Raw genomic sequence first — 63,274 nt, forward strand, 5'->3', positions numbered from 1 at the left:
GACGTGAATCAACCTGATTGACAGTTCGGCATAATACCATTCAGAGATCCGTATGGATCAATTCAAGGAAGATGATGGAGATAAATCCTTATCTAGATTAGTGAGGATATTGGAGAAGGCATTCTTGAATGATGGATCACTTTTTGATGATTAACCATACCCTAAGCCATAGAAAAGAGTCCCGTATACAAAAGATTATACACGTACACAATCGGATGGCAAAAAGGTTCCATAAGAGAGTTTAAATGCTATTCTATATCGTCCAAACTACGAGGTGTACCATGTCACCCCACGAGATATAAACTTAACCTAGGGATTGGGTTAAATAAATCCTTGATGAATTAATCTATATGTTGATATACTAAATTAGTAAGGTTGGTGAATAAATGTTATTTAACCTTAAAGTTATTAACAAGATTGGTACATGGGCCTAGAGGGTCACACACACACACCACATTTTACCCCCCACCTTAGATTATATAAGTTTGAAAAAATGTCAGTTATAAAATAAATCCCCCTTGGTATTTCATGTATGGTCAATGCATAATAAATTAGCAAATTCAAGAATAAAAAGAAAAACAAACTTAAGGGGTAGTTTTTCTTCTCCATTCATCATGCTCTTTGTTTGGTTTCCTAGTGTTTTGCCTTAATTCTAATGGTAAATTAAAGAAAAGTAAATAAAGAAAATTGAAAGAAAATTTAGCAATTAAGTTTATAAAACAAAAAAATTTAAGAATAATACATCGCCTTAAAAAATATGCAAAGGATGATGAAAAGCCATATGAACAAATTTATATTGAACAGCCATATGACTATGATTGTGCTAGACTTTGAAATTGGAAGCAAAATAATATAAAGAGGAATGTAATGAAATTTATAAAAATGAAGATCGTAGTGATTTCCATAAATTTTTATGGAGTAAAAAATTGTGTCAATCCACTGATAGTTAGATTTGATTTTGGCCATATTACTCTTCATATGCATCATAAGGATCATCATCCCCTTCTGCTTTAAGACCATAATATTTATACTGTTTTTCATTAAAATATGAACTGATTTCATTGTATAAAAATAATAAATGGATAAAGGGAGTAGGTAAACCATTCACTCCTTTAACCAATTCAATCATACCTGCTCCATGGAAACATAGTTATTTGATAAACCAGAAATCATGGTTTGTAATATCTTTTTTGGCCTTAATTTTGTATAGTAAAATTTAAAATTTCCTCATGAGCAGAGAGGAAGATCAAATACCCGTGGATCAAGTATTGGTGTAATTTTCACTTTAATTGTTATTTTACAATTTTCTTATATTCTTTAGTAATAAGATGTAATTTTATAAAACAAACTAGTGATAATTAATTCAAATAATTATAAAACTTATAAAATACCTTATTGTGGGAAATTAATTTATTCTAAATTTAAAATATATGTAGTAACAAATAGTACTTATTTCTAATTAAATACCTCAACCAATGCTTTGGCGGCACAGTGTGATGAGATCTGGTGGTTGTGTGAATGTACTAGAGTGGATGAAATTAATTAAATTACATATTGTGTCTAAGATTTTTATGGATATGCATTAAAGAGTGGCAGACAGAGCTGAGTAAGGTCAATTAACCATCAATAGTGGCAACGGAGATAATGGCGGATACGTGCCGTCAAGTGGCAAAGTGTGGGGTAGAAAAATATAGGATATGACTGACAATAAAAATCCAGTAAAAGGATTTTAGTAATGAGTCTTAAACAGACAAACCACACTAACCTCACTATCATGCACTCAATTGGATGCATGGTGTTTTCTTTCCTGACTATTGATTCTATCAATATTTCATTAGTGACACTCTCTTTTCACGAAGCAACTTTAAAAAATCACCCCAAAACATATTTTTGATTATCAGATATTGTGATTTAAAGTTAAAGCATTCTCAGCAATCTAATATTATATCTTATGCTCGATCAACATGGCAGATTTTTCACAGTATGAAATTTTTTGGAAGACATGAAAAAAAAAATCCTGAAAAAAATTAACATAGTAGATGAAATTCAACAATTCATAAATTCTTCATGTATCCATAATCTGACTTATATAGTAGATTTTTGTTTTTTTTATGAATTTAATATATTAAATCTCCATAAAATATAAGAATTTGTAAAAATATAAATATTATTCCAAAAAATATAAAAACCTTTCAGAATACTGAAATAAGTCCAAAATGTATTTTACAACTTCGAAAATTTTTTAAGTTATGATTTTAATGTGAGAAAATGATACAAATAAAATAAATTAGTTAAGAATTAACAACACAATACAAAAATATGATAAATGAATTTAATATAGTAGAACATGCATTTATGATCACTTGAATTGGTTATTCTTTCTAATTATGATCTTCTAGGGGTGTTGAGTTTTCATCCCCAAACTATGGGCAAATACCCTTTAGGGATGCTGAAGGTTTGTAGCCTAGGTGCCCTATTTGTGGAAGAGATCGGGAATATATTTTGATTGGAACAAAGCTAGCTTTCTTGGTTGATACCCAAACTCAATTTGAGTAAAATATTCTGGTGTCCTTGAATCACATGTCACAATGTATTATTTAAGATAGGTCTTGGTAGAAGAGACATGCGCCTCATCACTACTATAGTCAACAAAAATATTATCAACCTAAATTGTGAGAATTACCATGCAGTCTGATGTAGTCCTTTTTATGACCATAGGATCCACTATTGTAGGATGTGAAACCAAAGATAGTGGGAAAGCTTTCTGGAATTCCACAAACCAAGCACAAGGACTTTACTTCAGCTCATAGAGAGGGTAATAGAGTAAATAAACTTGACTCTGAGGCCATAAACAGGGAACATGTACTAGAGGATAGATGAAGGTCATCATACAAGACTAAATTATTAATGGGATGATGGGTGCATGATTTTGTGTAACTTTGTGCATCATAATAGGAAGAAGGAGGTTAGCCATAGGTGGGACTGAAGAAAAAGATGGTGATGAGTTCTAAACTGGTGAGGAAGAAGGCAGATATGGTATCAAAGTAGAGCAATCGATTGAGGGTAGGAAAGGTGGGTATGCTAATTCTAGACAGAGATGTAGGAGAGCTAGGTCTTGGATCAGAAAGATCCATGAGATAAGGAATTTTAAAAAGATTATATCATAGTTAATGTTTAAGAAGTTTTATGGAATTCAACAATTCATAAATTCTTCAGGTATCCAAAATTTTTCTCCCTTCTCTCCTTTATATTTTATAAATGTTAATTTAACGAAGGATAAATCATTAGTCTAGTTATTGAGTGTAACATGAGTGGACAAAATTATTAGTTACCCTTTTTCTATGTACATATATATTAAGTAATTATTGATTCATTCAACCCAATCTATACATTGAGTTTCCATCCCCTGGTTGCCAAGCAGTGCCTTGTGCTCTATAAGGTAAAAAAGAGTATAATAACTCTATGGTGGAACTTTTTTGTCATATGTCATTATGTACGTACAATTTCTCATCTGCTAAGAGCTCTAAGGATGGTTTAGGGTATGATCAATTCTCAAACACTATCTACGACCCAAGTTAGTATTGATGCATTGAGAAATCATAGGAGAACTCTTTTTTTCTATTCAACTATCTTAGGCAAAGACTTCATCACATTTTCTTAAGTTGCCTCCTCTTACACCCAGGAAAAACAATCATATCTTCTCCACTCAATCAATTTTCATGAACTTCTTTGAGCACCGAGCTAGGAAAGTTTGGAGTTCCATGATTAGGAAATTTAACTCAAACTCAAAGTACAACCATCCATCTATAATATAGAGTTGGTATATCAACCACGATGTGAAACAACTTGATAGTTTGGTATAATATGATCCAAGGATTCACACATATTAATTCAGTAAAATATTTCCACTAAAGATCACCCATTTTGTATCCTTACTATCTCCATACTAATGGCTATGGGGTTGAAGATACTTGTCATAGCAGTGAGATTATATACATCAAGTTTGTGAGGATATTTGGAAATCATTATTGAGTATCATCCAAATAGAGATATCTAGTGCACGTGCTAAAAAAGAATATTGATATCTTTATCAGTCTCTAATCATAATTTACTAAGTTTAAAGTTTTATTTATAGTTTCAACTTAGGCATCAAACATCCATTATAATGAATGCATAGTAGTAATGAACATTAAAGGATATATGGAACGTATGATAAGGCTCCCAGCTACTTTTATTTCAAGACCCGACTCACTCGGGTGTAATCATTAACTAAACTAAGGTTGTTTGAAGTTAAGACAAGGAAAGATGCCCTGATAAACAATACCATAGAAGGGATGAAGAAGTAGAAGTCAAAACGAGTGTGCTTAGGCCAGCACAATGTTTTTATGACACAAGTTTGTAGAACCAATACTATTCCCATGATCCATACTAATCCTTCATGCGGTATGCAAATCTGGGAGAATACAATGAACCAAAAATATGATAGAGCACTATTTTTCTAATGACATCTATATAAAGAAGATAGGAAGGAATGTTTAAAATGAAAAGAAGATTTCATAAAAAGGTAGGGTTTTCAATACTTCATTTGTGCTTTTAAATTCACATGACATAAGATACTCACGTTAATATATTTAACTAGTAAGTGATAAGTAAAAAACTCAAAATTATGGTCAAATTGATCGTTTGTACTTTTAGTGAGTAAAATAAAGTTCCCCTCTTATTTGTTTCCTGTTCTGAAACACTCAGGACAGCAAGAATGAACTTGATGATCTCACAAACCCAATGTTTTAAAATCAACTCACAAAGAGTAAGTTTTATGGCAATCTTTCCAAATATTCACACCTCAATTTTTAACTCATAAGACCTGATGGAAAGAAGATATAAGTATGAAGCTAGTCTCAAAAGTTTAGCTCAATCAGCTTTTTGGATCATAAAATATCAAGCTATGAAGCTGGAGAAATCCTTGTCATCCTTTGACTGACTTTTCTCCCTCTTCATGAGTGTTGCTATTGCTTCCTAATTTTCAGTTGGTAGTAAAAAATCTCCAGATATTCCTTCTTTAATACTTGCCCAATCTCCCCATCTTTAATGACGGTAGCTCTGAGAGTGTTTTATGCCATGGAGGGAAAAAGATGACAAAAGATATAAGTCATATTACTGAGTGACAAGCTGAGCCATTTCATTCTTTTTATAAAAGGAGAAGGGGATTTTCAATATTATGTAATGTGGTGATGTGTCATCAAGTGCCACATCAGTAATTTTTATTATTATATTAAATGACTTTCTGCTGCATGTCACTGTCTTTAGAAAAATGAAAAAAACAATATAATCATTATAGGACATGGTGATCCAGATATTAAGGCTGCATCAACATGTTTTCCTCTTTCTCGGCCAATTATATGATGTCAAATCATGATACAGATTTTTTCGATTTTGAAGTTCAGAAAATGCATCTAAACTCTTGTTATGTCAATTCATACTTGCGTATTTAGTGTGATTTTAATCCCTTTTATTTTTTGTTGGTCCAGATCACCCTTCAGATGAAAAGATTCAATTGTGTCAACCAATTAATTTCCTCTAATGCACCATTTCCAAATGATTAGCTGTGCTGATCATTGTTGAAATTTATGAATGATTGCCTTCCGTCGAATCAATAGGGAACATGGCAAGGTGGAAAACAAGACTAAAATCATTACATAATCTGCATAAAATAACTTCTAAGTCATAAAAATGTAATAAATATATTTTCAACATGGAAAATTACTATCTCCATGAATATAATGTCATAATATTAATAATAATATGTTCTGACTTAAGAAATTAATTTTTTTAGGAATCTGATGTTACAACAGTCGTTACAATATAAGTCTAAAATAGATTTAACTATTTTAGAATTTATACTATGCATATATAATTATTGATAATGCATACAGGAATTTGTTTGTTAAGGTTAGAGTATTAATCCAGGATTTTTTTTGTTATCAGAGCATGCCAATTAATTCATTTCTAGTCGCTTCATAATGAGCTTGAACTTTATATGGATTTTGTACTCAACCTTTGAACCTAAAAACATGAGTATAAAGTGTTTAAGGTATCAATTACATGTCTAATTATGAATGTCTCCTTGCAATGCTAGAGCACACGTTAAAATTTGTTTCAGGAATTAACAAAAGAGCTGGTGGAAATGAGAGATGAGGTAGACCAATGGTAGAAATGAAAGATGCAGTAATATGTGTTGGTTTAAATAGGAAGGAGAGAGATGTATGAAGAGATCGTCACGGTTTAGAGAGTATGTGAAATGAAGCTAAGGTAAGGATCAATAGGGGACGATAACAGAGTGGATTGAGGATGGTAATGGATGAGGGTAATAGATGGTGAAGATGGATAAACCAACTAAGCGTTTTGGAAATTATTCAATGTAAGGCGAAAGGCTAACCTTAGATCCCAATGTTCCCCCGGGATCATGGCATCTTCCTGCTGCAGATCAACCTCCCTACTTCTATGTTGAACCTCCCCAAGCACTTGAGATACCAAGCAACATTTGGTGGACCTTCAAAACTCTTCACTTTCTTGCGATTAGCCTCACTAGGAGGAAGTGAGCTTAAAGGTGTTTTTTGCAAAAATTGGGGGCTCAATTTATAGATCCAAATATGGATGGATAGAGGACAAAAAGACAAATCTGCCCTTAAAATCTCAGCTCAATCCGAGTTCTGGATCGTCAAATATCAAGTGAAGAAGTTGGATGATTTTTAGCCGTCAATTTACTTCAAATATTTCTCTCTCCTCATCCTCATCAGCACTGTCACATCATTCAGTGAGGGTTTTGTCTCTTTTGAGTATTAAATGCGGTGATTGACTGAGATTACTGCTTGTCATTTGCAATCTACTCTCGTCAGGCCACGTGACGCCCTGGGAAAAAGACAGAAACGGACTAAGGATCGTTTATTATTTAAATATATTATTTAATAGTTTTTGTCACGCTGACATGGGGCCACATCAGCACAGGCCACGTCACCTTCTAAACCAATAGACATGTGACATGTATGCACCATGTGCACGTGTGCCTCATGTGTACATGTGGCGCTCTATGGTGCTGCCACATCTCCCAGCCTTCCTTGTTGACTATTCGAAGGAAAAAGAAAGGAGAGAGAAATATTGATATTTTAATCTCTCTTTCTTGGGCCACAAAACACATTTATTGCTAAAAAATAGCTCCTTTTTTCTGATTTGTCCACGTCTCTTTCGCCAGGAAAAGTAAAAAAGACCAAAATATATTTTAAAAATCATATATACAATAAAATAGAAGCCCAAAAAATATAAATATATATTTTTTGACTTATGAATATTATATCTTTTTAAATTTAATGTCAAAAAATTCCGAACAACATCGTATTCTAACTCAAAAATGTTTTATTTCAGAATATGCTGTTAGAAAAATCTCCATAAAATACATAAAATTCAGAATATCATTATAAAATAAATTTAACCATTTTAATCTTGATAAGATGTTTATATGATTAATTCAATGCAAATAAACATGTAAATATGGTCATATTGAGATAATAAAAATGCATGTTATCATATTTTCAAGAAAAAGAGGGAAATATCAAAGAAAAAATGTCATGAAAGAATGGTATCACAAATGGGAATAATCTATACTACTATAAAGAAAATACATGGGCGCTTCTGGCCTCTGATTGGCTGAAAAAGTAGTTGGAGAGAAATGCAGCCAATGACACAGAAGAGAGAGAGTGAGAGAGAAGAGAGAGAGAAGATGAGCGTTTACTGGCCCCTTCCCGCCAAAAAGGCCCCCTTCCCACTGCCGCCACCCCCCTTCCCAGTCTTCAGCGCCCCCTCCCAACCGCCGCCCCGCCCTCCTTCCCCGGCCTCCCAGGCCTTCTTCCCGGCAGCGTGAAGGGTCGTCATCGATGAGGATTGCCCTCTCTTTCTATGTATCTCTCTCGCTCTCTCTATCTCTGTCCCTCTTTCTCTCTACATTTCTGGTGCCCTCTTCTTCTCTCTATATTTTTTCCTCTTCTCTATCGCGATAATGTGTAGTAATATTCAAATCACTTCTTCCTTTCATCAAATTCATTTCTGTTCCGGTAGAAACCATCTTAATGTTCCGCTTTTTGTTCGCTTCAGGGTCTGAAAAAGATTCACTTCTCCCTTTCACTTCTCCCTTTGATAAAGAAGATGAGAGCTGAACATGAAAACAAGATCGACATTTCATCAAATCCATTTCAAAATTTGATAATTGTTTTTCCAAATTTCGATCACCATCTCATATGATCTCGATCTCAGAATCAGATGATTTGGAAATACGAATATTTTACTAATCTCGGTCGCCGATTCTTCGAATTCTTTTAATGGAATCAGTTTGAATATATTTCTTTGAATTCTTTCACTGGATTGGCTTTCAAAATTTTGAATATATTTTTGGGCATCTATTGGAACGGAAAGTGAATTTATTGTACTCTATTGCGATCAAAAAAATGATAGTATAGTTGAAGTTGTGATCAACGAAGGGAATCTGTGATGTATTGGAAGGGAATTTGTGATCAACGAAGCATAGGATTCTGTAGTTTGGGTAGTATAGTTGAAGCTGGGAAATGTAGAACTTTTGATGTCAAGATTAATAATGAATCCGTATGCTCTGAGATTGAATTGAATTCGGGCATCAGTTTGATGGGGAAAAAATATCCACATCGTTGATATTAACTTATACGATGATTATTATTGGGTTAGATTCTACATTTCATTTTGGTGGTAAGAAATAAATAACATCCGCTATCATTTTGGAACACATCCCAGCCTTAAAACTTGGCCAACGGGTTGTCGGTAAATACTTGGATGTATCCATCCATCTTGAGCAGCCTTGACCATATTGGATTGTCCCTGTCTAATGAAGCATACAGGTCTTTGTCCCGCCATTATTTTAAGAGTTAGCTAACTAATTGAGGCCTCATTTAGGTTGTTCATGACCGGATTAGAGAGATTTAGGGAGAGGAGTATGATGATTTTTCAATTTGAATCTACATCAAAACTCTGGGTGCTGCCTTCATTTGAATTATTTACAACAAAGACGTAGTTTACTTTCCTGCTCATGATTTGAGACAGACAGATCTGTAAAGAGGGAGAAATATGTCCATGGTGTCATCGTTATCAATTTTTTGTAAACTTTTGTGCAGCTATTGGAACATGCTCAGCTCCGTTGTATTATTTAATTTTCCGGTTCTTTGCAGATTTCTTTTCCTTATATCTGATTCTGCTCAGGGGACGCTTGGGGTGAAAATTATTTTCCCCGCTATCCACCGCCGATCCTTCTGATCTCGATTTTTCCTGATCTCAACGAGTATTTTTCTGATCTCGACCGCCGATTCGTCGAATTCTTTTAATGGAATCAATTTGAATATATTTTTCCAAATTCTTTCAAAATGTACTCTCTTTCTCTTTCAGAATATATTCTTTTGAATTCGATTTCTTTTAATGGATTGCCCTCTCTTTCTCTTTTTCTCTATATTTCTGTTGCCCTCTTCTTCTCTCTATATTTCTTTCTTCCTCTCTATTGCGATCCAAAATGTACGCAAATAATGTGTAGTAATATTCAAATCACTTCTCCCCTTCATCAAATCACTTCTCCCTTTCATCAAATCTAAATTATTTTCTGAAATTTCATTCGGCTATAATTTAAATTTTGTTTTCGACAATACTCTGAGAAACACAATTTTAAGTCAGTTTTCAAAGATCTGATCGGACACACATTTCAAATTCCATTTTTAAGATTTCGATTAGAGGTACAATTCAAATTTATTTTCTTAAATTTTGATTGGACGTAATTTAATTTTCACCTTTGAAAATGCTCTTAGGAGCACAATTTCAAGTTAGTCTTAAAAGATCCGATCGGACACAGAATTCAAATTTCCCTTTTTAAGAATTTGATCCGAAGCGCAATTCAACTTCTATTTTTGAATGCTATTTGGGTAGCACTTAAAATTTTGTTTCTGATAATTCGATCAGAGGTGCGATTCTACATCGATCATTGATAACATGCAAATTAATATACTTAATTACTGAATTATACATTCTATTTATGTGTTTTAATGGTCATATTTGCATGTTATCATGATAAAATACATTGAAATCAGTTAACATGTCGTTTTTCTATTATTTCATATTTTTTATCATTTTTTACATGGAATTTGACATTGTTTCAGTGAAGAAATATTTTTACATGGTTTTATTTGCTTGATTTAAGGTCAGTAAATCATCTCCTGATTTTTCTGAAATTTTCCCATATTTTTATGAATTTTTCTGAATTTTTCTGACCATTATTTAGGCAAGAAATGATTTTTATTTAATTAAATAATATATTGATTATTTATTTTGCATTTTAAATGCATTTAAAATGAATATCCACGTCATTCGCTCGAAATTCAGGCGAATGAAGGGATATATTAATTAAATAAGAAAGGAGAGAAGAGAGGAGAGAGATAGGAAAAGTCAAATAGAGTGATTAAAAGAGAGAGAGAGAAAAGCGGAAGAGAGAGGAGAGAGAGTAGAGCGGCTAGAGATGAGAGAGAAGAAAAGATATTTAATAGGAGGAGAGAGATTTGAGAAGTCAGAAAGAGCGGCTAGAGAGGAGAGAGAAAACAAAGGCGGAAGAGAAAGAAGATAGAAAAGTCAGGAAAAGCGGCTAGGAGGAGAGAGATTAAAAAAAAAAATGGGAAGAGAGAGAATAAAATAAAACAAAGAGAGATGCATATTTGGTCGGTGGGCCGCGTGCAATAATTGCACGCGGCCACCGACGTATTTTGTTAAATTAAAAGATGCCAAATGGCGTCGATTTCCGCATACACGGAAATCGACGCCGATCATTGGCGTTTATTTAAAACAATGATTTTTTTTCTTTTTCTCTCTCTCTCTTCTAACCAAGCAAAAAAAGCACTATTTTGTCCTTTTCTGTTTTCTTAAAAAGCAGCGAAAAAGTGCGGCCGACGCGGACAACGAGGTGCACGTGTCCCGAAACACGGAAAGCGAGAAAATCAAGCCCAGCCAATAGGAAATTCCAATTTTTGAGAGAAAATAAAAGAGATCCAACGGCCCACATTTGATCTCACTAAAACTGCGATATCTTGAGATCTACAACTCCAATTGGGCTGAAATTTTGAGGGCAGGTTCGTCTTTTCCTCCTCTACAATCTGGACGGTTGGATCTTTAAATAGAGGTCAGAAAAAAAGGCGAAATTCACTTTTGGAGGCTCTCCCCGGCAACGACGCCAATTGATAAGCCGAAAAATCACGTAAAATTACGTTGTCGTTGCGCTTTTTAGACTTATGCAATAAATTTATAATTCCCTTAATTACTAAATAAGAATATAGAGCAAGCAAGGGGTCGATCCTATAGAGAGTGAGGTTGAGAGAATTTTCTGACCCTATAGAGAGTGAAACCTACACTAAAATATCTGCTCCTTTACCATAAAATGTTAATTTTAGAATTGACCCGAATATGATTAATCAATTGCCTACATTTTATGGAAGATTTAATGAGGAGCCTTATGAGTTTTTGGAAGAGTATAACCAGATTTGTTCTGCTTATAGTTATGCAGGTGTTCCTCAGGAAATTCTCAAACTAAGGTTATTTCAGTTTGCTTTGAAAGATAGGGCAAAAGATTGGTTTAAAGGGGTTGGTCAAGAATTTCAATCTTGGAGTGAAATGCAAACTTGCTTTTTAAAGAGATTCTTTTTTTATGGAAAGACATCTTCAATTAAGAAACATATAAGAGATTTTTGTCAAGGAACTGACACTCTAGGAGAAGCATGGGAGAGATTCATGTCACTCACTAGGAAGTGCCCACATCATGGCATACCATCTCATGAATTGGTTGAAATTTTTTATGGTGGATTGAATGATCAGGAAAGGCATCTAGTGGATATATCTAGTGGAGGAATGTTCCTTGATACCCATGCAGATGAATCCATGAAATTGATGGAAAAATTAGTAGAAGATTGGACATACCGTCAAAGTTTTTCGTACACTAACCGAAGTGCAGGTCCCAAGCGTGGAGGAATCATTGACGTCAAGGCAGTTGAACCGGAGATCAGGATTGAAAAGCTAGAAAGAGAAATGAGCAATATTGGTAAAACAGTTAAAGATATGAGCAATGATATTAAATCTTTTTTGCAGGAGTCTAAAGGAAAGGCGAATACAAACGAGGGCAACAATTCCACTAACAACCCTTGTTGTTTTTGTTCTAGTGAAGAACATTCTGATGAGGCTTGTCCTATGGTTGAACAGGTTAATGCATTTGGGAGACAAGATGCAGGTCAAAACCAATGGAATGCACGACCTAATCAAAATTGGAGCAAAGGAGGAAACAACAATTTTGCCTCAAAGCAATTCGCCCCGCAACCATATCAGCAAAATTTTCAAAATTTTTCTAAGCCCTTTTACTCTCGTCCTAACAACAATAATGACAACACTAACTCTACTTTAATGGATTTTATCAGGGAAATGCAGGAAGAGAGACAAAGCATGCATGAGGAAAGGAAGATGTTGATGCAAACTTTAGAAGAGCACAAGAAGGAAATTGAGATGCTCAAGCGAGGACAAGGGATTCAAGCACAACAACCTGCTCTCAGGATGAAAGGTAAATCAGAAGAAATCCTTCTAATAGAAGGACATCCAGGTCAACTCCCTACCCAACCTAATATAAATCCTAGAAATATCATGTTGTGTGTAGATAGAAATTTAGAATCATCATGTTGTGTGTCTTCCGAAATTTTAAATGAATCTTGCATTGGTGAAAATAATAATGTTGCATCATGTCATGATTTTACAAATAATATTTTACATGGCTTTGAAGAAGATATGATTAATGATGAACATGTGAGTGTGATTTCAAAATTACGAAGTGGGAAGGTTTTGTTAGATACTCATAAAAAAAATGTAGGATTGTCGGAGCATCAAGATAAAGAAAATGGAGAGATGGAAAATGATCAACAAGATAAGGGTGGCCAAGATGAGGAAAGGCATCCACGAATGGCAGACCCTAATCCACTTGATTATAGACCACCCATTCCATTTCCTAGTGCTTTAAATATATCCAAGCAAAAACCTGAAAATTCTCATTTGCTTGAAATATTTAAAAATGCAACAATCACTATTCCACTGACTGAGGCAATACAAAATATTCCTTCTTATGCAAAATATGTGAAGGAACTATGTACACCTTCTAGAAAGCAGAAAAGGGTACAACTTTCTGAAAATATCAGTTCAATTTTATTGAATGATATTCCTAGGAAAAGAAGAGATCCGGGTGCTCCTCTCATTAAATGTGAAATAGGAGGCATGGTTTTTAGTAAATCACTTCTTGATTCAGGAGCTAGTGTAAACATAATGCCTAAAGCTTTGTATGATAAATTTAAATTTGGTGAGCTTGAACCTATTTTTCTTGAATTACAATTTGCCGATGGTTCAATTAGGCAACCTTATGGAAAATTAGAAGATGTCAAAGTAAAAGTGGAGAATTGTAAATTTCCTGTTGATTTCATAGTTGCAGATATGAAAATAACAAGAAATTTGAGCCATGCCCCTATCATTTTAGGTCGACCATTCCTAGCTACGGCGAAAGCCACAACGGATTGGGATAAGGGTACAGTGGAACTTAAAGTAGGAGATGAAAAAATTGAACTATCTATCTCCAAATTAATGAAATACCCTAAAGACACAAGTGAAGATGTTTGCTTTCTAGGGTTGGTAGAAGAAGATGATTTTGATTTTGATCCATGCTCTTATGATTTATTTTCTTGTGAATCTAATGAATGTTTGAATGAAAAATCTTCCATACCAACAAATATTTCTTTGCATTCTGAAATTGAACTTAAGCCTTTACCATCATCTCTGAAATATGCTTATTCAGGACCATGCAAGTCTTTTCCTGTAATCATATCATCATTGTTATCATCTGAAAAAGAATTAGAGCTTTTGAATGTCTTATCTACTTATAAATCTGCTATAGGATGGACAATTGATGACATTAAAGGCATCAGTCCAAATATTTGTGAGCACAGAATTTTTCTAGAAGAAAATTCTAGGGCAACAAGGCAACCCCAAAGGCGACTTAACCCGCACATGTTGGAGGTTGTTAAAAAGGAAATCATGAAATGGCTAAAAGCTGATTTTATTTATGCCTTTTCAAATAGCCCATGGGTAAGTCCTATTCATGTAGTACCTAAGAAAACAGGAATAACAGTGACTAAAGATGAAAATGGTAATGAGGTACAAACTCGAGTAGCTTCTAGTTGGAGAGTATGCATTGATTATAGGAAGCTTAATTCTGTGACTAAGAAAGATCATTATCCATGACCATTTATTGATCAGATTCTTGAAAGACTTTCAGGTCAAAATTTTTATTGTTTTTTAGATGGATATTCAGGTTATAATCAAATTGGAATTAACAAAAGTGATCAAGAGAAAACAACATTTACATGTCCAGTAGGTACTTTTGCATTTAAAAGAATGCCTTTTGGGTTATGTAATGCTCCAGCTACTTTTCAAAGGTGTATGATTGCCATGTTTTCTGAATTAGTAGGGGATTGCTTGGAAATTTTTATGGATGATTTTTCAGTGTTTGGTTCCTCATTCGATATTTGTCTATCTAATTTAACTAAGGTTTTGCAGATATGTGTACAGAACAATCTGGTTCTAAGTTGGGAGAAATCCCACTTTATGGTGGAGGAGGGAATTGTCCTAGGCCACCATATCAACAAGGATGGGCTAAGGGTGGACAGGGCCAAAGTCGAGGTTATCAAGAACCTCCCCCTGCCCACAACCCTAAAGCAACTTAGGGGATTTCTAGGGCATGCTGGCTTCTACAGAAGATTTATAAAAGATTTTGCTAAAATTTCTAAACCCTTAACTAATTTACTTTCTAAAGATATACTATTTGTTTTTGATGAAAATGCTAAAGCATCCTTTTTGCAGATTAAAGAAGCTCTAATTCAAGCACCTATTTTGCAAGCTCCAGATTGGGGTAAGCCTTTTGAAATTATGTGTGATGCTTCTGACAATGCAGTGGGAGCAATTTTAGGACAAAGAGTGGATAAGAAGCCAGTTGCCATCTACTATGCAAGCAAGACTCTAGGAGGAGCACAAGTAAATTACTCAACTACTGAAAAAGAATTGCTTGCTATTATTTTTGCCCTAGAAAAATTTCGTTCTTATCTTTTAGGTAGTAAAATAATTGTGTTTTTAGATCATGCAGCTTTAAAGTTTTTACTGAATAAAAAAGAAACCAAACCTAGATTAATTCGGTGGATTTTACTTTTGCAAGAATTTGATTTGGAAATAAAAGATAAACGAGGGATAGATAATACTGTTGCAGATCATCTTTCTAGATTATCTTCAGAATTATCTATTCCTATTCATGATGGTTTTCCCGACGAATATATTTTAAAAATTCAAAGTAAAAGGCTTCCATGGTATGCTCATATTGTGAATTTTCTTGTCACAGGATTAATACCTAATGATTGGGATATGAATGATAGAAAGAAATTTTATAAAGATATTAATTACTATTATTATGATGAACCTGAGCTTTTTAAATTAGGTGTTGATCATGTGTTTAGAAGGTGTGTACCGGAGGAAGAACAATGGAGCATTTTAGATGCTTGCCATTCTTCTTTATGTGCTGGACATTATGCTCCTAAATTGACTGCATTTAAAGTTTTAAACTGTGGATTTTTCTGGCCAACTCTATTTTATGATGCTTTTAAGTTTTGCTCTAGTTGTTTAAAATGTCAAGCAGCGCTGAATATCAAAAAGAATGATAGAATGCCACTACAGCCTATCATTGAAGTAGAAATATTTGACCTATGGGGGATTGATTTTATGGGACCATTTCCTAATTCAGATGGGCATGAGTACATCTTAATGGGAGTGGATTATCTTTCCAGATGGGTTGAGGCAATCCCCACTAGGTCAAATGATCATAAAGTAGTGCTTAAATTCATTCAACAACATATATTTTGCAGGTTTGGTTGTCCTAGAGCAATCATAAGTGATGGAGGAAGCCATTTTAATAATTCTCAATTCAGGACCATGCTTAAAAAATATGGGGTTCAACATAGAATCACTACCCCATATCATCCACAAGCCAATGGTCAAATTGAGAATTCAAATAGGGAGATTAAAAAGATTATAAAGAAGATCATTAGGCTTGATGGAAAAGATTGGTCTAGCAGATTATATGATGCTCTATGGGCTTATAGAACTGCTTACAAAACACCTTTAGGGATGTCTCCTTACAGGGTTGTTTTTGGTAAAGCATGTCATCTTCCGGTTGAAGTAGAACATAGAGCTTATTGGGCTATTAAGAAACATAATCTCTCTTTAGATGCAGCGGGAAAACAGCGTTTATTGTAGATGCATGAACTCCTGGAGCTAAGGAACGAAGCTTACGAAAATTCAAGAATCTATAAAGCCAGGATGAAGCACTTCCACGACAAGAATATTAACCGTAAGCATTTTCAGAAACAACAAAAGGTTTGGCTTTATAATTCAAGGTTGAAAATTTTTCCAGGAAAATTAAAATCAAGATGGGATGGGCCATTTACAATTTCTGACATATATGATAATGGAGCTGTTTTGATTTTTGATCCTAAGAAAGGGAAGGAGTTCACAGTTAATGGTATGCGACTTAAGCCATATGTGGAAGCAGAAGATATATCGCAACCTACGGCAACAATAACGCTAAATCCAATCGAAACCACCATACAGGAAGCATAAATCTAGGATTTTGATTTCACTACTTTTCTCTTTTTATTATTGAATTTTGATTTTGCAAATAAAGGGAATTAACCTAATTCCCTAGCTCAAATTTTTCTTTGATTTTGTTTTCAGTTTATAGCTTTTCCAGAATAAAGAAGATGATCAAGTACAATTCAGAAACAACACGAGATGTCGACTCATCATTAGTAAGTCCTTCAAAGATCACGCCAAGCAGGTTTGCAATTCTGAACTTCTGAATTTCAATTTTGATCTTTTTCCCATGCATTGAGGACATTGCATAATTTAGTGGGGGGGAGAGAACATTTCATGTGTTTACATTGCATAATGCAAACCTTTACTTTTCTTTATGTCATATAAATTCCATGTATAAATGAAACCCACCTTTAGGAGATATTCTTCATCCATGAATTCGAATTACATGTGTAGGAAAGTTTGGCTTTATATAGCGGATCATGATCATGCAAAGATGGGACAAACTTTGATTTTGGATGATATGAGAGTTGATTTCCAAATGGCTAGGTTATCTAGTGGGTGTGTAGGGGATAGGAAAATCAAAGGATTGAAGCACTATGGTTCAATATGCTAGAGAGTTGAGTGAATTGAGGACCCCCATCGCGCCACCAATAAATGAGCCGATCCTACTTGATTGTTTTCATTCTTCCATTGAGTCAATCTTACTGTAGGCTGGAAGATAGGCATTTCTCCAAGTCCTTAAGCACAGAACTCCCTTTTCTTGATCTACCTTATGCCATTTGCCATACCATTCTACTTATCATGCTATCCACATTATCATCTATTTATTCAACCATGAGCCAATTTTTCCTATCCACTTGTTGAATTTTTTTTTCTAACCTAACAGCCTTTCATGGATGGTAGCCATCTCCCAAGCCACTCTATCTCTCTTTCCATGGGATCACTTTTATCCCACCTCTATCTCCAATTCTGTCTAAATTTCACTCTTCATATTCTTATTAACTCTTCTTCTCTCAAATGATTTTTTCAAACAAAAAAAAATCATGCCCTTATTAGAGTCAATGATAAATATGTTTGTATTTGCTTCTTCAAAATATTTAATAGTTTTTTTACCCCTTTCAAAAAAAAAAAAGTGGAAGTCCTCAAGCTCAAGAAAAAATATGAGGAAAATTAAAAAAAAAATTCATTCAAAGAAAACAAATGGGGTTTTTTGTGATAGGGATTATTGGTAGATTGATTTTTGCTTTGAATTATTGATTCTAGTAAGGGCATTTTTCACTATATCTTCTTTCTATTTCTTTCTCACTTCGTCTAAGTCTTGGGAGAAGGCAACTTGAAATGAGACATCTTTGATATACCCTCCATTCGCGACCCATCTCTTCACCTTTGAGCCTACGTTTTTCATTCATTCTTATGTTCTTACCCATGCCATCACACCACTTGATATTCTGTGCTAACTGGGAGGCGGAGAATGTTTAAATTTCATCTTATAGTGGGAGGAAACTTAGTGGAGAATTTGAACACAAGTAGCCGCTACCCGTGAGAGAGTTATCTTGTTATGAGAGGGAAAGGCCCACCACTTGATGAATGCAGTGAGGAGCATTATGGATCATAGTGTAATATCTAGAGAGAAGTACATCTTTCTACTCATTTCATTAGCTCTATCCAAACCATGAGGACGGCACTCATATTCCTCACAAGGTGGAATCCGAATTGTCGAAGAGAGTTTCGTTTAAGCATGTTAGTGATAATTCTAACACTTCATGCAAATGAATAAGGATGAATGGATGAAGAAATCATCTAAAGAATTCATGATACATTGCTAAGGGACTAGCAATGATTTAAGTGGGGGGGTATGATAACATGCAAATTAATATACTTAATTACTGAATTATACATTCTATTTATGTGTTTTAATGGTCATATTTGCATGTTATCATGATAAAATACATTGAAATCAGTTAACATGTCGTTTTTCTATTATTTCATATTTTTTATCATTTTTTACATGGAATTTGACATTGTTTCAGTGAAGAAATATTTTTACATGATTTTATTTGCTTGATTTAAGGTCAGTAAATCATCTCCTGATTTTTCTGAAATTTTCCCATATTTTTATGAATTTTTCTGAATTTTTCTGACCATTATTTAGGCAAGAAATGATTTTTATTTAATTAAATAATATATTGATTATTTATTTTGCATTTTAAATGCATTTAAAATGAATATCCACGTCATTCGCTCGAAATTCAGGCGAATGAAGGGATATATTAATTAAATAAGAAAGGAGAGAAGAGAGGAGAGAGATAGGAAAAGTCAAATAGAGTGATTAAAAGAGAGAGAGAGAAAAGCGGAAGAGAGAGGAGAGAGAGTAGAGCGGCTAGAGAGGAGAGAGAAGAAAAGATATTTAATAGGAGGAGAGAGATTTGAAAAGTCAGAAAGAGCGGCTAGAGAGGAGAGAGAAAACAAAGGCGGAAGAGAAAGAAGATAGAAAAGTCAGGAAAAGCGGCTAGGAGGAGAGAGATTAAAAAAAAAATGGGAAGAGAGAGAATAAAATAAAACAAAGAGAGATGCATATTTGGTCGGCCACCGACGTATTTTGTTAAATTAAAAGATGCCAACTGGCGTCGATTTCCGCATACACGGAAATCGACGCCGATCATTGGCGTTTATTTAAAACAATGATTTTTTTTCTTTTTCTCTCTCTCTCTTCTAACCAAGCGAAAAAAGCACTATTTTGTCCTTTTCTGTTTTCTTAAAAAGCAGCGAAAAAGTGCGGCCGACGCGGACAACGAGGTGCACGTGTCCCGAAACACGGAAAGCGAGAAAATCAAGCCCAGCCAATAGGAAATTCTGAGTTTTTAGAGAAAATAAAAGAGATCCAACGGCCCACATTTGATCTCACTAAAACTGCGATATCTTGAGATCTACAACTCCAATTGGGCTGAAATTTTGAGGGCAGGTTCGTCTTTTCCTCTTCTACAATCTGGACGGTTGGATCTTTAAATAGAGGTCAGAAAAGGCGAAATTCACTTTTGGAGGCTCTCCCCAAGCAATTGGCCAGGAAGGACACAGGAGGCATTCTGGAAGTCGTCAGATCTGGATCTCTTTATCAAATTTGTAAGTTTCTGAATTGTATTTGATCATCTTCTAGAACGATTCGAAAACGGCTTTGCATGGGCGAAATGTACATGCCCTAGATTCATTTTTTGAATGCATCAGCACTTCTTTTTGATTTGGATTCGAGATCTGACTTTTGATAATTAATTATTAATTAATTTAGGACATTTATGCTTCATTACATTTTTAATTTAGGGTCGAAATTGGGGCTTTCCCCAATTTCTTCACTTTCTCTCTCTAGGTTAATTTGATTTGTTTCTCTCTCTAGATTTCGGTTTTTATTGTTTAGGAATTTAATTTAATATATAAAAAACCCAAAAATAAAATTTGAACCGAAAATTCATCCATTTTGAACTCCAATTCAAAAATCACTTTCTTGATTATTAAATTCCCAATTTTAATTCTGAAAATTATTATAAATTTTATTAAATTGGGAAATTAATAATTTATATTTTTATGAGCTTAAAATAATAATAATATTCTTATCTGGAATTATCTGACCGAAATCAAAATTAAGTTTTACTTAATTTTGATTATTTTAAGAATATTATTTAATATTAATTGAATTAAATATTGCAAAATTCAAAATTACTTGACTTGATTCATAACAATTGTTTGAAAATTCTGAATTGTTGCCTCCTTGCGGATCGACGCCTTGCTTGCTCTATATTCTTATTTAGTAATTAAGGGAATTATAAATTTATTGCATAAGTCGAAAAAGCGCAACGACCACGTAATTTTACGTGATTTTTCAGCTTATCAATCATCGACTCATGATCAAAGACCAAGGGCCGCCTGATTCACTAAGGCAGGATACGTATTGATTCAAATATCAAATATTCATTTGGATAATTTACATTTTATTTTTCATCGAGTTTCCAATAAATTTACTACCTCTTAAAAAATTTAACTTCCACGTCAAGATAATGGCTAAAGATAGACACATTTCATGGATGAGCGAATCATAGAAGTAAAGATACCAAATTTTAAGAAGAAAGATGAATCGGCCATCTTAAATCCACAAATATTTGTCAAGTACATGAAAATGCAAGAACGGGAGATACTAGAATCATAATTCTTTCGTCATGAACTTAAATTATTTTCACTGGTGGTGCCTACTATCTGGCGAATAAGAAATAAGCAACCGAAGTGCAATAACAATATCGATCAGAATTTTTATAATATTTGATAATTCAATGACATTGCAAACCTTCATTAATACCATGAATTGAATAACCTTCCCTATCTTTGTCCCTCTTTTCTCCCTATTTCTGACACCCTATTTTTCTCTTCTCCCAAAGACTTCGACTCCTTGGACTGGATACATACCTTCCAAACTTACTTTCTTTCTTACGTGTCAAAAATTTTTTAATTGCAAGGAAATTATCAGAATTACCATATGATTTTCACACCGTTTTTCAATTACGCAGAATATCATGAACCAGCACAACTCGTTGGATTAAGGATCCTCTAACTATCGAATCAAAAGCTGAGAACAAGGGCTGCTTAATTCACTAAGCCATGGTATGTGTTGATTAAAACATCGAAAATTCATCTGGAGTCATGGCTTTAAATATCAAATTAAAGTGACCTTGCTGTTTCCCTTTATGCAGCTTGAGATTCGTCTTGAAAGATGAGAGCAACTTTGATGAAGGGAGCATTCTTTTAGGAAACCAAGATAGATTGATTATCTGTCGAAGGTTGGTTTTCCGATCTACATATTGTATATCTGAATGTATGCTTTGTTCTATCAAGTCTGCTTTCCTATTATTTGCTTCAGATTTTATTGATTTCCCATTTGCTTATTTCAACCTCATATATTTCTTGACATTCGTCCCTCGATTGATCGAAATTTATTGATGAAGAGAACTAAATTGAGTGAAACGCAAAACTTTCTGAGATTGAAGAGTGAAGAGAGAGAAGATAGAAACACAACAATGTCTTTAGTGGCCCTCCTGTATTCCCTTTCCTCCTTCCCCTCTTCCATGCATGTCCTAGAGATCAAATGAATTAGTGGATCGACGACTATTGGGACAAGTCGCCCACATGCAGCACTGCCGCCCTCCGCCAACGCCGCCGCTCGCGCTTTCACGCCGCCGCTCGTTGTCTTCCGCCTCCGTTCGCCGCCACCGGTTCCGCTCGCCGCACCCACACCCCAGCCGCCGGCCTCCGCCGTCACCCGCCGCCCGTTCACCCTCCACAGTCTGCTCTGCGCGCGCCGCCGCACGGTGGTTTCTTGCCAATCGCCCGCCGCGTCCCCTCGTCGTGGCCGCCGCTGTTGGGCGCCACGAGCCGACGCACGCGCTGCCGCGTGCCCGCCGTCTGCGCGTGCCAGCGCCACCGATCGCGTGGCACCTCCTCGCACCGTCGCCTGCCGCCGGGGCTGTCGTGCACGACCTCCATCGGGAGCACCACGACTCCACAACCGCCGGCTGCAGCCGCGTTCGGCGTCTGCTGCCTTGCGCCGTGTTGCCAGGCCGGCTCGCTCTTGTGCTAGCCCGTGGCTGTGCTCCCCGCCAACCGCCCTCGGTCGCGACTAGTCCACACGCGCGCCGACCTCGGCGTTCGCCCTGCACCCGGCCCCGCTCCATCATTCCGGTTACCCCCTCCGACCCCTCGCCACACTCCACATCTCCAACCGACACTGCGCCCCTTGCTGTTTCTCCGGAGCTCCTGATACGAAATATCTGTCGCCAGCGCGACGAAGGTACCCCTACTCAACTGCCCTTACGTCTCTTACTTTCTTCAGTATACTTTCGTATTGCCTCCTCCACGCTCGGGTTAGATAGATGAGAGTGAGACATGACAGGTTGAGAAAATGACGATTATCTATACAAGAGTCTTACCTGCCCGTTACGAGTCAGGTTCATCCGACGCGTGTGAGCACTTTAGCGGGGTTTCCCCGTTCGGCGACATACTCGCCCTCGACCACCTCATGCGAGGTTCAGGAGGTCTGTTTGACCTCACTAGACACGACTTTGTCAATCTCTGGAACGGCAACACCGCACTTCGGCGCACGCACGTACGACAATAGGACTTCCACGCATCATCGTCATCATTTATACCTGTCTGTCAGCATTCTCGAACGACGACGGGCATCCTGATTCCATACCAAGCCGCTACCCTCGGTGTCGACCGGACGATGCCTTGACGACGTCCGGCATCACCAATGCTCCTCTTCTCCCCAATCCACGTTGTCCCAATAAGCCACTGATCAATGGACATCAAAGTTCTCCATCAATCAGAAAATGACTGCAGCTCTGATCTAAAATTGTTTTCCTAAGGTTATCCTCTTCATCCAAAATGGAGAAAATTCTTATTGAGAACTTGAGAGAGAAGAGAGATACTGAGAGAGCGTTTATTGCCCCCTCTCTTCAATCTGTACAAACATGGTCTACCCCCCAATCGCCGCCCCCCCTCCTTCCCCGGCCTCCCGGGCCTTCTTTTCGGGAGCGGGAAGGGGATTCGTCGACGAGGATTGCCCTCGATCTGTAATCACACTAAAAAAAGTACGCAAGAATAGCATTCTGAACAACAGATTTCAACTTTCAAGCATCAACCATCTGTTCTGTGATCAAGAAAGCGGACATCTTCAATGATAAGTTATATTAAAAAATAGATTTCAATCTCCCGATTCTTTCCCCCCAGTTTATCATAACCAATTAAAGAATCCCTATTAATATTCTGATCGAGCATTCTTATTTCATCCTATGTCATGTTGTGAGCGATTTTTATTTCAATTTGTTCACCTTCTCATCAGAGATGAAGAGATGGAGATAGATTATGATCGATGGACATCGATGGTCTCCATCAATCAGATGACCGCTGATTTGATCTGTAGTTGACCTGATAAAATTCTGTTTTGCTCAATAATGAAAAACTTCTGATAGTGAACTTGATAGATTATGTTCTATTGTCTACTACTAATGTCCACTACCAATTTTAGGAATTCATGTGCCCTTTTGTTTGCTTATTGCACCCACCATTGTTTACAACCGTATGGCCGAGCGAATTGCATATCGTCGCTCTACAGGATCAACCAACATGAGGACCTTCCTTGCAGCTTCCCGTACTGTGGAAAACGTTCAACCACATTCTCTTCGAGACATAACTGTTCCAATTAACGGCTCAAAGAACATGCGCTTCATGCCAATCTAAGATGTGGATACAAGAACGCAAGCATGGCTCCACTCAAAGAAACCCACTGTTCCAATTATGCTGCAAGAATGGTGAGGTGATGCTTTCGGCTTTCCCCAATCCATCGGCAGCGCTTCTCACTCTGCTGGAGGGGACGACAGAGGAGGCAAAGCACTACCGTAATTTTCTTTGAGCCTACAATTCAGCTTTTGGATTCACATCCAGCAGTGCAAATTTTGACGGTTCCCTTGCCAACAACCATGTCGGCATTTACACGTACCGCATACAAGGAGGTGTTTATCATCATATCTCAAATGCACTGCTGCCCCCTGTTGGTCAAGCTCCCTGTTTTGCTCAAATCTACATATATGACACGGACTACCAGATCGAACGATGAATCTCAATCTTCCCTGATCTGCATCGCAGCATCATAGAAAAGATCCACCACTATCTGCGTGAGGCCAATCCCTTTGTTCGTCAGTTTCAAGATAACAATGAATAAGTGCTTATCAGTGCATCCACCCAAGAATTTGAGCTACGAATTGGTGAGCCTTCTATCCCCGACCGTCGTTATGATCAACCCACAGCATCTGAAGTTGCTATACTTACGCTTGGAGATGGTAACGACGGAGATGGAAGACGCAACATTGTTCTTCGGAAGCGTGGAGGGGGCCTACAGTTCGTGAATCAGCTCGACGAAAATTATGATCCGCTACACTTCGTGCTCCTCTTTCCATATGGTACTCAAGGGTGGAGCATGCAACTAAAGGAAAGAAGCAAGGTAACGATGAACCAGTTTTATGCCTACCACTTCATGGTTTGAGACTCATCAAGAGTGCTTCATCTTTCTGGCCTGCTTTTTCAAGAATATATTGTGGATGCTTACGCCAAGGTTGAAGAGTCTCGCTACACTGGATTCGATGCAACTAGAGGACATTGCGTGCAAGCCTCTATCGAGGCTTCATGGATAAAGTTGTCACTGACGATGTTGTTGTTCCTGCAGGGAGGATGATCATTCTCCCACCATCTTTCACTGGCAGCCCGCGCTACATGCAAGGGTTGTACAAGGATGCCATGGCCATCGTATGAAAGATGGGAAAGTCAGATTTATTCATCACGATGACTTGCAACCCAAAATGGCCTGACATCACAGAAGCTCTGCTACCCGGATAGAAGTCGCAAGATTGATTCAACATATGTTGTCGTGTTGTTCAATTGAAATTGAAGGAGCTCCTCCATTTGATCATCGACAAGGAAATATTCGGCAAAGTAAAAGGTCGTGTGTATGTTGTCGAGTTCCAGAAATGTGGTCTCCCACATGCGCACATGCTGTGGATACTAGATGAACCGTACAAGCCAAGAACCCCTGAAGACATCGACAAGATCGTCTGTGCAAAGTTACCAGATCCCAGCGAGGAGTTGCTTGATTATGTGGCGGCACATATGATCCATGGTCCTTGCCATTTAGCAAACCCAAGATGCCCCTGTATAAAGAACGAAAAGTGCTCCAAAAAATTCCCCAAGGAATTCATCAGCTCAACACAAGTAAACAACGATGGGTACCCTCTCTACTTGCGCCGCAATAATGGCCGCGTCGTCCAGAAAGGTTCGCATCTCATTGACAATCACTAGGTTGTTCCATACAATAAGTATTTGTGCAAAGTGTTCAACTGCCACATCAACGTGAAAATCTGTTCTTCCATCCAATCAGTAAAGTACCTGTACAAGTATGTCTATAAAGGCGACGATCGCATTCAAGCAAAATTATCTTCAAAGGTTCCTCCAATGGATGATGCCATTGCAGGTGCAGCTCAAAACACTACATCCCACGATGAAGCCCACAATATCTCGATGCCCGATACGTGTCTGCATCAGAAGCTTTTTGGCGTATCTGCGAATTTAGCATGCAGAAAATGCATCCAACTGTGTATGCCCTTCAAGTACACGATGATAATATGCAATCCATGGTCTACGCAGAAGGCGAACCAGTTAGTAATGTCATGGACAGGTCAGCACGCACGCCCCTCATAGAGTGGATGCGCTATAACAGGGAGCATCCAAAAGATGAAGTAGCCAAACGGACGTTGTACAGTGACTTCCTATCTTATTACACGTGGAATGATTCTACTCAACGATGGTCAAGACATCATCGACTGCAATGTATTGGTAGGCTGCACTTTGTGTGCTCTCGTGACACTACGCGATACTATCTCCAGTTGATGCTTCATCACGTTCTAGGAGCGAGGTGTTACGAAGATTTGCGCACCGTTGATGATGTTGTCGACGACACATATCAGAGTGATGCTGAAGCCCTTGGCCTACTCCACTCCGACGCTGAGTTTGACAACGATCTCGCATTGGCCTCAGCCATTGCTTCTCCCCGTCAAATTCGCGAGCTCTTCGCAATGATACTACTCTACTATGAACTCTCCCAACCAGATGTGCTTTTTGAAAAATACCTTGACGCAATGTCAGATGACTTCCGTTTAGAGAACTGCGCTTCACAAGTGACTAACCAGATACGAAAAAAAGTATTGAGGGCACTCGATTCAATCCTCTACCACAACGGAACTTCTCTCGCATCATACCCAGTGTTGCCCCAATTAGTCGAACTTCCACTGATAGATACAAGATGCAGTCCAAGCCATGGAAATAACATTCAAAATGCAATGATCGCAGCAGAACACCTACGAGACATGCTGAATGTGGAACAAAGACAACTTTACGATGCAGTATTCGAGGCCATCGAATCAACACATTGTGCTAAGGAGGCCAAGGTCTTCTTTTTTGACGGGCCTGGTGGATCTGGAAAGACATTTCTCTACTCAGCTATTCTCGCAAAAATCAAGGCCTCTCGCCTCACCGCCATACCGACTGCGACAAGTGGTATTACGGCACTTCTTCTGGAAGGAGGACGAACGTTCCACTCCAAATTCAACATTCCAATTCTTGTCACTCACATCTCAACGTGTGGAATCTCACCTGACTGCGTGATTGGCTGACAAATTCAGTCAGCAAGTATTATAATTGTGGACGAAGCTCCAATGATGCACCGCCATGTTTACGAGACGCTGGATCAATCTATTCGAGATGTGATGAATACCATCGATGCAACTTTGGAAAATGTTCCTTTTGGTGGCAAGGTTGTCGTGATGGGAGGCGACTTTAGACAAATGCTTCCAGTCATACAGAAAGGCTCACGCTCAATGATCATCTGTTTGTCTCTTAACCGAAGCGATGTATGGCGCCATTGCTCAATTTTCTGCCTCAAAACCAATGTTCGTGTTTCACCAAAGCAACAAGCGTGGAGTGAGTTCCTACTTGCGGTAGGAGAAGGACGTGTTTGCCATGATGTCCATCTTCCAGCTGAGATGCAGCGCGTCTCCGCTCTGCTCGATCTGATTGCCCAGGTCTATGGAACCTTTGAAGATAGCGCAACTCTGTTGGTAACAAAGACAATTTTGACGCCTCTGAACATTGATGTCGTTAGGGTCAACAACATGGTTCTAGATGTCTTTCCAGGTGAAGTAATGGAGTACTTCAGCTTTGATGCAATCCATCCTGGCGAAGTCAACAACGAATCTCTCTACCCAACCGAGTTCTTAAATACAATTGATGATGCGACAATGCCGCTCCACGAGCTCCGACTCAAGATCTGCTGCATCATGATCCTTCTCCGAAACCTGAATACACGACAAGGTCTATGCAACAAGACCAGGCTTCGAGTGGACAGCTTTTTCCCATCAATGATACAAGCCACAATCATCAGCCAAGGCAATTTCGACGGTGATGTCCATCTCTTACCACGGATTGCGCTCTACCCATCTCAATCGAGGCTTCCGTTTCAATTCAAGCGCCTACAGTTCCCAGTTCGGCTGGCCTTCTCAATGACGATTAACAAATCCCAAGGTCAGACTCTAGACACAGTGGGGTTATGTCTACCAAACCCATTTTTCACTCACGGCCAACTCTACGTCGCTCTCTCAAGGACGCGGATCGGTCCAACAGGAATCATTTTCTGCGATGGCACGGCAAACTGTCTGCCTGTGACTAACATTGTTTACAAAGAGGTCTTTCACTAGGAGATGTCAGGTAGAAGGCCATATAAGACGAGCTTCTGCAATCTCAGGTACAACTTCAAACTCTCTCTCTCCCTTCTCATCCCCATAAAATTCCAGAATTAAAATCCTTCTTAATTTCAGCTCCCATGAAGCCGTTACGTCATCCGTGCTCCACTAAACAGATCAGCATCATCATCGTCTACATCATTATTACATCATCTTCAAGGCAGAAAATCCATCCCGTGAAACAGGTCCAGGCCTAGGAATTCTTCATTGTGACGTGCCAACATAGGGTTGGAATCTTTTTTATCCTGTGCCTCTAAGACAGCATGAGAAACAATCTTCATCATCTGAGCTTCCCCATTGTCGCAATGCAGCACAACGCACTTCCAGGGCAAAAAGGCAAGCAACTTCTCCGCTACGTTTTCCCCCTCCTCCGCTCCCTCTATCTCTATATAAAATCTCCTCTTTCCCTACCACGGCGCATCTCCTTCTCTCTGTTCCCCTCATGCGCTCACTCTATTCGTCTCTCACTCTCTCTATCTCTCTCTCCCTTTGCCTCCCCCTCTTTTCCTCTCCTCTTTCTATATTCTCCGTCCCCCTCTCCCTCTCTCTGTCTCAATGTCTGTCTTGCACTATCACTCTCACCCCCCCTTTCCCTCTTCCTGTCTCCCACTCTCTCTCTTATGCTATCGCTCTCTCTCTCTCCTTCTCTCTCCCACATTTTTGTCTCCCTCTCTGGCTCTTTCACTTTCTCTCCCCCTCCCTCTCCCTTTCTTTAACTCTCTCATATCTATCTCCCTCTTTATCCCTCTCATATCTATCTCTCTCTCTCCTCCCATCTTGCTCTCTCTCTCCCTCTCTCGCCCTCCCTCTCCCTTCGTCGCGCGCGAGAGAGCGAAATAGAGAGGGAGACAGTGAGTAAGTGAGAGGGAGAGGGAGAGAGCAATAGTGGCAAATCAAGAGTGAGAGAGGGAGATAGAGGGAAAGGATAAAGGGAGAAGGAGAGGGAGATAGAGAGAGTGATAGAGAGAATGTGGGAGATATAGGGACGTATATTTACCAATTTGATTGAAGAAAACAGATGTATCATGTTCATCGTGGCCTCTGATTGGCTGTACCTTCCTTCACCGGTGAAAGAGAAGGAAGGTTATCGTTTTCGTTTATGGGTTTCCCATCAGAAATGCTCTTTTACATAAAACGGTTACAGAAATGTACGACAACAGGGTCACCTGGAACTCACATTATGCACCGTCATCCACGCCCGCCGCAACATCCTCGAAGCCCCCTGCATTTCCTCCTCTCTCTCTCTCTCTCTCTCTCTCTCTCTCTCTCTCTCTCTCTCTCTCTCTCTCTCTCTCCCTCCCTCCCTCTCCCTCTCTCTCTCTCCCCCTCGATTGATCAATGTCTATCTCTCTCCATCACTCTGCTACACTCACCTATATAACTCTATTTCTATCTAGCTCTCTCTCTATATCTCCCTCTATCTCTCTCAACTGTACAGATTTCACTTAATCTCACCCAAATCATATCTATCTCCCTCTTTCTATATCTGTCTCGCTCTATCTGCATCTATCTCACTCTATCTCCATCTATCTCGCTCTATCTCTCCATCTCTATCTGTCTCCCTCTATCTCACTCTATCTCTCTCTATCTCTCTCTATCTATCTATCAATCTATTTAGCTCTATCTCTCTCTATCTCTATCTACCTATCTCACTCTACTCTCTATCTCTATCTATTTATCTTGCTCTAAATCTCTATACCTCCCCCTATCTCTCTCTATCTCTATCTATCTATCTACCTCTCTATTTATATCTATCCACCTCACACAATCTCCCCATCTCTCTTCTCTCTCTATCTCTCCCTCTCTGTTTGTTTATGTGTTTTTAGCTGACGCTCTCTGTCCCCATGATCATCTTCAATTACTATCTCTTTCTCCCTCTGCTTCAGTCGAAACACTTATCTTATCTCCTACAAATTGACAGAATCATTTAGATATACGTACAGGCTTCTCTCTATCTCTTTATCTCTATTTGTACGGAACCCCATTCTAAAATTATGTTTATAAGTTGGACACCTATAAATTATCATTCTAAAATTATGTTAACGCACCTATGCCTATGGGATGTGTATTGAGGCAACCTTTCATCCTCGCCTTCTACCAAAGTTGAATCGATTGTTATTGTCCTTATAAATTCTTACAACCAACTTTATTTCAAATTATTCGTCTTGATGTAGCAGTCGAATAACTCTCATGGTGGATCTGCATTACGGAATTTTTTTTGCGTAGGCGGAGGCGAGAATCATCGATGTAAATACTGCATCGGCGAAACTGTCGCATAGGGATCAAGTAAGGTCTCCTCCGCCACCATTCTTCTATGCTACATCCGGCATGTTATCCAAATGAAATAGGCTTCCTTTTCTTCCTTCTCCTTCATCTGTCTACAAGCTCGACGGAGGCGACCTTCTCTTTGATGGGTAGGTCGACAGTCATTCATTTAACTATCTTGGGCTGTTGTTTACAAGGGTTTCTCTGCAATTTTTGTAATCGACGCAATTTACTTGCGCTGTTGCTCTTAGCGTTCTTTCTCTTCGAACAGGTAGTGCTTATCACCCTTTTTGTCATATTTTTGATACAATATGAACTGTATCCTACTCGGGAATCTATGTCTGGTAATGATTATGAATTTGTCTCTCTTGGCAGGTGGAATTGATGTGTCGCAAGTGGTGATATTCTGAGTTCACCGATAGACTCTACGATCCCAGATTTGACTAGAGAAATCGTTCGCTCAGATCTGGAGTTTGCATTAGCTGAATCTATTTATTTGGTCAGCAGTTTGAAATTTTCAAAAAGTCATTTTTGAATAGATCAGTCAAAGACTGACATTGGTGGATATCAATCAATTGTTGAACTTTTTATTCGTTCTAATAGTTTAATTGCATAAAATGTGTTAATTTCGTGGGTTATTGAATCCCTGTCTGTCAAGATGTTATTCTGAGATCATTTACATGGTTGATGCACCTTTTGGTTGATATGAGAAAAAAGAGAGTGGGGGTCTGCAGGCTAGGTGACTGCTTCAGTTTTCCTCAAGCGATAATAGATAAAGCGTATCTGATTTTCCTTGAGCGATTGCTTCGAGCAAAAGGTACTATCTTCTAATCTCAATCTGAGATCCCAAACTTTGATCAAAAAACCCTAAATTTTGATCGAGAATCCCTAACTTTTGATCAAGAAGCCCCTTACATTTTTTCTGAATTTTTCTCTAAAATTAAAATCTCTGTGATAATGAAAGATGAACACATCTACAAACTTTCTGATTGATGGACATCAAAGTTCACCATCTATCAGAATCTTTTCGTCAAAATCAAAATATGATTTTGAACAGAAGTTATTTGCTCTAAAGATTAGATCTCAGTCTCTCGATCGAGAGGCAAATATTTTGGTTTAAAAATTCATATTCTGGGGAAATTCAAAATTTCATATTCGATCAAAAGCTCTAATTTTTAGTTGTCTTATTTGTTCCATCCTCCAATTTTTAGTTGTTTTATTTGTTTCATACACTGGAATGTTTGGCTCATAAACTAAAATTCAAATGTCTGCCTCATAAACCGAAATGTTTAGAAATTTGTATTCTCCGAGGAGTCAAAAATTTCATACTCAATCGAGAGCTCTACTTTTTTATCGAGAAATGACCGAGAGTAGTATACTTTAATTGCAATGATTCTGATTGATGGAGAAGTTTGATTGAGAAAATTTTGATTTTCTGGAAATCAGTAAATTGTGAATGAAAAGTTCATATCATACATTTTGACCACAAAGTTCAAGGTCAATCTGATAGACAGTAGAATTCTGATTTAAGAGTGTAAGTCCGATCGAGATCCCAACATTTTGACATGAAAATAAATTTTTATCGTAAAGTTCAGATTCTGATTGCGGGATCCTAAATTTTTTCCTTCTCTATTGCCCTGATTTCTGCCGAGCCAAACCACCGGATCTGAATTAAATCAATGATGTATCCTCACCTCTACAGACGATGCTGCGAATAAGTGGAAGAATAAGATAGCATGGAAAGGGGGACTATTTCTACCTTTTTGACATCACCCTTGCTTACCATCAGGAAGTCTTGCTCTCAATATATCAGTAAGTTCTTCCCTTGGATCAAATGAACCACACAATTGGTATTTCCAACATCATCAAATCTGGTAATTTGACTGGTTTGAGTATGATTTCAGCTCGGTTCATCTTAGGATGAGGACAGCCCTGCTTCTTCTATCTTCTCTCTCTACTCCATGCGAGCATTGGGAGCGGGCCACACTAGTATCAAATATATGGGAATTAGTAATATCTTAGGTACTTAGGGCTGACATAAAATAGACAAAAATAGGTGAAATAGTTCAAGGAAAGCTGGGACAAGAGATGAAGAGGTTACCTATATGAGTTGCATAGATTCTTTAGGTATCTAAAACAAAATTGGTTCTACCACAAGTAAAATTACTACAATTAATGGATATATGTAAGAAGATCAGGTCAACTAGTTGAAGGAGTATGCAGGGTAGTTCAATAAGCTATAAACCTACAGAAAGATTATTTTAACATTTTGATTTTGATGTCTGTTCTTCACCTTATCTGATATCATAGTCATGCAGGAGAAAACTAGTGAGTCTAAAACATGGATCATACCATCAAGAGGTGCATTCGATCTGCTAAAAGAGCCTTACTTCTATACAATGCTTCTAGAACTTAAATTAAATGAAATTTAAAAGATGGAGTTGATTCAATACCAAAGTAGCTTTAAAAAATCATAAAATAAATTTAATCATTTTATGCTTACACATATATCTAATGATTTTAATGTGGATAAACATGTCAAGGTATCCATATTACCCAAATATTAGGAGTATTATAAGACCCCCCAACTTAAATTGGTAGTCCCGCAGTAATGGCCCCTAATCTCCCTTATATTATCCTTTCAATTTTTTAACCTAAAAATTATGACCAAGAAGCATTAAACACCCCAATGGCATGACTAAGCATGAATATACCGCTGTATTGCTAGAGTACACATGATAAACTTCCATATGGATATGGAAAGAGCTGGTGGCCATGATCCCTAATTAAGGCATGCAATTATGCATATTTTAAGGTGATTTTGGAATTATTTTATGTGTATTACTTTCATCTTGACAACAATTTTCATCTTCTGCATTAAATGGAGCATTTAGTAAAAGAGGGCATTTTAATGTAAGTTTTTTGCATATTTTAAAAGTTTAAATATTTCTTAGTAAACTGTGTTTGAAACATTGTTAATTTTAATGAGATTAATGCCCCCTCTTATATCTCAATCTATTATTTTGCAGGGAGGAAGTGGTGAATCAAATAGTAGGTGCTAAATGGCATACTTGAGTGAAATTTTTAATGACAATAAATATTTAAATTTAACATTTAAACATCATTTAGCACTTAATTGATAAAGTTGGCTATTGAGTATTTATTAGTTTTATTTTAGACAAACTCCACTTGACTCATAGAGCCAAGTGGAATCAATCTCACTTCTCTCTCAGAGTTTTTGACATTTTCAGGTTTAGGTCTCATTTTAGGATTATTGGACTCGTAAAAATCTTTAAAATTCCCAAAAATCATCCTTTGTCTAATATTTCCTTCTAGGATTAATTTTCATAGAGATAATATTTCTTAATTATAATTTTATTAAATCTAGTTACTTTGCTTCATATGTAACAAGTTATAAGTATAAAACAAACTTATACAAATCTACCAAAAAATTATTTTAAATTGAAATTCACTAACTATTACTTTGGTCTGTAATGATCGACTCTTACTCTCCCTAGGATAGTAAGGGTTATAAATATTTTTTTTAATTTTGATTACCTAAAAGACTATAATAAGTGATTAATTTCTCACTAATACACTCCAAAATCTGAGTTATCAAGAAGCCAAAGTTGAAGAAACAAAATAAAAAGGAGAGATAGAGTAATACATATGTATATATATAAGAAAAAAGTTCTTTTAAATGATCAACTAGGGCTGAGCCAGGGCATAATAGTGCCCAAGCCAGCCATGGGTGGGCGAAGGCAGGGGGGCTCAAGCCTATCCCAAGCCGCCACGCAGCGGCGCTTGACAACAAGCCCCATCAATCTGATCAAGGATCCCCCCAAGGAGCCCACGAGGGCCCAGTTTGAGGTAGCTAGTGCAGACGAAAGGGGGAATATAGCATTTCATTTCAAATAACTTTCATTTATCAGATTTACATGGTTGTGTATTTTATAAAACTTCCCGATATGGGAACATATACTTTTTTTATTTCAGCTTTTAACCTGGCGAGGCCGGCATGTGATGTGATTGATCACACCCCAACGAGCTGTGATCTGAAGAAAAATAGAAAGACATTATGAATGGGTTTCACACCAGGCCATGTCATAAGGGCTTCTTTAAGTATTTGGATATGATCTCGACCATCCAATCTTCTTAAGGAAGATCAGATGGTTAGAATTATTACTTTTAAATATTTGTTTTTGTTCTTTTCCAAGCTTCTGACTGGCCAAGATGTATGACAAGGACAAGGGATCCCTTTGATAAACCAATCATAAAGGAGAAAAGGCTGATGGCGGGGTGGCTAATGTGAGTAAAAGGGGTCCACAATTGCGATGTAATTCACAGCCGTTGGAGACCCTAAGAAGGAGATTGGACAGCTACGGGCACATTCATCCATCTCCGCCCCTGGACATCAACACTGCTAGCAAGATGGCCGATTCTGATGAAAAGGTTGGGACCATCGGCCATCCAATGGCCCTCATAGGACCACCATGGGCTGACCAAGTGACCTACAGTTTGTGTTCTAAAGGCCTTGACATGGATTAAAAAATCAAAACGGCACACAATGGAAGACTTTTGCGATATCGAACAACATCGATAAAACCATGAAACGAAGTGCCTTTGCACAGATCACATCTGTGATTTCTTGGGTCTAGAGTGAGATGAATCGAGCTGCTCAAGTTTGCAGCCTCTAAATGTATCTACGTGATCCTCGACATGTCCAATCTCCTCCTTCTTGTTGACGAGCCCCGTTTAATCTCTGTTGTCAACGTTACATTGTCCCGATTGCATCGAGGTTGGAGAGGGGGTGTGGAGATAAGGGATAATAAGGGGAAAGGCCCCTGAACAATTCTAGCCTAGGTGAATTTGGTTCAAGGCCTTCCCCTATTTATACTATGTGGGTATTTTTTTATAGAAACCCCAAAAACTTAAGTATATCTTCTGACGTCCAAAAGACCATTTGCGTGTGACCCTCTAGGCCCATGTATTAGTCTAGTTAACAACCTTAGTGGTCCAATAACCTTTATTGGCCTTTCAAATTAATTAACTATATCATCATATAAATTAATTAATGTCAAATCGATTTAACCCAATTGATAGATCGAATCTCAAATATGTGGGGTGCCAAGCTACACCTCGTGTCGTAGAAGATACAAAGGAGTGTGTATTGACTCATTTATGGAACCTCTTCGTCATCGATTATTGTGTATGTATAATCCCCCATCCACTTGACGCTCCTTGGATGAATTCGCGTATGGTCAACTATCAAACCCTAATCGGTCATCTGAGTTAGTACTAATGCTTTCAGAAATCATCGCGGAACTCTTCTCCCAATACTTCACTACCTTGGCCAAGGACTTCATTGCTTCGTCTTCATTGAGCTCTCACCTATTATACTGAGGGTGGACGATCCCATCTTGACCACCCCATCGTATTCGTGAACTTCTTGATGCACCCAAACTAAGACAATTTAGAATCCCATGATTAGGCACGCGTAGGTCATAGTCAAAGCACAACTATCTATCCATAGGCATCTTTGGTGTCTCAAGTCTAAGGACCATTTACACAACCTTGATGTGAATCGAACTAATTGACAATTTGGTTAAATACCCTGAGATTCGTACGAATCAATTCAGTGAACTTTTTTCACTAAAGGGCACCCACTATCTATTCTTAGTGCCTTCACTCTAATAGCTACAGGACTGGCCATGCTCATCATATGCTTAAAGACTAGTGATCTCAGTATTATGATTTCATCATAATTCACTAATTCTGAACATGGATTCATGGACTTCATTATAAGCATCACACGTGCACTATAATGAATATGTTGTATTAGTGACCATGGAGCGAGATGTGGAACGTGTGATTGGCTTGTTGGCCACATATATTTCCATCACTACAATGATGAGAGGACCTCCATAATCCTTAAAAGGGGCTTACAACCCCCAAGTTCACGATCTTTCAATTGATATGCATATTAGAGACGGGAGGCCCTTCTAGTTGCGGAGAGAACAATAGGAGGAGCTTGAGACTTCTCCGTTGGCTCCAACATCTAGGATGGCACCTGAGAGTGTCCAAATAGACAAATATTTGTGCCAACATAGAGGAGAAGAGCTAGGGAAAACACACACCCGATGCTATGTGGTGGTGATCAGCCCTCCCATCCCTTTGCTCTTTGAATAAGGTCAAATCTGTTATGATCTCAACTTAATTTGGTCAAAAGCTACTTTATGAACATCATTGATTACATTAACTTTGATTTGAGTAGAATAGAAGTTTGATTTTGTCAGCCTTTTTGAGGCATTCCATCAAAATATATATAAACCGTATTACACTATTATATGGCATATTCTTTTGCTATATTAATACACATCATTAGTTCCATAACTCTCAACTAATTCTCTCTTTTCTTTTGGTCTATTCTACTTATGATAGGCTTACTCCCAAGTTTCCTCTTCTTTCTCTTCGTGATATCATTCTTTGACGATATCTTTCCCCTCTTATCCCCTCTTTGTTTTTATCCATATCTTCTTATTATATTTTTTTCTCTCATTACAATGGGCTGAATCTTATAATAAATATTTATTTGATCCTCGATTATGTGTTTACAGGATAAGCTGAAATTGTTATCACCCCTTTGGAAAAAAAGGAAAGAGATAAGAAAAGAGAGTCCTCAACATTGACTAAAATAGAAGGACCAAAAAACATTTTTAAAAAATACTATTATGGAGTTTCTTATTTTATTGGAAGCATGTAATATTTTTATTTAATGATTTGTTGATCTACTCAATTATTATCTGCTCCTTAGATGGTGATCCCTATGTGATTCATCATTGTTATAAAAACAATATATTTTTTTTTATTTGCACCCTTCTTTTATATTCTACTTATTTTTCTACAATTAGGAGTAAATTATACAAGTATAGTCATTGAAGAACCTAAATTAAGTAGTCACCCCTTGTGAAGGATAATCATAGATAGGATGAAATAAGAGAGCATTGCCTATATTATAATATCACAAATGGTGTGAGAGAGACCTAGAGAAAGAGAAATAATAGCCATTATAATGAGCTTTGTCTATATTATAATAAGCTTTGTCATTGAATCAGCGTGCATATTCAACTTGTTCCCTTAATATTTGAGTCCTCTCAATAGTAGAATACCTAGAGAGATATGTGAAAAGATCACACATGCTATTTATATAATAGCCATTTTGTTAGCTAAAAAACAAAAAAATAAGCTCCAAAGCAAATGTCAAAAATCAAATGCTCACAAGAAAATCTAACAACTAAAGTCAATTAACTAATCTAATATTATGCCCAACACTGACATTCCATTCACCCCACTTCTTAGTAATAATAGTTTTGAAGTTAGCAACATGTAGCAGAACATATTGATGTGTCTCCGCGATCTCCTCCTCCACCATGATGAGCTATGTTCACATTTCATCATCATCATTACACTGCCCCAATGACTCTGGGTATGGAAATGAACTAAGTTGAGAATGGATAAGAAGGGAAGGAGCCCTTAACAATTCTGGCATGAGTGAATTTTGTTCAATGGCTTCCCTTATTTTAGTCTATCTTCTAACATCCAAAAGACCATTTTACATGAAATAATGATTCCTTATGAGCGGGATCATTATTAAACCTAAGACAAAAGTACTTAAATAAAGTTAAAATCATTAAGTAAAAAATAAATAAATCCCAAATTTCTATCCTTCTATGGCAACAACATGATAGACTCAAATTTATGTTCAAATTGCATTGTCGTGAAATTATGTTTAAAAAATAATATTTATAAACCTTTACACATAAAATAATTTGATTAGTTAGTGATGAGTAAGGTTTGTGAAGACATGATGAGTAGCATAGTAATAATGAATCATTATCAATCGAGTAGGACTAGAGCTTAGGGTGAAGATAGACGTAAACAGTGGCGTGAGACGAGATAAGAGTTAATGATAAGAAGTAGCTATTTTAGGGTTTGATAATAAAGGGTTTTACTAATTTTGGGTTTAATAGAGTTTAGAAGGATGGGAAGATGAGATGAGGTGAAGATGATGATATAGCACATGGTGATGGAGGATTAAAATGGGAGAGAGAGTGATGTATGTTTTCTTAAACAAAAGGAGAGGGGTATGTGATGAGATTGTAACATTGATAGTGGTATGTGATGTGGACAGTAGGTGGGGATAGGTTGGGATGATGATGAATGTTCATGATGGATGGAAGTGCTAGATGATCAACCCAATGAGTTGAAGATGAACCAATCTAAGTCAAAAGGCTAACTTTAGATCCTTGAGTTCTGGTGGGATCAAGGCGTCTTCCTAATGCAGATCAGCCTCTCCCCACTTCTCTTTTGACACTCTTCAAGCAGTAAAGACACCAAGAACAACCTTAATGGGCTTTCAAAGGTTAAATTTCTTTCAAAATTTCACTAAAGAGAATACCCTTACAATTTCAGCTCAATCAGAGTTATGGGTTGTCAAATATCAAGGTTGGAAGTTGGATGATACTAGACATTGGTTTAGTCAAAATATTTCTATCTCGTCATCCTCATCAGTGTTGTCATGTAGTTTTGTTAGGGTTTTGTCTTGTCCTATCACTTAATGCAATGATGGGCTTAAATACTTCATCATCATCTGTGATCAGCAACTCTCATCGCACCACGTGTCACCTCTAAAAAAGACAAAATGAATGGTTAAAACTTTGATATAAAATATATTTGTTAATAAACATGTCGCATCTGATGCTCCCCTTTTAAATCCAATGAAAGGATGACAGACACACTCCACATGTACAAGTGGCCCATGCGTCTCGTGACATGAGGGCACAACTGCAATCTTTGCTTGTCAAAGGATTAAAAAATCAAAACTTTAAAAGTCGAGCTATGGCTTCTGCATTGCATTTATTGTAAAAAGGGTGTCTTTTATTATTGGGCCACGTCATCCTACCTTGATGATTTATATTAATGATTGGCATCGGCCAATCATTAACCTTACTCCCTAGTTGGTCATTGATCTACAAATTGAGTGGTGACACGTGGCATCCCAGAAGTAAAAGAGTTTAAAAATATTCTAAAATTCATTCTAAATTAAATAAATCCCCAAAATTATTAATAATTTTTTATTTGGACTAAAACAATCATATTTCCAAATTTAATGTTGAGCAACTCAGAAAAAATCATCTTTTGATTCAAAAAATTAATTTCATTCTGTCTGAAGAATCCCTAAAAATATGTAAAATCCACAAAATTAAAAATATGATTTTAAAAATAGATAAATCATTTTAATGTCTATAACATGCATATATAATGAAGTTAATGCAAATAAATATGTAAATATGGTCAGATTAAGCTACTAAAAATGCGGGTTATCATGACATTAACCGAAAAATCTAAAAATTAGGTTGTAGTTATGTGATTGGCGCTTTTTAATTGAACCAATAAATAGATATAAAACTGATTGTGATGTAAATAGTTTTATCTAATTATTTATCAGTATGGGTCATCTCCATAGGGAACTGAGATTAGGGATTTAACATTTTTTAAATAGTGATTGAAGAAGGGAGATAGGACATACAAGTAAATATGAGACAGTAATGCAATACAAAAAATGAGATGGAGGGTGAGAATAACTTTTAATAAGAATAATTCAATTAGTCATGAGTAGAAAATAGGAAGGAGTGAATATATTTAATGAGGCTGAGAGAGTTATATAAATATATAATTTAAATAATGACGATGGAGTGAGAGGATGAATAAGGGGAAAGAAGAAGAATAAATATTTTAAATTATGACTTATAATTTCAAATAGGATTAGAAGACAAACCATGATGGAGATGATGGGATGAAACATATTGATCATGGAGACATGGAGTGAGAAGAAGAAAAGGGATATATTTTACTGAATGGAAGTCTGTAAATAAATCAATATTTATGAACCAGTCTCTCGAATGTTCTACAGTAGGTCCTAATGTTCTGGCAGGACCACGAAAATTTTTTGATGCAAGCAAACCTCTCCTGCTTTATTCTCCATGTAGCAAAGACACCAAGGGAAACTTGTTGAATCTTCAAAAACTCACTCTCCTTGAACCAGTCTCTTGAATGGGGAACCAACTTAAAGATCCAAACATGTCAATGTATAGAATGTTGAATTTCCCTTAAAGTTTCATCTCAATCAGTCTTTTGGATTGTCACATCAATCCCTGAATTTGGATAAATCCGACACACTAGTTAATGTGGATATTTCTCCATCCTAATCCTCACTATCATTGTCACATTGCATGTAGGGTTATTCCTTAGTCTATTCAAAGTTCCATTCAATAATTGGCTCTGATTTCATCAAGTCATTCATGATCAATGGCTTACAAGGCTCCAAGTGTCCCTTTGCATAAAATATAAGAAAACATAAGATAATTAGTGTATGATGTGGAAAGACATCAACACTCTCCACCTTTACATGCTTATTGACTTCAACCATTCAAATATGAATTGTTTATGAGACACATGTGCCACATCTACACGTGTGGGCCACGTGTACATGTGACATCATTATTTATGTGACTCATGGGCGGGCACTACTACAGTTAAATGTTCAACATAATAAGAAGTCAATAAAATGATTATTGAAATTGGCTTTCATTGGTCAATGTGAATTCATTAATTACAAATAAAATCCCCTTTTTCTCGTTGGCTATGCCACCTTTATGCATAAAAAATTAAGATTCCAGTAATAGTGATTGACCATTATGGCATCACGATCGGGGATGCCTTAATGGGTCTTTTCACAATGACTATGCACTTATCATTGTAAAAATGTTGATTGGGCACCACTCTAAAAATGGTATTACATGGCATCGCAGTGATTAAATACTAAAAACCCTTAGTTACTTTGTATTAAATTTAATATATGGGAAAATATATTAAATATGTCTTTCACTAAAGAAAAATGATAATTCCTGAATTTAATGAGAAAAAATGTAAAAAGTTACACTCCAAATCCAAAAATCCTTTTCTTTGGGAATATGAAGTCTAAATTCCTAAGAATATAATAATATCTAAAAAAATCATAACATTGTATTAGAAATACTTTGAATCATTTTAGGATTTATAGTAAACATATTTAATCCATTTAATGTGAACAAGTGGGTAATCATAAAAATATAACCCAAACATTTGGTGAGTTTTCAGATACAAACTCATGGAAGATGATACAATCAAGTTCGATAAGGAAATCAAAAAATAGAGAGAATTTTTTGAAGATTTTCAAATGCAAGATTCCAAACTAGAACACCAATCATAGTTTCCAACTTAACCATACTTTAAGTCATTTTCAGCGTGTCTAATGAGCAGGGAACTATACATACATCATAACTGATGGAGTTGATAATCCTTTTTACACCATCTTGAACACATTATTTTGCTTGGCATCACACTCATTGATAACTTGACAACCAATTAGGTTAACTGTAGTTATAATTAGCTGATAAATTGGAGTAGTGATAAGAACCTTATATAACATTAGGTGTTCTTGTTAATAGAAAAGATCCCCAAAGGTCAGTTTAAAACACAATTCCTCCAAAAAATAATGTTGAAAGCTGACTAAACTGTATAAAATTGATGGCTATGATCAGTACAGCTCAAATCCCCAAAGATCAAGAGTTAACTTGGAAAACTGTAGACTCGGTTTGTTGGATTGAATTAGATGCAAAATAAGTTTTTTTAAAATATTATAATAAATTAGATAATTTTAGATATGAAATATATTTACTTCAATTTAACATAAATATGAAAAAATGGGATTAAAATCGAATCACAAATTAGTTAGGAAGTCAAATGACGCATATGATTTAGCCAAGTCAACTCACTGATCTCTAATAGGGAAGTTTTATGTTTCTAAATATTTTGTATCAATAAGATAGTATAAGGATAGTGAGAAGTATCTTTATACTTTTAAATGAGAAGAAATCAATGGAATATAAAGCATTGATGTTGACCTACCAATTGACATTTAATGAGTAGTTTTCAAGAAGAAATGTAATTACTAGGGTATTTTTACCTTCATGTGTTTTCCTAAAGAATCTGACTGCAATAGATGAACCCATTTTACTCAGTGTATAATGTATTCTCACTTGGCATGAAAGCTTATGAATAAAAATGTTGTCATTAATGGCATCGTCCTTAGATTGTTTTCTTTGTTTCATAATTGTAGGTAAAAATTTCCCTTCCCTTGTGATGTTACAAAGGGATAGGTTAAATTTAACATTTTTTACCTGTCCTCTTTTCCCTCCAAGGAATGCAACAGAGGCATTTGGAGTTTACTCGGCTATTTCTCTTTAATTATATCATGGAGATTAGGTCAAATAACTTCAATCAGACATGATTAAATTCAAGACGAAACTGAATTCACTTGGAAAATAAAAGTTACACATCTTAAAAAAATGATATTATCCATATCAGTAAATTTTATTTTATTTGTTACTCAAAGGATTAAATTAAGGTCCCATGAGATCCATCTTGATCGTCTTTTTAAATTTCACCTATTATTGTTGAGTTTTACTCGATCAAATAATGAATGAAGAAGCTTTACTTGGAGGCTTAATTTTTTTATCTGATGAATGACCTCTTCTTGAATTACAATATCTTCATGTGGAAGTGTTTTAAATCTACTCAGAGTAGACTGTAGAAGAAGGCACCTACATGCTACGGATTAATTCCTTCTTAGTTGATAATCAATGTCAAAATGGAGAAGTTTGCTCTTGTTCTCATGTATCATCAGGGAACTCTAAACTTAATATATATTACTTTAATATATTACAATTTATTAGTTTCTAGAAGATAGAGAAGGCTTGAGAAGGGTCGAATAAGATATTTTTTGAAAAGATCTTTAATGGATGTATACCTAATATGTTTATACCTATATAAGAATGGTTGTGGGCGATATAGAATGACACTATATTTTATCAAGGTTCAAGGATGTTTCTAATCCTACGATGGAAGTATCCTTTCCTAGAGCCTCAATCTCCTTCTATCCCCCTACAAAATCTCTCGGCCACCATAATATAAGACACAAATTAAGGGTGATATACTATCGAATAAAGAAAAAAGTAATCATTAGGATTAAAATAAATATGATCCTGACCTCATCCACTAAGGGCTTCCACCTACTGGTTTGACTTGTCCTATTCCTTCTTCATCCAGTAAGCCTCTGTTGAGGATTCTGTATTTTATAGCGCTCCTCGACTTGAATTTCTACTGAGTTATTATCAGAGAAGCAAGACACAATAGAAGGATGAGAGGTTGTATACATTACACCAGTCCAGGTCTATTTCTCACTTGCCTCACCTTCTGTCTTACATCAATTCTCAAAGTCGTCTAAACACCTTAATCTTCCTATTTAATTCTCACTTCTTCTACGTACCAAACTAATGGAAGCCAATCTCAATCATTTAATTTGATCCCTCAAATCTCACCAATTTATATATCTCTAGGTCCCACTTCCTTTAATCCTATCTACGCAACTCCCATTAGATCATTATGCTTTCATTCTGAAGCTCATTGTCTCCACTTTTGAATTCAAAATATTTACAATTAGGTGAATTATGACCATCTCAATTCGTCACGATCTTCAGATGTCAACTTGAGCTTGATTCCACGGATCCCCGTTGCGAGAACGGAATTGTGCAAGTGGACGGTTTCATCGGATGGGATCTGAGTGGATCCTGCTTTGAACTCAGCACGCAAAGACGTCGTAACTCCCACTTGAATGCCTTCCACTGTTTTAGAACTCTGCAGTTGCGAATCGAACCTCTTCTCATTCAATGCTATAGTTACGTCTCTCTCTCTTTCTCTCTCTCTCTCTCTCTCTCTCTCTCTCTCTCTCTCTCTCTCTCTCTCTCTCTCTCTCTCTCTCTCTCTCTCCCTCTCTCTTCTCTCTCTCTCCCTCTCTCTTCTCTCTCTCTCTCTCTTCTCTCTCTCTCCCTCTCTCTTCTCTCTCTCTCCCTCTCTCTTCTCTCTCTCTCCCTCTCTCTTCTCTCTCTCTCCCTCTCTCTTCTCTCTCTCTCCCTCTCTCTTCACTCTTTCTCCCACTCTCTTCACTCTTTCTCCCACTCTCTTCTCTCTCTCTCCCTCTCTCTTCACTCTTTCTCCCACTCTCTTCTCTCTATCCTCTCTCTCTTCACTCTCTCTTCTCTCTCTCTCCCACTCTCTTCTCTCTATCCTCTCTCTCCCTCTCTCTTCTCTCTCTCTCCCACTCTCTTCTCTCTATCCTCTCTCTCTCCCTCTCTCTTCACTCTCCCCCCCACTCTCTTCTCTCTATCCTCTCTCTCTCCTCTCTCTCTCCTCTCTCCCTCCCTCTCTCTTCTCTCTCTCCCCTCCCTCTCCCTCTCTCTTCCCTCTCCCCCCCTCTCTCTTCTCTCTCTCTCCCTCTCTCTTCTCTCTCTCCCCCCTCTTTTCTCTCCCTCTCTCTTCTCTCTATCCTCTCTCTCTCCCTCTCTCTTCTCTTTCTCTCTCCCTCTCCTCTCTCAATCTTTCTTCTCTCTCTCTCTTCTCTTTCTCTCTCCTTCTTTCTTCTCTCTTTCCTCTCTCTCTCCCTCTCCCTTCTCTTTCTCTCCCCTTCTCCTCTCTCAATCTTTCTTCTCTCTCTCTTCTCTTTCTCTCTCCCTCCCCTCTCTCAATCTTTCTTCTCTCTCTCTTCTCTTTCTCTCTCCTTCTTTCTTCTCTCTATCCTCTCTCTCTCCCTCTCTCCTCTCTATCCTCTGTCTCTCTCCCTCTCTCTTCTCTTTTTCTTTCCCTCTCCTCTCTCCTTCTTTCTTCTCTCTATCCTCTCTCTCTCCCTCTCTCCTCTCTATCCTCTCTCTCTCTCCCTCTCTCTTCTCTCTATCCTCTCTCACTCTCTTCTCTTTATCCTCTCTCTCCCTCTCTCTTCTCTCTATCCTCTCTTACTCTCTTCTCTCTATCCTCTCTCTCCCTCTCTCTTCTATCTATCCTCTCTCACTCTCTTCTCTCTATCCTCTCTCACTCTTTTCTCTCTGTCCTCTCTCTCCCTTCTATTCTCTCTCTATCTCTCTTGTCTCTATCCTCTCTCTTTCTTCTCTCTATCATCTCTATATCTCTTTTCTCTATCATTTCTCTCGCTTCTCTCTATCCTCTCTATCTCTCTTCTCTCTATCCTCTCTCTCTCCTCTCTATCTCTCTTCTCTCTATCCTCTCTATCTCTCTTGTCTCTATCCTCTCTCTTCCCCTCTCTCCTCTTTCTCTCTCTTCCCCTTTCTCCTTTCTCTCTCTCTTACCCTTCTATCTGTTCTCTCTTCTCTGTTCGCTCTCTGTCCCCTCTCTTTTCTCTCTCCACCCTCTCTCTCTTTTTTCTCTCTCTCCCCCCCTCTCTTCCTCTTCTCTGTTCGCTCTCTGTCCCCTCTCTTTTCTCTCTCCACCCTCTCTCTCTTTTTTCTCTCTCTCCCCCCCTCTCTTCCTCTTCCCTTTGTCCTCTCTCTCTCCTTCTCTCTCCCCCCCCTCTCCCTCCCCTCTCTCCCCTCTCCCGCCTCCCTCCTCTCTCTCTCTTTTCTCTCCCCCCCCCTCTTCTCTCTCCCCCCTCTCTTCTCTCTACCCTCTCTCCCCCCCTCTCTCTCTTCTATCTCTCCTCTCTCTCCCCCCCTCCCTCTCTTCTCTCTCTTCCCCCCTCACTCTCTCACTCTCTTCTCTCTCTCTTCCCTCTCTCCTCTCACTCTGTCTTCCCCTCTCTCCTCTCACTCTGTCTTCCCCTCTCTCCTCTCTCTCTGTCTTCCCCTCTCTCCTCTCTCTCTGTCTTCCCCTCTCTCCTCTCTCTCTGTCTTCCCTCTCTCCTTCCTGCCGTCTCTTCTCTCTCTCGTCTCGCTCCCGCTTGTCTCTCCCCCTCTCTCTCCCCCCTTCTCTCTTCCCTCTCTCTCTCCCGCTCTCTCTTCCCTCTCCCCCCTCTCTCTCTCTCTGACTTTCCTCAAAAAATCGTAAGTCGTAGCATAACCGTGAAAACCAGATCAGCTGAAAGAGAGAATCTTCGCCGCTTGTCTTTTCTGCTCAGATGTTCACCGGTTCGCCGCGCCGAGCAGCCCCGTCTGAGTTATTTACTCCTCGACCATGCGTGATGCTGACTCGACTTTGAGGAGGAACGGAGAAGACGATAATTTAATCCAAAGTTGAGGCCATTATCATCGGAGATGTTCCTCTCGCCACATACTTCTGAGCAAAACTGCATAAGAGATGCTAAAAAACGTACATACCCGCTCGTGACGGACCCAGCCACCTTCCGGATTAGATAAACAAATCATTAAAAAACACGAGATTTTGTATCTTCTCCGTGTTTAAACAAATAAAGGTTGGATGCACACGGAACATGCCAAAAAAAATGGCCTGACGTCGAAGACGATACTCGAAAAAGACGAGAAGCAGATGAAGAAGAAGCAAAAAAAGGAGCCAGAGGAAATAGATACCTCCATACTTTGCATAGGAATCACAAGATTCGACATTGGTGCAGAAATCAGATGAAAGTCAGCCTCGTATTTCGTCTCGAATATTCCGCGTCCAGTTACCGCCCCCGCAGTTATCATTTCTTCTAGACGAATGCGTCATCAGCCGGATGGATAGCCCGCCGAAGGCCAATGTCGAACGAAGGAAGCGCCGCCACGTGGTCTTCGACTCCTCGACGCGATGGAGCGGCGCCGCTCGGCGGCCTCCCACCTCGCCTATAAATATGGGCTCCCCCTCATAGGTCTGTCATCTCCCAGCCGCGAGCTTTCTACTAGAGATCTTTCTCCTTCGTCCTCGTCTTCCTCGTGCAGTCGCCATGTGTGGGATTCTGGCAGTGTTGGGCTGCTCTGATGACTCTCAGGCCAAGAGAGTCAGAATTCTCGAGCTCTCCCGCAGGCAATGGCCTTTCCTCTTCCCTATCCACTCGCTCTTTCTTTTCCTCCTCCATGAGCGTGAGCTTCTCTCGCTCTTGTGCTTCTTTCTCAGATTCTCTTCTCCGTCCGTAATCAGATAACACAAACAAGAGCAAATATTTTTACTATCACTCTCCCCCGGAGTCTAAACCATCCCAACACGGATTTCAAAAAACGAATACCATGACGACGACGATACTTTCTTCTACGCTGTCCGAGGGAATGAACCGTAAAATATAAGACCCAACTTTGTATGCGCGTAGGCTCATGTCGGTCGTTTTTGCAAACAGGCTGAGGCACAGGGGCCCCGACTGGAGCGGGCTGGCGCAGCACGGTAACTGCTTCTTGTCGCACCAGCGCCTCGCCATCATCGACCCCGCCTCCGGCGACCAGCCCCTCTACAACGCCGACGGCTCCGTCATCGTCACGGTAACTAACCCTAAACTTGGCCTATCCCAGAGTAAAAATATAGAGGATGACGACTGGAGAAGAAGGGACAGGACGACGACGACGACCGTATGATATAGGCTCTTATTCATGAAAACGTGTTTTCGCCTCTTGAGCAGGTCAACGGAGAGATCTACAACCACGAGTAGCTGAGGAAGAGCTTGCCCAACCACAGCTTCAGGACCGGCAGCGACTGTGACGTCATCGCCCACCTGGTATCCCTCGTCTCTCTTCTTCTCTTCCTCTAGTCTTCTTCTTCTTCTTCTTTCTCGTTTCTCGTTCTTTCTTCTTTGTTGTTCCTCCCTTGTCTCACCGCACTGACCTCTCGGGCGATGAACGAGGGCAGTACGAAGAGAATGGAGAGGACTTCATCGACATGCTGGACGGGGTCTTCTCCTTCGTGCTGCTGGACACCCGCAGCAACACCTTCCTCGTCGCCCGGGACGCCATCGGAGTCACTCCCCTGTACCTCGGCTATGGAATCGACGGTCAGCTTCAACCCTGCACCTCCTCCCTCTTTCCACCGCCTTCTGGTCTCGTTATGAATGTCTGTACTACCTCCGACGCGGCAAATCTCGCGTGTGGTCAGGATCCATCTGGGTATCGTCGGAGATGAAGGGGCTCAACGACGAGTGCGAGCACTTTGAGCCGTTCCCGCCGGGGCACCTCTACTCGAGCAAGGAACACGGGTTCAGGCGCTGGTACAACCCGCCGTGGTTCGCCGAGACCGTCCCCTCCGTTCCCTACGACCCTTTGGTTCTGAGGAAGGCCTTCGAAGATGTACTACCTCTCTTGCGCCTCCACTGTCCCGCGTTTTCTCAAAACGAACGAAATAACCGGTGTGACCGAATTCGAAGGCCGTCGTCAAGAGGCTCATGACGGACGTCCCCTTTGGCGTTCTTCTCTCCGGCGGGCTCGACTCGTCGTTGGTGGCCGCCGTCACCGCTCGCCATCTGGCGGGGACCAAGGCCGCCGAGCAGTGGGGCACGCATCTGCACTCCTTTTGCGTCGGCATGAAGGTGATCCCAAAGAGTTCCTCTTCTTCCTCGCCATACGCTCTTTCTTGCTCCTCTTAAAGCCATTGAAAAACCGCGCTTCTTATCCTCCTTCTTCGATTCTCCCCAGGGGTCGCCGGACTTGAAGGCGGCCAAGGAGGTGGCGGACTACCTCGGCACGGTGCACCACGAGTTCTACTTCACCGTGCAGGATGGGATCGACGCCATTGAGGACGTCATCTACCACATCGAGACCTACGACGTGACCACCATCAGGGCCAGCACGCCCATGTTCCTCATGTCCCGGAAGATCAAGTCTCTCGGCGTGAAGATGGTCATCTCCGGGGAGGGCTCCGACGAGATCTTCGGCGGTTACCTCTATTTCCACAAGGCCCCCAACAAGGAAGAATTCCACCGCGAGACGTGCCGCAAGGTACCGCACTATGGTCTCATCTCCCCTGGCACGAGGACGAGTGCTGTGGAATTTTACCCATCCCTCTGACTCTGCAGATCAAGGCGCTTCACCAGTACGACTGCCTGAGGGCCAACAAGGCCACCTCGGCCTGGGGGCTCGAGGCTCGCGTGCCGTTCTTGGACAAGGAGTTCATCAACACTGCCATGAGCATCGACCCCGCCTGGAAGATGGTGAGCCTCCTCTTCAATCCCGAATCCCGCCTCCTTTTTTTTCCCCAAAACCTGTTCTTCTTCTGTGTCCGTTCCGTCCTCACAGAATTTTGCTCCCTGGTCTCAGATCCAGCCCGACATCGGTCGCATGGAGAAGTGGATCCTGAGGAAGGCGTTCGACGACGAGGAGGAACCCTTTCTCCCCAAGGTGCTTGCCCTTGAGAATCAAATTCAATCTTCTGAACTTGTGCCTTCTCACGATCTAAAAACACTTCTTCGCTCCATCTTATTTTCTTCCTTCTTCAGCACATCCTGTACCGACAGAAGGAGCAGTTCAGCGACGGCGTCGGCTACAGCTGGATCGACGGGCTAAAGGCCCACGCCGCGAAACACGTCGGTCACTTCTTCTGTCATCCGCGAACACGAACATCCCTATTCTCTCTTATTCGCTCCGGTCATCAACTCATAACTTCCTCCAATCTCTTAACTCACCAGGTAACCGATAAGATGCTGTTGAATGCCAAGAAGATCTACCCGCTCAACACCCCGACGACCAAAGAGGGCTACTATTATCGGATGATCTTCGAAAGGTTCTTCCCACAGGTACGGAATAACCCTTCCCGGAGGTAAAACAGAGAAGAAAAGCGGCGATCTTGACGCTCCCTCTCCCTTGTAGAATTCGGCGAGGCTGACGGTCCCCGGCGGCCCCAGCGTGGCGTGCAGCACCGCCGCGGCGCTGGAGTGGGATGCGAAGTGGTCGAGCAACCCCGACCCGTCGGGAAGGGCTGCTCTGGGCGTCCATGTCGCCGCATACGACGAGAATAATGCCCCCTCGCTCGCCAATGGCTCAACACCTGTGGAGATTATCGACAAGAAGGATCGGATGGTAGACATCTCTGCGGGGCCTGCCGTCGCCATCTCTACATAACCATGGATGGCGCGGCGACGCTGTCGGCAGCCCCCTCCTATCGGTTCGCTCTACTCAGAGAGCTACGTTTGCTTGGAGCTCATAAATACTTTTATGGCCAGAACCTAGCCTTTTATCTCTTTGTCGGGGAGGCCGCGCAGTTCTGCTTATTTCCTATACGGTGGTAAAAATATTCAAGACAAAAAAGTAATAAATGACTCAAATGAGTTTGCATTTGTCCGATACGTCACGATCGTATTCGGATTCTCAATCACCGGGATCTTCTTGCATTCGAACCAGTCCAGACAATATCTAAAGAAGCCCACATTAAGAAATGCGTCCTTATTCACACTTACCACATCAAACTGGTATTGGAGAGAGAAAACATTTTCACTTCGTTGAAAATGCACTGGCCATGCTCCACCATGCATCAATTGCAGAAAAGTCTTGGGATGAAGCGGTAACGACAATCACTAATTTGATCGCCCCGCACGCTCCACACATTATTAACAATTACTCCTGTGCTGTACTCCACTTTCTATCCCTTGACAATGTTTGTCTATCTTTTTTTTTAGCTAATTTGCATGGCTATGCTCCTCACAAATTAGATCATATGTTAAAGCAGTGTGCTGATGGTTTAAAAATCTACAGATAAAGGATTTAGTTCTCTATCCACTTCCTCTTATGAGATTTACATCTCCAGGAGTCTTGATATAGGACCAGCCCATTATGTTCACCTATTCATCCAGGTATTGTTTTGCAAAATGCAGATACTCACGCTTTTATTGAGGGACACACCTCCCACTTCACTGCCCTATATACCTCCCTGCTAAAATAAATTTATGGGGGAATACTACGTATCAGCATGAACTCCCGTTTTTGTCAGCCAGGCAGCATGAACTTTCATACTTCAAAAAATAGCACGAACCAATAAGAAGACGCCAAGTGGCGTCTTCTTATTTTTTTGTCAGCGATGGTCAAGTGCTGACGTGGTAGCCAGGTGGATTCCACCGTGGTAGCCAGGTGGACTCCACGGTGGCATCCACATCTCCGGCCGCCGACGGCGCCCGTCTCCAGCCGCCGACGGCGCCCGTCTCTGCTGCCGCCGACGCCACGCATCTCCGGCCGCCGCGCGTCTCCGGCCGCTGACGCCGCCGCGCTTCTCCTTCTTCTTCTTCTTCTTCTTCTTCTTCTTCTTCTTCTTCTTCTTCTTCTTCTTCTTCTCCTTCTTCTTCTTCTCCTTCTTCTGCTTCTCCTTCTTCTCCTTCTTCTTCTTCTTCTTCTTCTTCTTCTTCTTCTTCTTCTTCTTCTTCTTCTTCTTCTTCTTCTTCTTCTTCTTCTTCTTCTTCTTCTTCTTCTTCTTCTTCTTCTTCTTCTTCGGCGAGAGGAAGCGTCGGCAGCCGGAGACGCACGGCGGCGTCGGAGGCGGAGAGCCAGCGGCGTCGGGCGGGAGGCAGCGCGGCGTCGGCGGCGGGAGACACGCGGCGTCGGCGGCCGGAGATGCGCGGCGTCGGTGGCCGGAGATGTGGATGCCACCGTGGAGTCCACCTGGCTACCACGTCAGCACTTGACTATCGCTGACAAAAAAAATAAGAAGACGCCACTTGGCGTCTTCTTATTGGTTCGTGCTATTTTTTGAACAAGTATGAAACTTCATGCTGCCTGGCTGACAAAAACGGGAGTTCATGCTGATACGTAGTATTCCCCCTAAATTTATATCTGACATTCTTGTCTTATTCAACTCTATTAACACTCGCCAAACTATACCTCATCATCTCTCCATAAGTGATGATTCATCATCTTCTACTTGTTTTTCCTTATGGCTATTTCACTAACCACCTCTTACTTAATATCCCGTATACCTTTCAGTATCATGAATGGATCCATGTTGAAAGAGATTCCAAGGTGTTATGGCAACGTATAGACATAGATAACAACCCGAACACGATCAATATGACAACATATAGAGATAGATAGTAAGAACCCATGTATGTCACCAGTATGATGTCAACATCCGCTGTTCTTTGTACAGGACACAAGCTTGTTGTATGCTGCAGTAGAGGAGCTCCAACTTGAACTCCCTAGACAAGGGAGTAATCACCAAGGATTAATCAAGGCAGTAATGGAGAGAGAGGGACGAGACGAAGAGAAAAGAAGAATGAACAAGAAACACCCTTGACGGTTGTAAATTCGGATTCGGGTTAGAGGGGGATGAAGCTCCTTTAAATAACAAGGTAAATGGGACCCAAATGGGCCCTTTCCTCACAAAACAATAAGAGAGAGGGGGGAATGCTTCGGTTTCCGCATGCCCCCTCTCTTTGAGGGGGGTAGACAAGTCAATCCCCTCCTCTCCCGCATTCTCACAGTGTGGGGCTGACATATTCCTGACACTCCAAGCTATGGCCATTGAGTACGACACTTTCATGGTCAACCTCACTCAGAGATCTCGTCTCCTCTCTAATTGGTAAATACGTCTCAACTCTAAGAGATATTCACGGCGATGACTCTGTCAAATGTTGCAATGCTTACTTCATGGAACAAGCCTTCACTCAAAGCTTAGGTATAGATTGGAATGAGAATTTTCGACTTGACAATAAAATGACTACTGCTTGCTTATTTCTGCAACTAGGATACCCCGCAAATAGATATTTCTAGTGCCTTTCTTCTCTGGTATAAAAATCTAACAATTTCATTTAACAAAATCCAAGTTTCTAACAGTCGTAATTCATGTCTAATGTATATTGCTTACCTAAATATCTTTACGGCCTGGAAATAGTCATCTCACACCTCCATGCATGATCTGAAATCTTTATTCAGCATTAAAACAGTCTAGATTAAAACACAGCTATCATGGTGTTTGATAAGCCAAAAATAGGGGTAAATTTTACTAAATTTTAATCCCTTGTCGTTTTCAATTTCAGCTTTCACAATAAAATTTATAAAAACCCTACTTAAGATGTGTAGTGATAAGTAAAGGGTATCGTCCAAGAGAAACTAGTAAGTTAATTGAATTGATGATACACTTGAATAATTTGACACAAATTAGAGCTAACTTGATCTTCAATGAAGATCAAATCACCCTAATTAGATGAGAAATTTGGAAAGGGGGGTAGAAGAGATGGGATGAATAGAAGAAATAGGGAGCTCTAAATTGGCTTCTTTGATCCAAAGAGAAGGGTCAAAGGAGTCAATTAGACAGGTTGAGAGGGAAATTTTGAATTTGGTTTGGTTGTTTCATATGTTTGATAATTAAGAAATAACTGCACTATTAGATGATAAAAAGGGAAATTTAATCTTCTAGAATATATCCTTTTCCTATTTAAAAATTCATTTCTTCATTGAATAAATTCCCAAAAAATCCTATAAAATCCTAGAAAAAATCTATAAAATTCTAGAAAATTCTAGAAAATTTAGTAATTCATCCTCATACTAATTTACCTCGAAATTAAATTTTAAACATGCCTTTTCATTTAAAAATAATTATTTCAAGCTCAAATAAATTCCTAAAAATTCATAAAATTAACATAAAATTAGGGGAAAATCAGAAATCACTTGAAAACATTAATTTCATTTAAATATGTGATAAAAACCCATTTTAATCTCATTAAATGCATAACATTGTGCTAAATTGCTTCAAATAAAGACCAAATTTAGGGTGTTATCAGTGTTACATATTTTATTATAAATACAAACCTACGTGTAACGTTCTAATTGATGGAGTACAACAATCAAACGACTTCTCTTGCATTTTCTTTCCTTTTCATCTAACTCTATTCTCTTATTCTCTTCCCTCTATACAAGATCATGAATCTTCTTGTGGCATCAGAGATACTTTCCATTCATGTCTTAAGAAGCATTCACTGGGAAATTTATGGCAACGGGAAGCTCTGCAAATAAAGGAGCAATGACAACAAACGGGCACTTCACCATGGTAATTCCTATAGGAAGTGTGATGTCCATGAGACAATGATCATATATTGCATGTGCCAGATATTTCTAAGAATTACTTTCAATTAATATATTTACCATAAATAACAATAAAACCTAAAACCTGAAACTCTAATATCTACACCATTTTTTGGCGAACAAGATTCCTCTAAAATGTGGCATACACGTACTGGACATCTTTTGATCAAAAGTATTCACGCTGTAATAAAACATTGATAAAATGTGGCATATACGCTGTAATAAAATGATTTGGATTTTACCTTACACATATTAATAAAACATTGATGCCTGAATCAAGCAGTATTTCAAAATCTCCCATATTACCTTTTTATTCCACTCACATTCCTCTGATAAATCATTAGAAACCATTCATTTTGGTTTATGGGGACCATTATATGTTGTTTCTCATTCTTTTTTTTCCCGTATCATAATTTTTGATGATTTTAGAAAGTTCGCATGGCTCTTTTGTCCTAAAATAAAAAATGATCTTACATCAATATTTACCACTATCAAAAACATGTGGAAAATCAATTTTCCACTAAAATAAGATAATTTGAATCAGACTGGGATGGAGAGTATCAGAATCTTCACTCGTTTTTTAAAACTCACGGAATCATACATCGAGTTTCATATTCCCATATAATAGAAAAAATGGCACTGCTGGAAGTTAGAGTTTCTTTATGTTATCCTTATTTGAGACAATATACCCACAATAAGGTAGATACAACATCAGAATGGTGTCTTTCTGTATTACAGTTAAATACACCTTGGATAAAAATGTATATCTCTTCACTTCATACAGGTAAATCTTTTGTCGCAAGTTGTCATTTTGTGTGTATATTTTTTACTTTTTCTCATTAATTCAATAATCATTGAGACATCCGGACTGCATTTTAGTCATTCTACTAATAAAAATAGCACTAAGAATGATGATGTACATCACACTGTCACTCGTAATATAATAATAATTCAAAATATGACTTAAGAAAATTCTGAGTCCCATTGGCTAATCTTATTTTTTTTAATGAACTCTCAAAATGATCAAGTAAAATTTATGGCTTATCATCAGACAATCATCATTTACCGAACCACAAAAAATTCAGGCTGAATTATCTCTTCCCACACAAATGAATGATCCTTCATCTGAACTAATCTCTCACACCTTAGACAGATCACCTGAACCAGGCTGCCAATACAAAATTAAACCTCTTTTTACTGATGTGTACATCCAGAAAGGGTATATCTTGGAAAATGTTTTTTGTGACACCATCAATAATAATAATATGCATTTTGTGACACCATCAAATATCAAATGCCACAGTTGTATCACGACATCAATGACAGACATTATTGAACCTCCATCTTTTTTTGTTACATCCAAGGACGGGAACTAGATACAGGCAATACAGAAGGAAAGTGATGCCTTATCAAAAAATAAAACATGGTGTTTGGTTCTCAGAAACCTGAACTATCACATTCTATGATAAAAATGGCTCAATGAAATGAAGTATAAATCTACTTGAGAGATAGATTGTGATGACCCCTGACTTGTTTCCAATGGCTTCAATTAACAAAAAGTTTTTGACTACTGTGAAACCTTTAGTCACATGACTAAACATACAAAAATATGACGGCTTCTATCAACTAGATTAATGCTTCTAGTAAATGGAAGATCCATCAAGTATATGGGTTCAATGCGTTCATTCAGAAACTATGTACAAAAAGAAGCCTCCAGGATTTAAAGATCCATAATATCCTGATCATATCTGATACTTTAAGAATTCATTTACAGTTTTAAACAAGTTCCGAAATCATAGTTTTAAAAGCTAATGAAATATCACCAATAGCTAGTTCTCATAGGATCCAAAATGAAAAAATCATTATTTTGTAAACATCAGTTAGCAAAGCCATTATTTTTATTTATCTGTGTTGATGAGATATTAATCATTGCTCCAAAATCCTCTCACATTGAGAATCAGAAACTACTGAAGTACCTTCAACATACATTTTCTATTCAGGACCTTGGTCCTACTCTTTATTTTTTTACTCATTGAGCCGTCAAGCAAATGGTTATATTTTATCTGAGTCAATGTACCTCTCCTCACTGTTAAATTACACACATATGGAGACTAGAATACCTCTATCCACACCTTAGAAACTATAATGTGTCTGCTGAAACTTAATATAGGAGCACAGTAGGTGCCCTTCAGTATGTTACGCTCACTCAACTAGACATAGCCTTCATTGTCAACAATGATTGTCAAAAAAGACAAAATCTTCAACGCAGAGTTCTTAATGGTCTTCTTTTTCATAAAAAATTAGATTTCTCCCTCCACAGATTCACAGATGCTGCGTTCTCAGGTGATATCTGATATATCTTGGGAAGACACTCATTTCATGGAATCCACCGAAACAACTGACTGTAGCACAATCTAGTACCAGAGCAGAATACAAGGCTCTAGCAAACATTACACCGATCATATGGGCCCAATCTCTTATCAAAGAACTTAAAATTCAACTTAAATTGCCACACTTAATATGATGTGGCAATCTAGCAGTTTTGAAGAAACATAAAAATAAATATTCATTTATGCAAAGAGATTGCAGCCAATAAGCTTAAAATAAATTTTACCAATCAACTAAAAAATCTCTTCCAAATTTGCATTTTTTTTACAAAGGGACAAGGTCAATGTTGTCACCCTTTCCATCTTCAATGTGTTGCTTGAGGCGGAGTGTTATGGAGTTCAACTCAGCAGCCACATTAGCACAGTATCAAGCAAAAGGATTTAACTTCAAGAATAGCTTGTAGTGATTGAACACTTAACCTCGTATACTCATTAGAGAGTGGAGGCTAATATTAAATATAGTTTCCAATATAAATAGGATTCACTATAGAAGGTTAGGATTAAACATAGTTAGGATTTAATTGATGTAAGATAAAATAATTAATGTTAGGGTTATAATGATAAACATTAAAAGTGAGTTGTAGCTTGTATGGGTATTTTATTATTAATACAAACCCATTTTTAATGAACTAATTGGTGGAGTATGATGATCTAATTATGTCTCTTATGTCTTTTTCATTTCGGTCTATTTTCATTACCTTCATCTCTTCCCTCCACACAAGATCAGATATTTCCTGAATCCACATTCTAAGTTAAGCTACTAAAATTTCTTACGATATCCAAAAACAATTTTCACCATTAAACATCTTCCTCAAGTAAATAACTTACTCAATTTTGAGAGCACATTCATCATCCTATCCAAATACACTAAAAATATTTTAGTGTACACTGAAATGGTTTATTAAAAAGCCCACATGCAATCCATGATGGACCATTTCCAGAGATAGAGGTAATATGAATAATCAAATGGAAAAGATTCCAAAAGATGGGGGATAGTATTTAATAACTAACTCTTACTCATCCTGATATTGCATATAAAATAAGCACAATATGTTTCTTTACATAGAATCCTCAACCTACCTATTGGAAATAAATGAATCATTTGTTAAGATAGTTGAAAGGCACCTTTAATTATATATTGCTAATTTTAAATCCATGTCCGCTTGAAACTTTTCCGGTGACACAGGTTGTGTTCGAAACTCTAATAATCCTCTGTCAACCATAGGTTTCCTTCGATTTTCAGGCCATCATCTCATCATTTTTGTGGCCCAAAGAAGAAAAGCACCAGATTTTGTGTATCAGAACCCTTCAAATGACTTTGGGGATGGTCAATTCTAGTTAGGACTCTTGCATAGTAAAATCATCACATAACTATTTTTTAATATCTCTACTATCTTGGATCATTATTGTAGTTAGTATCAATCTCAAGGCTCACCATTCCAGCCAAAACTAGCAGAGATATAAGTATTTAAAGAGTTCAAGATGTGATTGACCATTTCATTTATCTCTGATCTAACTTAGTCATGCCTACTTTTTATATTGAGACGTCATGGTTGAGAACTTTTCTATTGGAACATGTCATTAAAGATAAGTTACGACACCAAACTCTATAAGTAGGGGTTTTGTATATTGGGATATGGAGGGAAAACAAGATTCTGTAAAGTTTCTTTCAATGATTTGTGTTTTTTTTGCTTAAATATTAAGAACTGCTCAAAGAACAAGATGGGAGGGAGAAAAAACTAACATATGCTATCAGTGAAAACTGATCATAGCAAATTATAAATCAGGCCACGGATAAACGAATTCTATATAATTTTCCTTATTGATAACAAATTCAATGGTCTTTTTTCTCATTTCAGCTACTAGAATAGTTAGATAATTGGTTTATCCTATTATATCAGCTCTTTATCTACATTATCCTATAAAAATCACTATATAACATCTATGAGGATAAATGTGTATTGGTACACCCATGTGTGATAACTCAAGAAATATTGGTTTGTTTCAATACAATTCCTATATTTTATGTAATAAAATAATTATAAGTCTGTACTATCCAGCTTAAATTACAATTGTGTGGATCTAATGGTAATTTTTAACACTTTTCTGACATTATATTCCTAAATAAACTAAGTTTCTGATCTGCATATATTTATATGGATTTTTTACTCCTTATTTTTTTCAACATTAATTTTATAAGTTTTAGTGTATATTTACTATGACTTGTGATTTATTTTATAAGAATTAATAATTTTTTGGTCTTAAATTTGGACCCTGCCACATGTCACCATTAAATTTGATTGAATGTCAACCAATTAAGATTTTGGGTAATGGAGACTAAAGTTATTTACTAGAAGATTTTGGGCAAGGACCTAGAGGGTCACAGGCATTACATTAGAGTGGCATATGTCGATAGACTTTTTGCTAGATGGATTTTTATGAAAAAACTTACGTGAGATACAAATAATAGGGGCACCTATTTTAGGCACACAGGCTAGCTACAGTTGGGCACTCCCCCCCCCCCACCCATTATTTCTTCCTCATCATATTCTTCACTGACCAGGAAGAGTGTCTTCCTAGTGAGAAGATCTATTAGAACCTAAAGAAGACTAGTATACGAGGAAGTGGAGATCCAAGAGCACCTTGATTGTGTGGACGCTTGTAAAGACTCAACACATGAACAGCTTCAAAACAATATCCACGAGAACAATTGTAGGGTGGAACAAGTTCTCCACAATGTACACAATTTTTTATTTGTTTTAGTGATCGATTTGGAATTGATCATAACTTCTGTTGCATAGAAAATTATTTTTTTGACTTTCCAACAAGGCACCAAAACCCAATTGAGATAACTAATCAGTGCTCTTGCTATGCCACATAAGACTGCTTCTCACTTGAAAAAAATCTCATTTACGGTCCAAGAGGGAATAGTAAGGGGACGCCTGGTAACCAGCCATGGGTTAGAGGTGGCAAGGACTAAGTGGAGGTCATCCCGAACTTTCCAGGTCCAACTAACATCAGGGGACTGATAACACATATTCCTAATGGTTTCATAGGATGATATTCACATATGTATCTGGATTAAACTGGTTACGTATGTGTGGTATCAAGAAGGAAATTATTAATTCAATCTTTACAATGACGTTTTGAATTTTTAAAATGTTAAATTTTTTAGATTTTTGGAGTCGGAATATAATTGTCCTGAATTTTTCAATATTTTATTCTTAAATATATTTTTTTTATAGTTTAGAAAACATATTTATTCACATTTTTTGAATTATAAGTGATTTTATATTAATTTATTAATTTTTTATCAACTCAAAACCCACTATCCCATGTATTGTCATTTGATTTGTCGAAAAATGACTAATGAATTATTCATCTTAAAGATTGGTGAGAAATCAATGATTGAATCTGATTAATGATTGGCATCATCAAATCATTGAAAAGATTCCTTTATAAGTTATTCAATAATCAGAATTAATTTCAGACATGTTTCTTATTATTTCTCTACAACAGGGATTATGTGGCCCAATAAAAAATGGCGCAATTTTATGTGCAATACATGTGATTTGGAGACTCACAAAATCTTATTAGATAAGTATTGTTTTATTATTTCTTTTTTTTATTTGTCCAAAAATTGCACCACCAGCTTGACATGTCAAAAGACAATGGTCCCACGTGTACATGTGGCACCAAACTGTCCATCATTTATTGGGGGTTTTGAAAAAGTATGTTGATGTGGTATTGGCTGATACTCCACAACATCATGTGTCATTTCAAAAACTTTTATCTATATTTAAAAAAAATTAAATATATTTTAAAAACTGTTTCTATATTGTGATTATATGTAGTGCGATTATATGTAGATAAAAGTTTAAATATAGATAAAAGTTTATTGTGATTATATGTAGTGTGATGCAAGCCATCAGTCATGGATGCGGAGAAGAATCATCTCTTTTAATGCCAAAGCAATGACAAAAACCCTAAAACTGGCATGGTGCTGCTGACAAGGACCAGGAGAGAGAAATATTTAGTTTCATTCAATAACTAGGACTTATCCAAATTCAAGGCTTGATATGTGACGATCCAAAAGGCTGATTGATGAACAGCATAGTTGGGTTAGAAATGTTGTGTAGGCTTATGGTTTATGTGAAAAAATTTGTAATTTTCGTTGTGAACATACAGCGAGTAAAGGTTGAATCCCCAAAGACCAAGTATTGAATAAGTAGATTCTAGCTTTGTATCTTTTGGTTTTTCTAATTTTTATTTAGGGTGAAAATTAGCTCTTTGTTGATTTGAGTTTAATCAATACAATGTGTAATCCAATACTCACATAATAAATCTAGCTTGAGGATGAGTGTGGGTCGTATCCACAAGGATTTAAGTACCTCTAGATAGTGATTCGGGTAGTGATGCGATGAAAATAATGAGATGAGAGGGGATATACTAAGTATTCAATAAATACATGAATTTCCATTGGAAAACAAGTTGGAAAAGTGAATGGAAATGAGGGAATAAGATAGGCACAGACGTAAGTGGAAGATGATAGATGAGGACATGAGTGAGAAGGGAGGACAAATGATAGTGGTTTAGGGTTTATGATTTAAATGGAGAATAGAACACAAATGATGGACAACAATGGCAGATGATTGAGTCAAACAGAGGTGACGTGGAACGTGATATGAATCTAACTAAAGTATGTGTTGGAAAATGCCAATGTATGACAAGAGACTAATTTTATATCCTTATGTTCTCCCAGTATCAGGATGATTTCTGGATGTAGAGAAGCCTTTCCTCTTCTATTTTCACCTTCTCTAAGCCCTTAAGACACCAAAAAAAAACCTTGGTGGACCTTCTTTAAGCACCGCATTCTCTTTCAATCTGTATCTCTAGGATGAAGTGAGTTTAAAGATAATTTAATAAAGATCTAGGGATCAATTTATTAATCTAACTTTATGGCTAGATAGAACGGAGCAAGACTAAGTTGCCCTCAAAATTTATCTTGATCAGTAATAATCATAAATATCATCCAATTTCGAGTATTACTTTCATGAATTTTATGTATTTATTTTGACTAAAACAATCATAAATGCATGTTTATTAATAATTAAAATAACTTATTTCACTTTTCTAATAAATTTCCAATTGATATTGATTTTATGCTATTTTAACATAGTTTTCTGACATTAATTTCACGAATAAAATAATCTTAAAGTCACAAATATATATGTAAAAATATTTAAATATTTTAAGGTTTTATTATATTTCTAAAATGATATTCTAAGTTTTTTGGATTTTTGTATATTATTATGTAATTTATTGAAGTTAAATTCAAAAATATAATTATGAATTTATTTAAATATTTTTTACGGAATTAATTGAAAATTTCTGCTCTTCGAAGTGCATGCCATGCTAGTAATCTGCTATAGAAGTTGGACGAGAGAGACAATAGGACAGCCCATATTTCTGGAAATTCAAACTAAGTTATGTAACAAGTCTCAAGGAAATTTGGGCTGAAATTTTTAGGGTAGTTCCATTTTCCCTCCTTTACCCATCCACCATGTCAGATCTATTAATAGAACCTCCTATCCTCGTTATAGGAGGATTCATCAGCCGAGCAGGCATGTACAAATGTTTCATCAAGGATTTTTGTTACTTTATAATCCATTGACTAAAATTTAGGTTAAACAGATGAGGGAAGCTCTTGTAAAAGCATTGATTTTATAAACTCCATATTAGATACCCCTTTGAGCTCATGTATGATGCTTCTAATTTTGTTGTAGGAGCAATGCTTAGTAAACTGACTTAATGGAATCTGGTGGCCATCTATGATAGTCTCTAATTAAGGGTTTCAATTTTTCGTCAGTAATCGAGATTTTTCAATAAAAATGTTTTTACCCTTACTTAGGAATATTTAGCTAGTGATGAGTACAAAGATGAGAATATAATAAGCTAGATACTGATATAGACAAAAAGGTTGTAAAATTTATAAGTCAAACTTAAAATTAGCAAAAAAAAGAGGAAACAAAGTTAGATTTATACAACGTGTTACAGGAACAAGGTAGAGAACGTGATGGATATGATTTTGAGCAAGTATTATTGAGTGAGAGATGAGATAATGGGTACCTAAGGAAGTGGAATGATAGTGAAAAAATGATAATAAAATTTAATTATGCTCACGGAGATGTCGGAAAAATAAACAACATAAGGCGAAGACACTTACCTTAGATCCTTACGTTTCGCCACAATCACAGTGATTTATGAGTGTCGTTAAGCTCCCCCTCTTCTCTAAGGCTTCTTCCCTCACACCCAAGACACCATGAACACATTTGATGGATCTCAAAACTCATGATCTTTCAATCAGCCCATACAAGTAGGAAGCAAGTTCAAGATGAATTACATAGGACTCTAGGATTCTATTTTTACATCAGAGGGTATGAATGGAAAGAGGATAGGAATACAAAGCAATGATAAAAATTTCAGCTCAATTGGACTTGTAGATTGTCAGATATCACAGTTTTAAGTTGGAACAATCCTGACCCTTGATTTCTTTTTTCTTTCATATTAGCGTCACTAACGCTTCCTCTTTTTTTGTTTCCATTAAACCATT

At 37.9% G+C, this 63,274-nt stretch overlaps 2 protein-coding genes and 1 pseudogene across 3 annotated transcripts; 2 read left to right on the forward strand and 1 right to left on the reverse strand.

Annotated features, from left to right (window-relative positions):
* Nucleotides 1-11,770: 11,770 nt before the first annotated feature.
* On the reverse strand, nt 11,771-11,867 carry LOC144714423 (small nucleolar RNA R71; annotated as a pseudogene).
* Nucleotides 11,868-22,702: 10,835 nt separating this feature from the next.
* On the forward strand, nt 22,703-30,823 carry LOC144700161 (uncharacterized). The gene is made up of 11 exons (XM_078571623.1): nt 22,703-22,835; nt 25,025-25,104; nt 25,249-25,627; nt 25,733-25,825; nt 25,925-26,029; nt 26,260-26,915; nt 27,033-28,091; nt 30,375-30,439; nt 30,497-30,562; nt 30,665-30,684; nt 30,789-30,823. Exons 1-11 carry the CDS (start codon nt 22,703-22,705, stop codon nt 30,821-30,823), a joined length of 2,691 nt encoding a protein of 896 aa, XP_078427749.1.
* Nucleotides 30,824-47,747: 16,924 nt separating this feature from the next.
* LOC144706198 (asparagine synthetase [glutamine-hydrolyzing]-like) lies at nt 47,748-50,551 on the forward strand. 2 transcript variants are annotated; one of them, XM_078579139.1, is made up of 11 exons: nt 47,748-47,764; nt 47,902-47,997; nt 48,129-48,270; nt 48,372-48,562; nt 48,640-48,801; nt 48,908-49,210; nt 49,288-49,422; nt 49,529-49,609; nt 49,708-49,794; nt 49,897-50,004; nt 50,078-50,551. In XM_078579139.1, the coding sequence occupies exons 3-11, from the start codon at nt 48,159-48,161 to the stop codon at nt 50,327-50,329; spliced, it is 1,431 nt and encodes a 476-aa protein (XP_078435265.1). In that variant the 5' UTR covers nt 47,748-47,764; nt 47,902-47,997; nt 48,129-48,158; the 3' UTR covers nt 50,330-50,551. The 2 variants fall into 2 exon arrangements, with proteins under 2 accessions (XP_078435265.1, XP_078435272.1); XM_078579146.1 differs by lacking the exons at nt 47,748-47,764; nt 47,902-47,997 and having other exon boundaries at nt 48,049-48,270.
* The last annotated feature ends 12,723 nt before the right edge of the window (nt 50,552-63,274 follow it).

The sequence above is a fragment of the Wolffia australiana genome, chromosome 1, assembly GCF_029677425.1.
Source record: "Wolffia australiana isolate 7733 chromosome 1, ASM2967742v1".
Lineage (NCBI taxonomy): Eukaryota > Viridiplantae > Streptophyta > Magnoliopsida > Alismatales > Araceae > Wolffia > Wolffia australiana.

Bases quoted from the DNA above. Each gene is read 5' to 3' on its own strand.
- LOC144700161 (XM_078571623.1), top strand. From the start codon at position 22,703: ATGACGATTATCTATACAAGAGTCTTACCTGCCCGTTACGAGTCAGGT. The intron at 22,836-25,024 runs GTCTGTTTGACC...TTGTTCCTGCAG, and splicing joins CCTCATGCGAGGTTCAGGAG to GGAGGATGATCATTCTCCCA. The intron at 30,685-30,788 runs GTAGTGCTTATC...CTCTCTTGGCAG, and splicing joins CGTTCTTTCTCTTCGAACAG to GTGGAATTGATGTGTCGCAA.
- LOC144706198 (XM_078579139.1), top strand. From the start codon at position 48,159: ATGCTGGACGGGGTCTTCTCCTTCGTGCTGCTGGACACCCGCAGCAAC. The intron at 49,211-49,287 runs GTACCGCACTAT...CTGACTCTGCAG, and splicing joins ACCGCGAGACGTGCCGCAAG to ATCAAGGCGCTTCACCAGTA. The intron at 50,005-50,077 runs GTACGGAATAAC...TCTCCCTTGTAG, and splicing joins TCGAAAGGTTCTTCCCACAG to AATTCGGCGAGGCTGACGGT.